The sequence below is a fragment of the Haematobia irritans genome, chromosome 4 (assembly GCF_050003625.1).
Source record: "Haematobia irritans isolate KBUSLIRL chromosome 4, ASM5000362v1, whole genome shotgun sequence".
In the NCBI taxonomy this organism is placed as follows: Eukaryota; Metazoa; Arthropoda; class Insecta; order Diptera; family Muscidae; genus Haematobia; species Haematobia irritans.
In genome coordinates, this window is record NC_134400.1 from 203,111,323 (window position 1) to 203,175,146 (window position 63,824).

At 29.5% G+C, this 63,824-nt stretch overlaps 4 protein-coding genes and 1 long non-coding RNA gene across 6 annotated transcripts; 3 read left to right on the top strand and 2 right to left on the bottom strand.

The window, feature by feature from the left end:
• Positions 1-7,492: 7,492 nt before the first annotated feature.
• On the bottom strand, positions 7,493-9,321 carry LOC142234844 (uncharacterized). Its single transcript, XM_075306045.1, has one exon. It carries the CDS (start codon positions 9,238-9,240, stop codon positions 7,654-7,656), a length of 1,587 nt encoding a protein of 528 aa, XP_075162160.1. The 5' UTR covers positions 9,241-9,321; the 3' UTR covers positions 7,493-7,653.
• Positions 9,322-16,074: 6,753 nt separating this feature from the next.
• LOC142234811 (uncharacterized) lies at positions 16,075-16,592 on the top strand. Its single transcript, XR_012721716.1, has 2 exons — positions 16,075-16,259; positions 16,325-16,592. It is a non-coding gene; the product is annotated as an uncharacterized LOC142234811 (long non-coding RNA).
• A 4,949-nt stretch (positions 16,593-21,541) lies between these two features.
• On the bottom strand, positions 21,542-22,389 carry Srp19 (signal recognition particle 19). The gene is made up of 3 exons (XM_075306510.1): positions 22,211-22,389; positions 21,962-22,139; positions 21,542-21,890 (listed from the first exon to the last, which is right to left on the bottom strand). The coding sequence occupies exons 1-3, from the start codon at positions 22,270-22,272 to the stop codon at positions 21,657-21,659; spliced, it is 474 nt and encodes a 157-aa protein (XP_075162625.1). The 5' UTR covers positions 22,273-22,389; the 3' UTR covers positions 21,542-21,656.
• Positions 22,390-23,996: 1,607 nt separating this feature from the next.
• qm (geranylgeranyl pyrophosphate synthase quemao) lies at positions 23,997-50,571 on the top strand. 2 transcript variants are annotated; one of them, XM_075305021.1, is made up of 7 exons: positions 23,997-24,207; positions 24,286-24,440; positions 39,578-39,722; positions 39,794-40,054; positions 40,129-40,231; positions 40,297-40,424; positions 49,858-50,571. In XM_075305021.1, the coding sequence occupies exons 1-7, from the start codon at positions 24,142-24,144 to the stop codon at positions 49,993-49,995; spliced, it is 996 nt and encodes a 331-aa protein (XP_075161136.1). In that variant the 5' UTR covers positions 23,997-24,141; the 3' UTR covers positions 49,996-50,571. The 2 variants fall into 2 exon arrangements, with proteins under 2 accessions (XP_075161136.1, XP_075161137.1); XM_075305022.1 differs by having other exon boundaries at positions 39,614-39,722.
• Positions 50,572-50,839: 268 nt separating this feature from the next.
• On the top strand, positions 50,840-52,559 carry LOC142233958 (uncharacterized). The gene is made up of 3 exons (XM_075305023.1): positions 50,840-51,562; positions 51,637-51,933; positions 52,336-52,559. The coding sequence occupies exons 1-3, from the start codon at positions 50,988-50,990 to the stop codon at positions 52,427-52,429; spliced, it is 966 nt and encodes a 321-aa protein (XP_075161138.1). The 5' UTR covers positions 50,840-50,987; the 3' UTR covers positions 52,430-52,559.
• The last annotated feature ends 11,265 nt before the right edge of the window (positions 52,560-63,824 follow it).

Genomic DNA, 63,824 nt, shown 5'->3' on the forward strand with positions numbered 1-63,824 from the left:
AAAAATTTTATTTCTATAGAAAATTTTGTCAAAAATGTATTTCTATAGAAAATTTTGTCAAAACTTTATTACTACAGAAAATTCTGTCAAAATTTTATTTCTATAGAAAATTTTATCAAAATTTTATTTCTATAAAAAATTTTTTCAAAATTTTATTTCTATAGAATTTTATTTCTATAGAAAATTTCGTCAACATTTTATTTCTATAGCACATTTTGTCAAAATTTTATTTCTATAGAAAAGTTTGTCAAAAATTTATTTCTATTTGTCAAAATTTTATTATTATAGAAAATTTTGTCAACATTTTATTTCTATCGCAAATTTTGTGAACATTTTATTTCTATCGAAAATTTTCTCCCAGTTTAATTTCTATAGAAAATTTGTCAAAACTTTAATGTTGTAAAAATTTTATTTCCATAGAAAATTTTGTCAAAATTTTATTTCTATAGACACTTTTGTCAAAATTTTATTTCTATTGAAAATTTGTCAAAACTTTAATTCTACAGAAAATTTTGACAAAACTTTATTTCTATAGAAAATTTTGTCAAAATTTTATATCTACAGAAATTTTTTTACAACTTTATTTCTGTAGAAAATTTTGTCAAAATTTTATTCTATAGAATTTTTTTCAAAATTTTTATAAAATAAAATTTATTTTTATAGAAAATTTTGTCAAATTTCTATAGAAAATTATTTCTATAGAAAATTAAGTACAAATTTTATCTCAATAGAAAATTTTGTCAAAACTTTATTACTGCAGAAAATTTTGTCAAAATTTCATTTCTATAGAAAATTTTATCAAAATTTTATTTCTATAAAAAATTTTGTCAAAATTTTATTACTATAGAATTTTTTGTCAAAATTTTATTTCTATAGAAAATTTTGTCAAAAATGCATTTCTATAGAAAATTTTGTCAAAACTTTATTACTACAGAAAATTCTGTCAAAATTTTATTTCTATAGAAAATTTTATCAAAATTTTATTCCTATAAAAAATTTTTTCAAAATTTTGTCAAAATTGTATTCTATAGAAAATTTTGCCAAAATTTTATTTCTATAGAAAATTTCGTCAACATTTTATTTCTATAGCACATTTTGTCAAAATTTTATTTCTATATAAAAGTTTGTCAAAAATTTATTTCTATTTGTCAACATTTTATTATTATAGAAAATTTTGTCAATATTTTATTTCTATCGCAAAATTTTGTAAACATTTTATTTCTATCGAAAATTTATTCTATTATTATTATTATATATTTTATTCTATAGAAAATTTTGTCAGAATTGTATTCTATAGAAAATTTTGTCAAAATTTTATTCTATAGAAAATTTGGTCAATCTTTTATTTCTATAGATTTTTTTTTTCAAAATTTTATATCTATAGAAAATTTTGTCAAAAATTTATTTCTATAGAAAATTTTGTCAAAAATGTATTTCTATAGAAAATTTTGTCAACATTTTATTCTATAGAAAATTTTGTCAAAATGTTATTTCTATAGAAAATTTTGTCAAAATTTTATTTCTATAGAAAATTTTGTCAAAATTTTATTTCTATAGAAAATTTTGTCAAAAATTTATTTCTATAGAAAATTTTGTCAAAATTTTATTTCCATAGAAAATTTTGTAAAAATTTTATTCTTTAGAAAATTTTGTCAAACTTTTATTTCTATAGAAAAGTTTGTCAAAATTTTATTTCTATAGAAAATTTTTCAATATTAGAATATTGACAAAACTTTGTCAAATTTTTATTTCTATAGAAACTTTGTGAAGTACCTCTTAGTTGAAAAGGAATATTTGGGAAAATGTACACAACATCAAAAATTCTATCAACCTATTTACCAAAGAGTAATAATCTACCATTTTTGGTAGAATTCTACCAACTGTGGTAACCGTGATTTTTTGGTATTCTGTCAAAAATTGGATTGAACCCACGACCCTTCGTATGGCATTTCTCAGGAAATTCTCTGAAAATGTCACGTAAAATGTTGGTCAACTTTATTGATTTGCGAAATGTGTCAATAAAATACGGGGAGAAAAAAGTAGGTTAGTCTGATCAGTCTAAATAACAGGGTGGCGTAAAGTGCAATATTTTGTAGGCTATCTCAGTGTTGTGATATATTCACCCGCATAAATTAAACAAAAATAATGTGCAGTATATACAATATTTTTTTTGCAGCCAATAAACCCCTAGGAGGCACCCCTTGGAGCATTGGACACGTTCTACTGCACCTGTTCAATGAATATAATTGATTTAAATATAAAAATTTTAATAACGAAAGGTGCCAAAGAAGCCAACCAACAATTTGTGCAAGAAGTTGCAAAGACTCACGGCATTGATTGTTAATGTGTTCACAGGTTCATGAGTTGAATTCAATGTTTTATTGTCAATCCAACTGACTGGATTGGCTTCAGGTCGTTTCAGCAGCTGTTTGTTATTCTCTCCTCTGACTTTTTTCCAAGCATGCTGTGCGAATATTACTACTGCTGTTTTTCTTATTATTTTTGTTATTTTTTTTTTTCACCATGAAAGCGAAAGTTTATAAAAACGTTTGCAGAAAAAAAGCACCAACAGTCATATAGTCAATTCCAGCAACCGGCACACATGATCACAATAATTGACATGTTTTGTGAACACCACTCATGCGATTGTCTGTAAAGTACACAAAAAAATCCAAACTGAAAAAAACACTCTAAAATGCTTTGGACTTCATCATCAGGTAACGAAAGAAATCAATGGAGCAAAATTATTATTTTGTTGGCCTGGTCTTCAAAATTTATGAAAACTTTCAATGGCCAATTAATAAAAAGAAATGAAGGCAAAAAACACAGCCGAAAATTTCAAAACATTCGAATTACTTCATATGACCAAAGGGAATTATTATATTAGGGTTGATAGAGTTAGACAAGAAGCAGTATTAATAAACATTTTGAAAAATAGAATTTTGTCAAAATTTTCTGTTAACATAAAATATTGTTAAAATTTTCTGTAAAAATAAAATTTTGTTAAAATTTTCTGTAAAAATAAAATTTTGACAAAATTTTCTCTAGACATAAAAATTTGACAAAATTTTCTATAGAAATAAAATTTTGACAAAATTTTCTATAGAAATAAAATTTTGACAAAATTTTCTATAGAAATAAAATTTTGATAAAATTTTCTATAGAAATAAAATAATGAAAAAATTTTCTAGAGAAATAAAATTTTGATAAAATTTTCTATAGAAATAAAATTTTGACAAAATTTTGTATAGAAATAAAAATTTAACTAAATATTCTATAGAAATAAAATTTTAAGGAAATTTTCTATAGAAATCAAATGTTGACAAAATTGTCTATAGAAATAAAATTTTGACAAAATTTTCTACGGAAACAAAATTTTGACAAAATTTTCTATAGAAATAAAATGTTGAAAAATTTTTCTATAGAAATAAACTCTTAAGGAAATTTTCTACAGAAATAAAATTTGGACAAAATTTTCTATAGAAATAAAATTTTGACAAATAAAATTTTGACAAAAATAGAAATAAAAATTTAACTAAATATTCTATAGAAATAAAATTTTAAGGAAATTTTCTATAGAAATAAAATGTTGACAAAATTTCCTGTATAAATAAAATTTTGACAAAATTTTCTATAGAAATAAAATTTTAAGGAAATTTTCTATAGAAATAAAATGTTGACAAAATTTTCTATAGAAAAAATATTTGACATAATTTTCTATAGAAATAAAATTTTGACAAAATTTTCTATAGAAATAAAATGTTGACAAAATTTTCTATAGAAATAAAATTTTGACAAAATTTTCTATAGAAATAAAATTTTGACAAAATTTTCTATAGAAATAAAAGTTTGACAAACTTTTCTATAGAAATAAAATTTTGACAAATATTTCTATAGAAATAAAATTTTGACAAAATTTTCTATAGAAATAACATTTTGACAAAATTTTCTATAGAAATAAAATTTTGACAAAATTTTCTATAGAAATAAAAATTTAACTAAATATTCTATAGAAATAAAATTTTAAGGAAATTTTCTATAGAAATAAAATGTTGACAAAATTTTCTATAGAAAAAAAATATTTGACAAAATTTTCTATAGAAATAAAATTTTCACAAAATGTTCTATAGAAATAAAATGTTGACAAAATTTTCTATAGAAATAAAATTTTGAGAAAATTTTCTATAGAATTAAAATTTTGACAAAATTTTCTATAGAAATAAAATTTAAACTAAATATTCCAGAGAAACAAAATTTAGAGAAAGTTTTCTATAGATATAAAATGTTGACAAAATTTTCTATAAATAAAATAATAAAATAAATAAAATAATACAATAAAATTTTGACAAATTTGTCTATAGAAATAAAAATTTGACAAATTTTTCTATAGAAATGAAAATTTAACTAAATATTCTATAGAAATAAAATTTTAAGGAAATTTTCTATAGAAATAAAATTTTAAGGAAATTTTCTATAGAAATAAAATTTTAAGGAAATTTTCTATAGAAATAAAATGTTGAGAAAATTTTCTATAGATATAAAATTTTGACAAAGTTTTCTATAGAAATAAAATTTTGACAAAGTTTTCTATAGAAATAAAATTTTGACAATATTTTCTACAGAAATAAAATTTTGACAAAATCTTCTATAGAAATAAAATGTTGAAAAAAGTTTCTAGAGAAATAAAATTTTGACAAAATTTTCTATAGAAATAAAATTTTGACAAAATTTTGTATAGAAATAAAAAATTAACTAAATATTCTATAGAAATAAAATTTTAAGGATTTTTTCTATAGAAATAAAATGTTGACAAAATTTTCTATAGAAATAAAATTTTGACAAAGTTTTCTAAAGAAATAAAATTTTGACAAAATTTTCAATTTTCTACAGAAATAAAATTTTGACAACATTTCTATAAAAATAACATTTTGACAAAATTTTCTATAAAAATAAAATGTTGACAAAATTTTCTATAGAAATACAATTTTGACAAAATTTTCTATAGAAATAAAATGTTGACAAAATTTTCTATAGAAATAACAGTTTGACAAAATTTTCTATAGAAATAAAATTTTGACAAAATTTTCTATGGAAATAAAATTTTGACAATATTTCCTATAGAAATAAAATTTTGACAAAATTTTCTATGGAAATAAAATTTTGACAAAATTTTCTATAGAAATAAAATGTTGACAAAATTTTCTATAGAAATAAAATTTTGACAAAATTTTCTATAGAAATAACATTTTGACAATATTGTCTATAGAAATAAAAATTTGACAAAATTTTCTATAGAAAGAAAAATTTAACTAAATATTCTATAGGAATAAAATTTTAAGGAAATTTTCTATAGAAATAAAATTTTAAGTAAATTTTCTATAGAAATAAAATTTTAAGGAAATTTTCTATAGAAATAAAATGTTGAGAAAATTTTCTATAGAAATAAAATGTTGACAAAGTTTTCTAAAGAAATAAAATTTTGACAAAATTTTCCATAGAAATGTTCTACAAAAATAAAATGTTGACAACATTTCTACACCCAGAAAAAAGTGACCCCTTCTTTAAGTTAAAATGAACTCATTGTGAAGAAAGTTGAACTTCGTATAGCGCCAAAGACATTTTTATTTGTTTGAACGATGTGATTTTCGTAGAAATTAGGAATAATGCATTCCATATATTAGTTAACATTTTCCTATATTTATATACCACTATACTACAGAATGAAAAAATTTAACTAATTTGAATTCATATATGGAATGATTTTATTGAAATTTTTTCATTCATTTCGACAAATCTTACACATTTGTGGTAAAACTTTTACTTCATAATTAGAACTGCTTACCTTCGTTTCTAAATACAATTTTATTTATTTCTATAAGCAATTTTATCTTCAATAAAAGACATGTTTTATTAATATATTGAATATATTTATTAAGAATCAACAGCATCGAATCTCTTTGAAATATTAGTTTATTAATCCACTATTTCCAATTTCCGTGTGATATTATCAACTGTAAAACGCACTTTTTCTTCTTCTTGTACTTTTCACTTTTAATAAGTTGCTGCCTAACGATTTTGTCCTCCTTTTACAATTTCAATACCTACAAATATAAAAAATCATAAAACATTTTTGTTGCAAAAGGCTAGCGTCACTGAATATTACCTGATAATTGAAGATTCCAAAATGAAGACAAATGAAAGGGTTGTTATTCTGCTGGTGGTTTCTTTCTTTATACACTATCACGAACATTGATAGATTTATTTAAAAAAACAAAAATTTTTCTCACTAATTTAAAATAACAAATATTTTATATATTTTATTTGTTATTTATTATATTATTTTACCATATTATTTTTTAACAATCTCTCCGTATACCAAAACAACGCGATTCCAACTAAAAAAACTACCGACGCGCAAATATATCGATTACACCCACGCGCAAACACATCGATTACGATGACAGGTATCGATTACAGGTAGACAATAGAAATTTAGGAAAATTTCCTATATTCTAACAAGTGTGTTTCCTTAAGTTTTGAAAGGATTGCATACTTCTTAGTACGAATGAACTAAAATATTTTTCTATGCCAAGTGTTGTTCGTATGTATGAAAAACTTTCTATTATAAAGGAAGTCGCAATTATCATTTTATAAGAAATTTTACTAATTTTGAGGAAACTTGGTTTTAGTTCGGTTTTTGTTTATTTTTACGAATGCTTTGTTATCGGTGAATAAAATTTTCTTTTTCAGTAGTAAATTCTTATACCCAGCGAAGAAAATAGTATGAGTAAAATTCCATGCCTTATTCTAGTTAATGAACTATTCCTAACTGCTTACAGTTTAGGATTTTTTTAATGAAACGAGTAAATTTTATTATTTTTCACAAAAATTTACCTTAATGGAAATAAAATGGATAAACTATATTGATGAAAATTTTTTCCTTTAGTTTCGAAGGCACTTTTTTCTGGGTGTATAGAAATAACATTTTGACAAAATTTTCTGTAGAAATACAATTTTGCGAAAATTTTCTATAGAAATAAAATTTTGCGAAAATTTTCAATAGAAATAAAATTGTGACAAAATTTTCTATAGCAATAATATTTTTTGACAAAATTTTCTATAGAAATAAAATTTTGTTAAAACTTTCTGTAAAAATAAAATTTTGTCAAAATTATCAAAAATTATTGTTGTTTTTGATCTCAGCTTAAAACCATAGATTGACTAAACTACGAGTGTAGCTTAACCAACAGAGGAATAGTATGCTTGTCAAATTTATTTGGGCAAAGCCCTATAGACTGCAAGAAGGTTGGATGTACAGCTGTTTCGGAATTACCACATTCCTCATCAGCATCCTCTACTTGCAGCAAAACTATCAACCAATTATCAGAATAAATTCGGGTAATTCACTCAACCCAAAGTGAACTACACTTGAACCTTCCCAAAAAAGTGTTTTTGATAAAATTTTCTTTAGAAATAAAATTTTCATCATACATTCCCTCCTATATATTGCGAAACCTTTAATTTTATTATTCTTGCCCAAGTCTTTATTTTTTTAATAAGCAATAAATTATCAAATAAATAGAATATTAAATAAAATGGAATTAGAATTATTTTTAAAAATAATTCAATAAATATACGTTGATTTAGAGTGATCTATGACTTTAGAACATATTTGACTTTTTTCAAAAGTCGCACAGGTTTCCACCAAGGTGGTCGAAACTGGAGATCTTCAGCATCGCTGTCATCGGTGTGGTGATCGTCCATTTCATCACGTTTAAAAGGTTTCCTGCGTAAACCCAAAAAGGTTTTTGTGGATTTCTTAGGTGTTCTACGTTTCTTTTTAGATTTCTCCAAAGTTTTTTCCAATTTACTACCCGAATTTGAATCAGCATCATCAATATCATCATCCTCTTCATCATTGTGATAATCATTGTGGTCGTTATTTTCTAAGCTCTCCAAACTATCATCTACATATTTATTTTTTTTAGTTTTCTTTTTGGGCTTCCTTTTGGTTTTTCTTTCATTGCTGATATTGTCTTCATCTTCACTATCGTCCTTAGATTTGTCCATGTTAAACGAGAAAGCCTTTGACATGTCTTGGCTAAATGCTTTACGCTTTGATTTTTCCATCACGGATGATCCTTTTTGTTTGGAGCGCATCTTTTTCTTAATGGGTTTGGTTTTAATTTGGACACTTTCATTATCATCGTCATCCTCATCGTCACCATCGTCATCATTAGAATGATTTTTATCATCATCATCGTCATCATCATTTTCTTTGGATTTATCCCAATTTTCCAGGTCAAAGGCATTGGATATGTCACGATTTAGGGCTTTCAAAACTTCCTTAGGTTTAGGCAAAAATGATATGGATGGAGCCATAGAAGATGTCTCATGTCTTGGGGTCTCTTCACTTTCCTCCTCCTTGCTAACTTCCTGCTCTTGGTTCTCTTCGCTGTCATCCTCACTTTCCTCACTGTCCTTTTGATAACTCTTAAGACTCTTATCATAAATTCTTGATGGTCTATGCTCGGTCAATGGGGCTGGTGTCAACATACTGACAATGGTATCTGTAAACCATGATTTATCCACTCCCGTAGTTTTCTTCACTGCTTGGGGTTTTTCAGTCGATGTCGTCCTGACTGGTTGATGGTGCTTTTTCTTATTCTTTTCCAGAGGAGCCGGCCTTAGTAGGTTATTAGACAAATCATTGAACCATTCGAATTGGTTACTCCTTGTCGAACGTTTGGGTCTCTCAATCAGTTTCTCCTTCATTTCATCATCGATGGCATTGAGTCTTGAATTACCGTTTAATCTTGGCTTTATCTGGAAATCAGGCCTGTACACAGTCACAGTGGCTCTTTTCTTGGGGAACATAGTATGTCCTTTTTCTCTCTTCTGCTCAAATTCCAAAGCATTGCGTATGAAATTTGTACGAGATGGTCCCTGTATTAAAACCTCAAAAGGCATCTTGGACTTGGAAGCTATCTCTTGTATTCTTGAGATACATTCTGTATTCCTACTATCATTGTTGTTACACTCGCATATACACTCCTCGCCACAGTAGAAACCCAAACAGTCACACTGATCACACAGACCTTTACAATTTTCAATATTCTTTTGATCCTCTTCCAGAAGTTTTGTATTGGCACTGGCCGTACTGGCCACAACAATCAACCAGAAAATAAACAATCCAATGGTGTAGAGGAAAAATTGTCGATTGCTTACAATAGCCGTCATTACGATTTACATTTATTTTCCGATACTGATATTTCAGTCTCTTTGCTTACATTCTATTCTGGTAGAACTTTTCTTAATCAAAGACGTTGACATTTTTTTGAAATCAGTTTTTATAGCCGTTATACATGCAAAAAACCAAAGTCGAATACACACAAAAAATCACATAAAAGAACTGAGAACATTTTTTAAGAGGCGACAAAGTCGACCTAATTGGAACACTTTTTTGTAAACCTAAATTAAATTTTTGGTCACGAAAAAGTTTGAAGATCCAAATTGTTTGCTATTAAAAGTTTCTGTTTGAAACATATCACAATATTTCTCAATAGATTTTTTTACAGCAAATTACAGCATTTCTCTATAGAAATGTAATAATATAATATAATAATATATAATAAAAAATTATAATAACTTTCTCTGTGTATGGAAAAGTTTGAAAATCATTATCACAAAATTTTTGTACAGAAAAGTTAGAAAATCACAACAGTTCTCTATAGGTAACCAGGAAATTTCTTTGAACATATAAAAACAGTTTCCTGTAGCAAATATATTTAAACCCGAAGAAAGTATAGCAGAAAAATCTGCCAGAAAGCCTGCTTTAACAAGAGGCGACAAAGTCGATCTAATTGGTACACTTTTTTGTAAACCTAAATTAAATTTTTGGTCACGAAAAAGTTTGAAGATCCAAATTTTTCGCTATTAAAAGTTTCTGTTTGAAACACATCACAATATTCTTCAATAGATTTTTTTTGAAAATTACAGCATTTCTCTATAGAAATGTAATAATATAATATAATAATATATAATAAAAAATTATAATAACTTTCTCTGTGTATGGAAAAGTTTTAAAACCATTATCACAAAATTTTTGTACAGAAAAGTTTGAAAATCACAACAGTTCTCTATAGGTAACCAGGAAATTTCTTTGAACATATAAAAAACAGTTTCCTGTAGCAAATATATTTAAACCCGAAGAAAGTATAGCAGAAAAATCTGCCAGAAATTCTGCTTTAACAAGAGGCGACAAAGTCGATCTAATTGGTACAATTTTTTGTAAACCTAAATTAAATTTTTGGTCACGAAAAAGTTTGAAGATCCAAATTTTTCGCTATTAAAAGTTTCTGTTTGAAACCCATCACAATATTCTTCAATAGATTTTTTTTTGAAAATTACAGCATTTCTCTATAGAATCTGTCAGAAATCCTGCTTTAACAAGAGGCGACAAAGTCGATCTAATTGGTACACTTTTTTGTAAACCTAAATTAAATTTTTGGTCACGAAAAAGTTTGAAGATCCAAATTTTTCGCTATTAAAAGTTTCTGTTTGAAACACATCACAATATTCTTCAATAGATTTTTTTTGAAAATTACAGCATTTCTCTATAGAAATGTAATAATAATAATAAAAAATTATAATAACTTTCTCTGTGTATGGAAAAGTTTGAAAATCATTATCACAAAATTTTTCTACAGAAAAGTTTGAAAATCACAACAGTTCTCTATAGGTAACCAGGAAATTTCTTTGAACATATAAAAAACAGTTTCCTGTAGCAAATATATTTAAACCCGAAGAAAGTATAGCAGAAAAATCTGCCAGAAAGCCTGCTTCAACAGGAGAAAGTCTACTGTTAGATTTGTTCGAATTGGCTACTTCGAATTATGGCCTTCAAACGATCCACAAAGCCATGCTGCACGAAAGTGGCTCTGTCGTATTTTGGCCCAGTCCCGACGAAACCGCTATGCTGAGTTCTGTTTGAATGTCCATGGTATATTCGGCATTTGCTTTGACCCCATGAGCGATAAATACGAGCGGGTAGCGACCATCGCCGTTACGCAGCCCGAAAGTGTAAATTTTCGTCTGACCACTTGGCAAGTAAGCCCGAACATTTTATTATTTCACAAACTGCACAATTCATATTATATTTCGATATTTAATAACTACAGACAACTGATTGACATCCTCATCAGTGCATTTTATTGGTATCATTCCAATTATTCGACAATATTGGACAACTCTTAAATTATTAAGATAGAGCTTCAAAACACCAGTATGACCGAAAGGGTAATATATATTTTTATTATCCAAGAACTCAATAACATTAGCACATTTTTCGATAATCGGAATCGCAAAATGTTCCTTGGCGATATTTTGTTAACCCTAAAGGTGAGTATTAAGTTCGAGTTTAGCCGCTAAAATCGTCATTTTTTCACTAAAGTGAAAACTAAATCAGTAAAAAAAAAGCATAAACTTATACATATTTGTTGCAGATTTCATTATAACTTAATGGGGAATATTCCAAAGCAAAATTTAAAATGGACTATTAAAGAAAAATAATCGTGAAAAAATTACGATTTTAGCGGCTAAACTCGAACTTAATACCCACCTTAAAACATACAAATGTAAAGTTTGGCAACATAGTTTTCATTGATAAGAAGTTCTACTACAAATTTAATTTAAGTCCCATAGTATCTAATTTTTTTTTTTTCTTTATAAGAAAACTAAACTCTTGCGATTTGCGATTCCAAATATCGGAACATGGGGGATTATATTTCCGTTAGTAATCTACTGAAAACAGTAGATTACTACCTTTTCTCTTTAGAAAAGTTTGAACATCATATAAAAGTTTGAAAATCACATCTTTACTCTATAGAACGGAGCTTCGCAATCCAATTTGCTTTGTGCTAGTTGGAATCGTTTGACGGACTATATAATATTTTCAAAAAAACAATACATAAAAATACATACACATACAAAAATACATAGCAAATGTTACAAACTCAATACCTACTTTGATAAATATAAAATACTAAAATGCATTTTGTATTCGAGATTTATCAAATCATAACGTCAAGACTCCTCCTCAACTATTAATTTTTGTATGATATTCCAATCAATTTTACAAAATTAACATGTTTATGTTTTTTTTTTTGCTACGTTTCGATGGTATGAATTCTTCATCTCTTATTAGAGGGGTGCACGTGACACGAAATTGTCGTGACTCACGCGTGAGTCCGTGAATCACGCTCATGCCAACGGCGTGAGTGTGCGTGACCGTGATAAACAAACCCAAATGTCGTGCATGAACGTGAGTCACGAAAATATTATCTTCGTGAGTGTGCGTGAGTAAAGATTTACACTCACGAAAATAATCCCGCTCACCAATATAAAACACTTAAGAGTTAAATTCATTTACAATTTTAGTGACACCTGGGATGTTAAGAGTGTAATAACGCTCTCGATTTAAATAATGCTCATGATTTCAGACACGTCGCTAAGGTAAATTACTCAAAAATAGTTCGTGAGTCACGACATTTTTCGTGAGTCACGATATTTTTCGTGAGTCACGACATTGTTGTGCGTGAGTGTGCCTGAGTACAAATTTTCTTTTCGTGAGTGTGCTAGAGCGTGAGTCCTACCAAACAATATCGTGCGTGAGTAAGATTTTTCCGTCGTGAGTGTGCGTGAGCGTAAGTAAAATATTACTCACGTGCACACCTCTATCTCTTATGCCATTTTTTTCTGAAGCACTGAATCGGGCTATCTCGCTGCTTTTACTTGAAAGGGATTTTACTTTTCTGAATCTTTCTCAGCTATCTGTGATATATTTTCAAAATTTTATTTCTACAGAAAAGTTTGTCAAAATTTTATTTCGTCAAAATTTTATTTCTACACAAAAGTTTGTCAAAATTTTATTTCTATAGGAAATTTTGTCAAAATTTTATTTCTATAGAAAATTTTGTCAAAAATTTATTTCTATAGAAAATTTTGTCAAAATTTTATTCCTATAGAAAAATTTGTCAAAATTTTTTTTCTATAGAAAAAATTGTAAAATTTTAATTCTATAGAAAATTTTGTCAAAATTTTATTTCTATAGAAAAATTTGTCAACATTTTATTTCTATAGAAAAAATTGTCAAAATTTTATTTCTATAGAAAAGTTTGTCAAAATTGTATTTCTATAGAAAATTTTGTCAAAATTTTATTTCTATAGAAATTTTTTTCAAAATTTTATTTCTATAGAAAAATTTGCCAAAATTGTATTTCTATAGAAAAAATTGTCAAAATTTTATTTCTATAGAAAAATTGGTCAAAATTTTATTTCTATAGAAAAGTTTGTCAAAATTTTATTTCTATAGAAAAATTTGTCAACATTTTATTTCTATCGAAAAAATTGTCAAAATTTTATTTCTATAGAAAATTTTGTCAAAATTTTATTTCTATAGAAAAATTTGTCAACATTTTATTTCTATAGAAAAGTTTGTCAACATTTTATTTCTATAGAAAAAATTGTCAAAATTTTATTTCTATAGGAAATTTTGTCAAAATTTTATTTCTATAGAAAGTTTGTCAAAATTGTATTTCTATAGAAAAAATTGTCAAAATTTTATTTCTATAGACATTTTTTTCAAAATTTTATTTCTATAGAAAAATTTGCCAAAATTGTATTTCTATAGAAAAAATTGTCAAAATTTTATTTCTATAGAAAAATTTGTCAAAATTTTATTTCTATAGAAAAATTTGTCAACATTTTATTTCTATAGAAAATTTTGTCAAAATTGTATTCCTATAGAAAAGTTTGTCAAAATTGTATTTCTATAGAAAATTTTGTCAAAATTTTATTTCTATAGAAAAATTTGTCAACATTTTATTTCTATAGAAAAGTTTGTCAACATTTTATTTCTATAGAAAAAATTGTCAAAATTGTATTTCTATAGAAAAAATTGTCAAAATTTTATTTCTATAGAAAATTTTGTCAAAATTTTTTTTCTATAGAAAATTTTGTGAAAATTTTATTTCTATAGAAAATTTTGTCAAAATTTTATTTCTATAGAAAATTTTGTCAAAATTTTATTTCTATAGAAAAATTTGTCAAAATTGTATTTCTATAGAAAAGTTTGTCAAAATTTTATTTATATAGAAAATTTTGTCAAAATTTTATTTCTATAGAAAAATTTGTCAAAATTTTATTTCTATAGAAAAGTTTGTCAGAATTGTATTTCTATAGAAAAGTTTGTCAAAATTGTATTTCTATAGTAACAGTTATTAGAGTATTGATAACTCGAGATGCCCCCCGGGGCAAAAACTCCGTCAATGTCCTTGAAAAGGTCTTCCAATTTCAAGCGACTATAGAAAATTTTATCAAAAATTTATTTCTATAAAAAATGTTGACAAACGTTTGTACCTAAAGAACGTTTGTTCAAAATTTTATTCCAACAACAAATTTTTGTTAAAAGTTTATTCCTACAGAAAATTTTGTCAAAATTTTATTTCTATGGAAAATTTTGTCAAAATTTTATTTCTATAGAAAATTTTGTCAAAATTTTATTTCTACAGAAAAATTTGTCAAAATTTTATTTCTATAGAAAATTTTGTCAAAATTTTATTTCTACAGAAAATTTTGTCAAAATTTTATTTCTATAGAAAAATTTGTCAAAATTTTATTTCTATAGAAAATTCTGTCAAAATTTTATTTCTATAGAAAATTTTGTCAAAATTTTATTTCTATAGAAAATTTTGTCAAAATTTTATTTCTATAGAAAATGTTGTCAAAATTTTATTTCTATAGAAAAATTTGTCAAAATTTTATTTCTATAGAAAAATTTGTCAAAATTTTATTTCTATAGAAAAGTTTGTCAAAATTGTATTTCTATAGAAAATTTTGTCAAAAATTTATTTCTATAGAAAATTTTGTCAAAATTTTATTTCTATAGAAAATTTTGTCAAAATTTTATTTCTATAGAAAAGTTTGTCAATATTGTATTTCTATAGTAACAGTTATTAGAGTATTGATAACTCAAGATGCCCCCCCCCCCGGGGCAAAAACTCGGTCAATGTCCTTGAAAAGGTCTTCCAATTTCAAGCGACTATAGAAAATTTTATCAAAAATTTATTTCTATAAAAAAATGTTGACAAACGTTTGTTCCTAAAGAACGTTTGTTCAAAATTTTATTCCAACAAAAAATGTTTGTTAAAAGTTTATGCCTACAGAAAATTTTTTCAAAATTCTATTCCCACAGAAAATTTTGTCAAAAGGGTATTCCTTTAGAAAATTTTTGTCAAAATTTTTTTTCTATAGATAATTTTGTCAAAATTTTATTTCTATAGAAAATTTTCTCAAAATTTTTTTCTATAGAAAATTTTGTCAAAATTTTATTTCTATAGAAAATTTTGTCAAAATTTTATTTCTATAGAAAATTTTGTCAAAATGTTATTTCTATAGAAAAGTTTGTCAAAATTTTATTTCTATAGAAAATTTTTGTCAATATTTTATTTGTATAGAAAATTCTGTCAAAATTTTATTTCTATAGAAAATTTTGTCAAATTTTTTTGGTCAAAATTTTATTGCTCTAGAAAATTTTGTCACATAATTTTTTTGTCTAGGTGTGTAAATGAAAATCACAATTCAATGATATTCATTGATTTAACAATATATTTAATGGCTATCTATATTTTATGATATGCCTAACCCAATATACCCCAAACAAACCTAATATAGGGTGCATATGCATTATTTTGTGATAAACCCCAGCAATTGCATAGTGCTGAGTAAGCTAGATTTTCTTCATCAAATTTTATAAAGAACAAACAACAAAATGTGATGTTGAACGTGAAGTTTAATTTATTCCTCTTCTGGTGTTGTTTACATTAAATTAAGAAACAAATGTGAAAAATACAATCTCGTGTGACATTGAAATTAGCCTAAAAGGTCAATGAAAAAAATTGATGTTTGTGTAATATTTCTTCACAATGTCACTCATATATTACAGATAGTTTATAAACAAATAAATAGTCATTATCAGACGTTATATAAAGAGTGTGTAAAGAAGAATTTCTTATACAATATTTTTTTTTTTTTAATTCCAACGAATAATATTATTTTTTCAAAATATTTAGTTTTATACCAATATAGAGTCCTAGCGTAGTTAGTTTTTTTCCAATTTATTAAATTGTTGTTAAAAACCAAAATATAAACTGAATATTATGAATATCGTCATATAATATTATTAAAAGTGGAAAGTAAAGGTATCTACATATTTTACAACACTTTAACAAAGAATGGAATACTTGGTGTTTCTATCTTTTTTCAGGTTATCCTTGCCCATAAAAATTCTAAATGAGGTGTAGAGGTACGGCTCAATTTTTAAGCGTGGATATCGGGAGCAACACAAATATTTCGGATGGAATATTCAATCGAATAAAAATTGTATCATCAAGAGTTGGCTTGACATTCTAGCTTGATGTTCATTTGCTGTATATATTAAAAATGCATTCCAAACTTTTTTGAAATATTTCTGTAACTGTATTAAATGAAACTTAAGAATTTATATTAAATGCAACTAAACCATTTTAATAGAATATATTATTTTTGTGTTTTTTTTTATGTGACCTCTCAAGTTATAGAGAATTATTCATTTGATGGAAACAAAAGGCATAAGAAGAGCGACTGAGACCCGAAAAACTTTTAACCCTCGAAGTTATATGATAATCTAATTGTTCAAATAGGAAGTGGATCAATACAGTCAACTTTTCGTTAGCTTCAATATCGACCCATTAATGTTTTTTCAAAAATCTTCACACTTTAACCATCATTAACCATCATTTGATACATGATAAAGTTGAGTAATCGCCTTGTGCTTTTGACTAAAATCTATTTGGAAAGCAAACATTCAAATCTAACTCATTTGCAAAAGATTACAGGGTGGATAACATAAGCCATTGAAGGTCGAAAAAGTGCAAGATCTCTCCGATGCACAAAACATTTAGACTGGAAAGAGCCAAGGAGTTGTTTCGCTTGCACGAAAGTAGACAGTTACCGAATAGGGGTTTCTCAGATGAGAAGTCATTCCAAATTGAGTAGTCTCTTATGTTAATAAATAAATTGATTGGGTTTACTTGGCAAAGAAGTCAGCTGAAAATTTAAACCTTCGATTGGCCACCAGAACACGGTTGCCACAGTTGGTAGATTTCTACCAAAAATGGTAGATTTTTTACTATTTGGTAGATTTCTTGATGGTTTGTAGATTGCAATATGCTCCTCACCAACTAAGAGGTGCTTACATCTTCTATAGACAAAATTTTCTATAGAAATTAAATTTTGAGAAAATTTTCTATAGAAATTAAATTTTGAGAAAATTTTCTATAGAAATTAAATTTTGACAAAATTTTCTATAGAAATAAAATTTTGACAAATTATCTTTAGAAATAAAATTTTGACAAAATTTTCTATAGAAATAAAATTTTGACAAAATTATCTATAGAAATAAATTTTTTACAAATTATAACAAAGGATGAGTTTGGCAAAGGAAAAGATATATGCTTGCCAAATTTGTTTAGGCAGTAGCCGACTATCAAACCTTTTTTCGGAAGGTTCAAGTGTAGTTCACTTTGGGATAAGTGAATTACCCGAATTTATTCTGATAATTGGTTGATAGTTTTGCTGCAAGTAGAGGATGCTGATGAGGAATGTGGTAATTCCGAAACAGCTGTACATCCAACTATCTTGCAGTCTATAGGACTTTGCCCAAATAAATTTAACAAGCATACTTTTCCTCTGTTGTTTAAGCTACACTTGTAGTTTAATCAATGCATGGTTTTAAGCTGAGATCAAAAACAAAAATAACGATTGAAGAGAAGACAACAATAACAAATAAAACGAAATAAAATTTTGACAAAATTTTTTTTTGGAAATAAAATTTTGAGAAAATTTTATATAAATAAAATTTTGAGAAAATTTACTGTAGAAATAAAATTTTGACAAAATGTTCTATAGAAATAAAATTTTGACAAAATTTTCTAAAGAAATAAAACATGGAGAAAATTTTCTATAGAAATAAATTTTTGAAAAAATTTTGACAAAATTGTCTATAGAAATCACATTTTGACAAAATTTTCTATAGAAACAAAATTTTGACAAAATTTTCTTTAGAAATAACATTTTGACAAAATTTTCTATAGAAACAAAATTTTGACAAAATTTTCTATAGAAACAAAATTTGACAAATTTTTCCATAAAAATAAAAATAAAATTTTAGGAATATTTTCTATAGAAATAAAATTTTGAGAAAATTTTCTATAGAAATAAAATTTTGACAAAATTTTCTATAAAAATAAAATTTTGAGAAAATGTTCTATAGAAATAAAATTTTGACAAAATGTTCTATAGAAATAAAACTTGGAGAAAATTTTCTATAGAAATAAATTTTTGAAAACATTTTGACAAAATGTTCTATAGAAACAAAATTTTGACAAAATTTTCTATAGAAACAAAATTTTGACAAAATTTTCTATAGAAACAAAATTTTGACAAAATTTTCTATAGAAACAAAATTTTGACAAAATTTTCTTAGAAACTTGACACCGGTCTTATATTTGGCTCACATATCGCCCATGTGTGTGCGAAATTGAATTTTGTACTTAAGAAGTTATACTCCCTTAATGTTATATTTCCTACACAGATTAAATATATGTTGGCACATTCCTTGCTCATGCCGCATATACTTTACGGTATTGAGGTCTATACGGGTGCTAATCGATCCTGCGTTAACAGACTTATTTCGTGTTTTCATGGTATTCTTCGTTTTGTTTACGGCCAGCGATGTAGGAGGGACTACAACTACTTTGCTTCGCAGTTCTTGGGTTGCTCTTTTAATGATTTTGTATCCATAAAATGTCTTTGTTTTTTTTTTAATGTCATAAAACGCAGACAACCTTCTTATCTTCTGCATAACTTCAATTTTTTACACTCCACAAGAAATTCACAACTCCGCGTGGAACATTTCAGCCACAAAACTTTTTTGAGAAATCTTTTGCAATTCGCATAACAAGGCTATGGAAACATTTGCCTGCTATTGCTAAGGATATTTCAATTTCTTCTCATACATTTAAAGATAGATTGATTTTGCATTCTCATAATAATCGTTTGAACAAGTCACGTTTCTCACTGACAATAATTATGTCACCATTTATTTTTTTCATAATTATTTTATTTTCATTTTTTATAAAAGTGTGCGTTAGGTTTTTAGTTTTAGGATATTAGTTTTAAACATCACATTTAGCCTTTCTTTGTTCTTATTTTCATAATTTTCATATATATTTCGTTTTATTATAATATTTTTCACTTACGGCCATTTTCATGTATCTCCCTTAGGCCTTAACTGCCAGTTAACAGAAAGTAAATTGCAAATATCTCATCTCTTGATAAATTTAACAGAAAAGTTTTCAGCAGTTAAGTTCCTAACTGACATATGGAATATATAGGCAAGGTGACAGAAATGTCCATAGTACAGTTTAAAAGTTCGTTAGCTAACGTAGCACTAACGGAGCTTCATGAAAATGGGGGTTAGTGTTTTTAAAATATGTATTAGTTAGTTTTATCATTTCAAGCAAATACCTGTAATCATTTGTATTATCTATCAACATATAGTCGGCATGGGCTCGGTTTGATTAAATAAAGATGAATATGAAAAAAAATTTTGACAGAATTTTCTATAAAAATAAAAATAAAATTTTGAGAAAATTTACTGTAGAAAACAAATGTTGACAAAATTTTCTATAGAAATAAAATGTTGACAAAATTTCTATAGAAATAACATTTTGACAAAATTTTCTATAGAAACAAAATTTTGACAAAATTGTCTATAGAAACAAAATTTTGACAAAATTTTCTATAGAAATAAAATTTTGACAAAATTTGCTATAGAAATAAAATTTTGAGAAAATTTGCTATAGAAAGAAAATTTATTGTAGAAATAAATTTTTGAGAAAATTTTCTATAAATAAAATTTTGAGAAAATTTACTGTCGAAATAAAATTTTGACAAAATTTTCTATAGAAATAAAATGTTGACAAAATTTTCTTTAAATTCAATATATTTAAAAATTTTAATTTTCGTGTTACCTCACATTATAAAAGTCCCATGGTGAGTAAAGTCTCCTGTTTTTTGTAGAAGTGGTAAGTTTCCCTTGTTAGCGCAAGCTAAAATCGTTGAAACATTTAAAATTCTACACATTTACAATCTAAGGGACATTTATACAAATTTTTTAAATTTGGTAGATTTTTTTTCTTAAAATTTTGGTAGATTATTTTTGACACGAGTGGCAACCGTGCCCCAGAATCCAAGCGCCGCCGAAGATAATAGGTTGAGAAAATAATGGCTTTCCTCTCGTATTGACAATATAATTGCCGAATATTATCGGTAAAATGTCCTGATGATACTATTGGAGTTAAACATTTGGGCCGCAGATCATGGACATTCCAACAGGACCATCGCAATCAGCACACGTAAAGTTCATTACTTCCGCATAATGACCACCAAAATCTCCAGATCTCAAACCGTTGAATATTTGCGCCTGGGACGAAAAAAATGGGAAAAAACCGCAGAGCTATTTTCGTGCAGCGTGTACTGGCTTTGTCGGCCATTTGTAATTGGAACAAATCTAAATTGATTCCAAAATTTGATGTTACTTCCGAAATTGTTTACTTTAAAAAATCAAAAAGCCCTTTACTTTGTTCCATTACACATCAGCCACCCTGTATACTATTTTCGAATTCGATAAATCTGCCATTGATGGCCCAATAATAATTGATATTTTCCAAAGTCGAATAATAATCTTTTCGTGCTTACCTAAGCCGACTAATTCGTTTTTGATTTGGCCAAAAATCCTTCTTGAACGACCTCTAAAAACAAAATTCTAGTGAATAGGAGACTATTGAAAGTGAATAGGAGACTATTGATGTGATATTGATAACTTCTAATGCCATGTTCCCACTCACTCGTTTTCCACATTCGTTTTTCCAAAACGTTTAACAGTTCACATCGCGGCCGCAAAGGAAAGTTCTTTTCAAACTTATTTTCACATCCCTATGTTCTTCAAAGCCTTTTTTTGGAAAAACTTTCCCCATTTGTTTGGAGAAACGACTCGTTTTGAACTGCTTATAAAGGTAAAATATTTCAAACCCCAAAATATGTTTGGTGAGAACGCCGTATAACCTTACTCGCAGTGTTTAGCCAATATCATTTTTGGTCTTTCTCATCAAACTTTTTTTTTTGTAAACTTCTAACTCCCATTTTCATGAGTAAGATGTATGAAATTAATGTCGCAATCCAAAGAAACTTACAATGTAGGTCGTTAGCAATTCAATTTTGCAAACTTAGGGAGTTTTCGTTTTGAAAAATATATGTTGCCTGGCTGTTACACTGCTTTTTCCCTCATTGTACTTAGTGCATTGTGAGGGATACAGTATCCAAAATTTACGATCAATTTCGAGAATGTTGCACCTTTTTCCCAATCGAAATTGCCATTACATTTTGTTTTTAATCGCAAGCAAATTTTATTCAAATAAAAAACAAGAAGATTTTGTCATCAATTAAGCAAAAAAAAAATGAATCCAGAACGCGGTTTAAAATTGTGAATTTCAAATTCATCGCCTTTTACCTTTGCCCTTCTTGCCACCACCACCGCCTCCACCACCACTAGTCGATTGTTGTTGCTGTTGTGGAACCTCACCACTTGGTTTAGCTTGACGACTTTTCAATTGAGGTATTCTACTGGCAGCAAGCAACATTAATGATTCGCGGCTAGTGAATTCGGAATTGCAAAATGAACCATCATCGTTACGAAGTTGAACACGTATTCTACCACGGAATTGAAGCTCCTATATGTTGGTGTAAAATAAAACACAAAACTTCAATTGGATGTCGGCAAGGAAGGCTTTCCCATACTAACCCTACTTTTTTCACGGCAATATTGTTTATTCTCCACTGCTACTCTTAGATTACTGGCTGAGAGAACATCACGTATTTCAGCATATGTGGGATTTTCAACACAATTCTCTTTGGGAAGACGACGACCCTCCTGTCTGGTTTTTTTGCTATTGATATAGGCTGGATAAATGCAAATCCATCTGAAATGAGAGAGAGCCCGAAATACATGACAATTTTGTTTTATGGCTGTAACAATCACTTTATGAAATACCTTTCCAAATCACTGTGCTTCATTGCTGGATGCCAGTTAGTCCTTACAGCTGCTGCTGCCATTTTCGAGGGATTTCTTAATAGATTTGTTTAAAAGCGCTTTTTTATTATTTATGGAATACTTTGCATTCACTTAATTTTGACAAGTGTTGACACGTCGCGTTTGTCAAATAATCGACTTGCAATAATCTCAAATTATGATACTGAAACACCCTGTTGTTGAGAAAACAGCTGTGTTCCTAACAAGCGCAAGAGCAATTGTATTAAGACACCGCTTTGTCATTGCAAAACTCAAGTGCTAGATGTCTCTGACTGTTGCAGTTTACCTCAAATATATTAATAACATATGTGTATGTGCGATAAATGCTTGTATTAAATACCACTAAAATAATGCGATAAGATGGTAGAAATAATAAATAAAACACGTGTGTATGTGAATTCGAATATTTAATAGTTTCGGCGTTTATGGTTCGTGGCTTGAATATATGGGATCCACAGACCAAAACCATACATGTTACACATCACAAATTGCGTTTTATTTGGGAATTTACTTAACAGATGGCGCAAGGGAATGCCAATCATTCTCTTTAGTCTGACAAATCACGAGGTCTTTTTTTCTATATATTGTTACGAATTTGATATTTCTAGATTTAAGTTTATTTAAATTAGTTTCCGTTAATTTAAATTTCAAATTGTAACGATAAGATTGCGTCATAACTTGGTAGAGTCATTTCTTTATTTTCTAGTACTTTCCTAAACATTTTTTGTGTTCTTAGTTTTCCAATCGTTCATTGTAAAAGTAACGCCTTTTGTTTTACTGTTATAATTATCGGTAATATGACCATAATCCCTTATGCCTGCACGACATCTACCAGATGGTAGAATACACTAGCCAAGATGAGAATAAGCCTAAAAGTATGTGTGCCATATCACCTGTACAATAACGCCCCATAGAAAGTTCTAGATAGCCGACACAATGAACATAAGTCGCTCGTGCGACATCTACCAGGTAGTAGATTAATGTAGAAGGTTGTAGGCCAATTAGCGAGAACATTCGAAATTGAAAGCATTTGTTTCGATGTCATGTCAAAACACATTCCTTGAACTGATAAACACCAAAATTGAAGAAAACTACTTTGCTATTTAAACTTCCTCGGAGAAAAAGTGATCATATCAAGTAAAATGAATTAATGCTGAAATCTAGATAATTTCCAAACATTTTTGACATTTAAAACAATATCATGCGCTTTACAGACTATCGGTTATTCCGGACGACAGTGCTCGTGTCGAACATATCCCATATATTGTGCACATTATAAGTTAAGTCCGAAGGCATAATCGATACTGCTGCATGTTTATGGGATCGATAGCACATTTACCGATTATTTAGTCATCGCCGACAAGTCGTATCGATCCGACACAATGTAAGATTCTTTACAAACACCGACATTCCGTCCGGAATATCTGATAGTCTGTAAAGCGCATCAAATACCTTCACACAAAATATGGTAGCTTAAATTAGTAACAATTCGTGTCAGCAACCATGTTAGTGTATTTTTCTTGTGGTGAAAAATGGTTTAGTATCCACTGGCCAAATAATTCTTCCTGGGGAATAACTGGACAACGGAAGAAAAAGTTTAGTACAGTAAGAGAGAGCAATGTTTGTAATTATTTTGAATTCAAGCATTATCCAAGAGTATATGTTTATTGTGAATGTTTCATTGTCTATACGTCCCATTAAAAAATGCGATCTGTCAAATTTTGTATTGGGATACTAGAATAAGAACACTGACATTTGCTGCCCCACCAATAAACATTTACCCCACAAAATATATTTTACTTCAATACACCACAACCAAACAAAGCGAAAGCACCTACACGGTTAACAACATCTTAGTGGATTTGTTTATTTTTGTTAAATTTCCAGTAGATATGGAGGAACTAAATGAAATTTTGAAAATGACCAAAGATAAATCAACACAAAAGGAACAAGACGAGGTAATTGTATAGATTCCCATTGGAGTTTGTTTATAGTTGTGTGTTTACATATGATCCAAAATTGTTTTTTTTTCGTAGATACTGCTGCAACCTTTCTCATATATCCAACAAATTCCTGGTAAACAATTCCGTTCTCAATTAGCAGTGGCCTTTAACTATTGGTTAAATATACCCCAAGAAAAGCTATCACAAATAGGAGAAATAGTTCAAATGCTACATAATTCTTCACTTCTGTAAGTACAACCATATTTATACTTGATACATGAGTTTGTTGTCATATGTCACATAGTTGCCGCATGCTTTAATTTACACACACAAGGACTACTATATAGAAATCCACAAGTGACACCGCCCAATGGGCATTACAAAATACAGATATATTATAGGCGTCTATGAATGAATTTTTCAATTTTTATGTCATTTTTGTAAATTTTTTGGTCAAATAACCGAGTTTACACTCCGAATACTAAATTTGTAAGAACTTTTCCTTACTCCTATCATAACGTGTAATATCTCATTCACACTATACTTCCGAAATCCACTTTAACTACATTTCAACTGTTGGATTTCGAGCCTAATGTGAATGGGCTATAAAGCCTGAAAGTATGCCGCGAAATTGTTCTATAGTCGGAAGACCGGGTTACTTCCCTAAAGTGTGTATTACGAGGAAAGAAATGTCACCAGCATTACTGAGAGGGGATAAACCACCGCTGAAAAACTTTTTGGTGTTCGGTCGATTTTATTCAAGGTTTATTTAAGGATTATCACATCAGATTCTCCAAGCTACAACAACAACCCACCTAAGGACAATTCATTTAAATACGTTGTGTGATTATCTATTGTACAGATCCATAAACTCTAATTTAACAACAACCCATAAACTACCATAATGATTGTGTTTACCACGTCAAACCTACGCACGTTTTTTGGAGTCTACGTAGGACTTAATAGATTCTGAAATCTAGATTGCTTAACACAATTTTTCCATAAAAATAGGGTCGTTTGATTTGGTAACATCGTGTTAGGTACTTTCCATTAAAAATATAAAATTCAGTTACGCCTAATATCAAGAACATTTCATAGAATATCCATTATCATCGAAATCACGGTAAATAATATTCTGTACGTTTTTTATTCTTGATTTAAAAATCCTAATTTCTACATAGATCAATTTTTGGGAATGCTTTATTAGAGAATCATATCACTGCAGTGCAAAAAAATCTAAATAATTTATTTTTCTCTATACACACATATATGGAAATCTTTAAAATTGGCACATTTATATTGGGCAACTAATACATATACACCAACTCACGCTATTGTGGGTTAATCTAAACATTCGATGAATTTTCCTTTGCCATCGATATAATTAAATGATTGTTTTTCCATTAAATGAAAGTTCTCTTCCATTAAATTCTATGCACAACAACACAATATTTAGATCAATCCAATACAGTAATACTAAAGTGCTATAAGTCTGAAAAAAATGTTCTCGTTTTCTAGTATGAATACAATTAACAACATCAGGTTTCGAACTGCATGTGTCCTGTCACTCCTTTGTTTACATAATTCAAACGGCCTCATTGTTAGTGTTAAAATATTTTGTTAAAATTTTGTCAAAATTGTATTTCTTTAGAAACTTTTGTCAAAATTTTATTTTTATAGAAAATTTTGTCAAAATTTTATTTTTATAGAAAATTTTGTCACAATTTTATTTCTGTAGAAAATTTTATTTCTATAGAAAATTTTGTCAAGATTTTATTTCTATAGAAAATTTTGTCAAAATTTTATTTCTATAGAAAATTTTTTCAAAATTTTATTTCTATAGAAAATTTTTTCAAATTTTTATTTCTATACACAATTTTATTTATTTATTTATTTCCATTTATTTAAGCAATTCAAAGCCTTTACAGGGCAAATTTAACGAATTACAATGTACTACTCTAAAATTATATTTCTATATAATAATTTTGTCAAAATTTTATTTCTATAGAAAATTTTGTCAAAATTTTATTTCTATAGAAAATTCTGCCAAAATTTTATTTCTATTAAAATTTTTTGCAAAATTTTATTTCTATAGAAAATTTTATCAACATTTTATTTCTATAGAAAAGTCTATTGAATTATAATCTAGCGATTGATTTTTTTTAAATACAATAAATTTTGCTCTTGTACCAAAAAAAGATTCAATACAAAATCTGATAGAGTTCAAGTAAACATTGCAGCATACAGTGAGGGTCACATTTAATCGTATATACGTAGGTCCTTTTCTTAAAACAAACCCTTTGTACAGTTTATTGTAACGCTCACTGTATGTTTTGTGAATAACACACAGTAGACCTACAGAGCGAAAACCATTCTCCTGGTTTGCAGATCTCAAAATATAATTCAAACTACGAGAGAATATTTAATATTTATTTATAATTTATAATTTAATATTTATTTATATTTATTATTTAATTATAATGATTCGACAATTTATGACACAATTTCGACAAGAAAAAAGATAAATTAGGAAATAGTTAAACAAAAGTGGATATGATTAACGCATAAAAAAGTGGCCACTCGGTGGCTTCAAATTACATTATGAAAATTAAATTGAAATAAAAATACAACATGTTGAGTGAATCTTTCGCTGCGGAGAACCAAAACACAAACGAAACTTTTCGTATCTTCAACAATAGATCTTTCAAAATAAATATGTACTTGGAATTTCTATTTAAATCACAAAACAAATGAACCTTCTATAGTTCTTAAATCGATTTCACATCAGCTGCATTTTGTTTAAATTGATATGTATATCATAAACAAATGAGCATTGTTTAATTCTTAAATCAATATCAAACCAGCTGCATTTTGGTTAAAATTAAAAAAACATAGCATTCATTCGTATTTAATATCATAATAATGGCATAGAGAAGTATTTTAAAATTTTTGTTAAATTAATATGTTTACTTATGCACGACATGATCATGTACATAGCGGGTTTTCCCCGGAATCCTATTGAAATTTGAAATACTTATAGATCATTTTCATTTATTTTTTGGAAAAATCTTCTGATTCAATCACGAATGCCTACAATCACGAAAATGATAGTATCAATCACAGCTTTAATTGGCCATAAAAAAATAATTTTGACAAAATTTTCTACAGAAATAAAATTTTGACAAAATTTTCTATAGAAATAAAATTTTGACAAAATTTTCTATAGAAATAAAATTTTGACAAAATTTTCTATAGAAATAAAATTTTGACAACATTTTCTATAGAAATAAAATTTTGACAAAATTTTCTATAGAAATAAAATTTTGACAAAATTTTCTATAGAAACAAAATTTTGACAAAATTTTCTATAGAAATCAAATGTTGACAAAAGTTTCTAAAAAAAATAAAATTTTCTATATAAATAAAATTTTCTACAGAAATAACATTTTGATGTAATTTTCTATAGAAATAAAATGTTGATATAATTTTCTATATAAATAAAATTTTCTATAGAAATAAAATTTTGACAAAATTTTCTTTAGAAATAAAATTTTGACAAAACTTTCTATAGAAATAAAATTTTGACAAAACTTTCTGTAGAAATAAAATTTTGACAAAATTTTCTATAGAAATAAAATTTTGACAAAATTTTCTATATAAATAAAATTTTGACAAAATTTTCTATATAAATAAAATTTTGACAAAATTCTCGATAGACATAAAATTTTGACAAAATTTTCTATAGAAATTAAATTTTGACAAAATTTTCTATATAAATAAAATTTTGACAAAAGTTTCTAAAGAAATAAAATTTTGACAAAATTATGTATAGAAATAAAATTTTTACAAAATTTTCTATACAAATAAAATTTTGACAAAATTTTCTATAGAAATAAAATTTTGACAAAATTTTCTATAGAAATAAAAATTTTACAAAATTTTCTATAAAAATAAAATATTGACAAAATTTTCTATAGAAATAAAATATTGACAAAATTTTCTATAGGAATAAAATTTTGACAAAATTTTCTATAGAAATAAAATATTGACAAAATTTTCTACAGAAATAACATTTTGATGTAATTTTCTATAGAAATAAAATGTTGATATAATTTTCTATATAAATAAAATTTTGACAAAATTTTCTATAGAAATAAAATTTTGACAAAAATTTTGAAAGAAATAAAATGTTGACAAAAGTTTCTAAAGAAATAAAATTTTCTATATAAATAAAATTTTCTATAGAAATAAAATGTTGATATAATTTTCTATATAAATAAATTTTGACAAAATTTTCTATAGAAATAAAATTTTGACAAAATTTTCTTTAGAAATAAAATTTTGAAAAAATTTTCTATAGAAATAAAATTTTGACAAAATTTTCTATAGAAATTAAATTTTGACAAAATTGTCTATAGAAAATAAATTTTGACAAAATTTTCTATATAAATTAAATTTTGACAAAAGTTTCTAAAGAAATAAAATTTTGACAAAATTTTCTATAGAAATTAAATTTTGACAAAATTTTCTATAGAAATAAAATATTGACAAAACGTTCTACAGAAATAACATTTTGATGTAATTTTCTATAGAAATAAAATGTTGATATAATTTTCTATATAAATAAAATTTTGACAAAATTTTCTATAGAAATAAAATTTCGACAAAATTTTCTATAGAAATAAAAATTTGACAAAATTTTCTATAGAAATAAAATTTTGACAAAATTATTTTTAAAAAATACTTGATTAAAAAATTCATTGATTTCATTAGCACATTTCAATTAATTTTTTAATTAAAATCGTAACTATTTTTTTGGAGTTTTTAATTTGATTGAAAATTGGTTTATTAATTGAAAAAATTGTCAACTTCAATCAACTTTTTAATTTGAAATATTTTGGTAATATTTTTTTCTTTTTTTGTGTATATAGTATATATCTTTATGCTCACTTATTGTAAAACTTGTTGAAAGATGTTTTCCAGGCAAAAACTTTTTCTATTTCATTCAGTATATTTTGCTAGCACTCTCAAATTGATTTAGCCTATTTCAAAATCATTAGCTATGTTATTGGGAATTGCATATTGTATTTGGATTTAATTAGTATGAACCCATATTTTGTTTATTTTTTCATGAATTTAAAACAAAAAATCGAAAATGTTTCTTCTCCCATAGGCTCTCTTCAATATTATAAACAAATTGAATTATTTTTGTATTTTCCTATTTGCTGACCTTAAGATTTTGTGTTCTGCGCTTTAACACTCCAAAACAAACACAATACAATAAAGGCAATTGTTTTTGTTTTAATTTTTGTATATATTACTTTGGTTTTTTCTTTAGAAGATAAGAAAATAAAAGGCACAATGTATTGCCTATTTGGGTGATTTTTATTTATAAAATACAAATATGGAATTTCTAGGAAATGCGGATTGGAATCTATCACACTCCATACCGCCACTCACAAATTAGTTGGAATTGGGGTAGAGGTGGAAAACGTGGATGGAAGATTAATTGAATTGTTGAAAAGAAAATGCCAGATATCAATTTTTATAAACCCGTCTATACGTTTTCAATGCCGGCTAGAGCATATTTTCATAGCCTTCAGTGTAGATCTGGCTGGAGCATATGCCTTCTAATGGAAAAACTCTACCAAACATAAAACAAATTTAAAAAATTCTCATTTTGCATTATTTTTTATTTTAATTTTGGAGGTTGGTATGGGAAAACATTTTTTCGGAGATTGGTTCCATACCAAATTTATTTATTATTTTTATACCCTCCACCATAGGATGAGGGGTACAATTAACTTTGTCATTCCGTTTGTAATACATCGAAATATTGCTCTAAGACCCCATAAAGTATATATATATATTCTGGGTCGTGGTGAAATTCTGAGTCGATTTAAGCTTGTCCGTCCGTCCGTCTGTTAAAATCACGCTAACTTCCGAACGAAACAAGCTATCGATGGCATAAATAGTTTTTATTGATGTAGGTTGGATGGTATTGCAAATGGGCCATATCGGACCACCTTTACATATAGCCCCCATATAAACCGACCCCCAGATTTGGCTTGCGGAGCATCTTGGAGGAACAAAATTCATCCGATCCAGTTGAAATTTGGTATGTGGTGTTAGCATATGGTCCCTAACAACCATGCAGAAATTGGTCCATATCGGTCCATAATTATATAGACTCCATATAAACCGATTCCCATCCACAATCAGAGATATTATACAGAAAGCACTGCGGATGACTGAGAAATGGACGAAAGATAATGGTCTTGGGGTAAATCCAGCAAAGACAGAACTAGTCATGTATTGCAAAGATCGCAAAACTCCCACGGTTAGGCCCATTTTCTTAGGGGGTATTGAAATTCCCTTTGGTGAGTGTGCAAAATACTTTGGCGTTATTTTGGACAGGAAGCTGAATTTTAGGCTTACTATTGAAGAAAGGGCGAGAAAAGCTACGGTAGCTTTATACTCGTGCAATGGGGAAAAAGTGGGGACTAAAACCAAAAACTGTGCATTGGCTATACACGGCAGTAGTTAGACCTATAATGCTATATGTTGTTGTAGTCTGGTGGCCGGCACTTCCGAAACCGACTTGTTTAGATAAAGTTCAGCGTATGGCGAGCTTATGTATCTCAGGCGCATTTAGTAAGACAGGAACAGACTCCCTTAATGTCATGCTACATCTATTGTCTTTAGACATTTTGGCCAAACAGTCAGCTGCAACAACGGCTGTGCGGTTGCGCGAGCTATCGCTGTGGTCGGAAAAAATGTACGGTCACAGTTCGGTCCTCAAAGTAATGCCAGATGTGTCTAACGTAGTGGATTACACCCTGGCAAAACCACTTTTCGACAAAAAGTTTGAAATTCTAATTCCCAACAGTGAGGTGTGGTGTACACAGACCCCGGGGAATAAAAGATATATAGATTTCTATACTGATGGCTCCAAAATAGAATGGACAAGTGGGGTTCGGAGTATATTCTAAAGATCTGGAAATTCGAATAGCGAAAAGATTACCTAATCACTGTAGTGTTTTTCAGGCTGAAATACTGGAAATAAGAGAGGTGGTGAATTGGCTGAGAAGTAATGTTCCAACAAATATTGGCATTAATATATACTCAGACAGTCAACCTGCAATAAAATCCTTGGACTCTGTGTTCCTTAACTCGAAAACGGCCATAGACTGCCGCAAATCTCTCAACGAGATGGCTGAGCAGTACAATATTCACCTAATATGGGTGCCTGGCCATAGGAACATACCGGGGAACTGCGAAGCTGATAAGTTAGCAAGGCTAGGAACTACCTTACATATTCCAGAGGAACTAGAATTTGTTGGTATGCCTCTGGCCACCTGCAAGCTCTTATTGCGTGAGAAGGCTGTTATGATGGCCAATATTCAATGGGAGAATTGCAAGGGTTGTAACGACACCAAGCAAATATGGCCCCATTTAAACTTAAACCGCACACTAGATCTGCTAGTGTTCTCAAGGCGTCAGATAGCACTCCTGATATCTGCTATAACGGGTCGCTGCCTGATAGGCGAATTTGCAAAAACTATAGGTGCGAAGTATAATGACTATTGTATAAGTCATGTCATGATGTGGAGGAAAAGGAATCAATTAAACACCTCTTGTGTGAGTGTCCTGCTTTTTGTGTAAGGCGTAAGCGAGCATATAGCTTTAGATTACTGGCGGACCTGGAAAACGTTAACTTAAGCAGTTTGTTAACGTTTTTGGAGCAATCTGGTTGGTTCAACAAAAGTAAATAATAGAGAAGGTTCTGTGGTTAAGACTAGAAGTGCCCATATGTAATAGGTACTTTTTGTTAAATGTGGTATACAAAGGACTGAATAGTCTAAGTGAGCCTGAAATTTAATCGGGCTGCCACTTTAACCTAACCTAAACCGATCCCCAGATTTGACCTCCGGAGCCTCTTGGAGGAGCAAAATTCATCCGATCCGGTTGAAATTTAGTACGTGGTGAAATTTGGTACATTGCGCTAGTATATGGCCGCTAACAACCATGCCAAAATTGGTCCATATCGATCTATAGTTATATATATAGCCGATCCCCAAAAATAATCTACCAAAATTTTATTACTATAGAACATTTTGTCAAAAAATAGTAATAAACTATAGAAAATTATGTCAAAATTTTATTACTATACAAAATTTTGTCAAGATTTTATTTCTATAGAAAATTTTGTCAAAATTTTATTTCTATAGGAAATTTTGTCAAAATTTTATTACTATACAACATTTTCTAAAGATTTTATTTCTATAGAAAAGTTTGTCAAAATTTTATTGGTATAGAAAATTTTGTCAAAATTTTATCACTATACAAAATTTTCTAAAAATTTTATTTCTATAGAAAAGTTTGTCAATATTTTATTGGCATAGAAAATTTTGTCTAAATTTTATTTCTATAGAAAAGTTTGTCACATTGAATTATATACGTATTTAATCGACCTTTTTTGTTTAATATATCCCCCGTATAGACTAACTTACACTTTAGAAGACGGTGTTAAGGAAGATTTAAGATACCTTGCCATCGGCAAGTGTTACCTTAACCCAAGTAGTTCGATTGTGGATGACAGTCTTTAGTAGAAGTTTCTATGCAATCCATGGCGTAGGATACATATGTTAAGATTCAGCATGGCCGAACTTACGGCCGTATATACTTGTTATTTATTTATTCATTCAATACAATACAAAGGCCTAGTGGCCCACATGGTGTATTACACAGTAATAAATCCTAACCATAGGCTTCAGAATAAAAAATATTAAAAATAAAATTCTTACAACTAAATAAATACACATCACAACCGGTTTCCCTAATCTAATACACTGAAATAATTCAAGTAGTAGAATAAAAGTCTTTGAAAAGTCTTATGACCCAACAAAATATTTCTTAGAAAGGAAATAACTTCCCCAATTTTTCCATACCAATTTCCAAAAAAAAAAATCGCATACCAACCTCCAAAATAATATTTAAAATAAAATAAAAGTGATTTATACATTTAATCTGCCTTTTTTTTATTAAACATAGACTCCACATGGGCTAACTTACAATTTAGAAGACAATGTTAAGAAGTTTTAAGATGCCTTGCTATCGGCAACTATTACCACAACCCAACTAATTCAATTGTGGATGACCGTCTTTAGTAGAACTTTGTAAGCAATCCATGTTATTTTAAATACATTGTTATTTTAAATAAAATTTTTGTAATGCAATATTGTACACCAATTTTATACATTCCAATGGATTTTAATAAACATTCGATATATTTTTATTTGTAGCTATGGCACAACATCGAAATATTCTCACAATTCGTTATGGAATTTTCAATTAATTTGAATTTCTTAGGAAATCTTTATTTATGAAATTGTATACAAATTTATCTAGTATGTATATGGGCACATAATTGTGTGCATTACTTTTATTTGATAGATTGATTCCAAGAATTTGTATAAATGTTCTGGACATTGTGTGTGTGTGAGTGTGTGTACATATCATGCACCCTTATAGGGTCGTTGTTTAATGTAAACAATTAATTTAAGAAATTCTGACAATTGCTATTAATTAACATTCATGGCATATAATAGAGATGGGAAAGAAAAAATTTCATTGCCTTGGGATGCCTCAATATATTTTTATGGAGTAGGTTTTTTTTTTTTTTTATTTATAATCATCATAAAGAAGCCATCATTATCAGCGGGGCCAACTCTGACGATTTTCCGTCATTTTGACGATTTTTGATGGTGAATTTGGCCTCTGACGATTTGGCGAGTTATGAGATGACGATTTTTTAAGATGTTCGACTCAAATGTTTCCTTTTAAGAGTTTTTATGTCGATTTGACGATTTTTCAAAGGGATGTAGTTATAAGTTGACGATTTTCATAAGTTGTAATGTAAACAAGTTATTATGGATCTCAATAATATGACAATTTATATGTAGCTTGCTTCCAGCCGTCTCCAATGTAGAAAGAAATTTCAAAGCAATCAATATAAATAAAGCTAAAATTCGGAATCCCTTTGAAACTTAAACATTGCAAGGTATTCTTTTGTCTAAAAACTATTTAAAGCTAAATAATTCTGATTGCTATGAAGCCAGTTTAGTTAAATTCACTTTATTTATTTATTCATTACCGATAATAGAAATAATAATAAAAATTGGAGCATTGCATCGGTCATATATTTTTGTGTTCGAGAACATCTCGAAGCCCAACAAGTCAAAGACAATAAACTTGAGGAAGATAGGAAATTGGCTTGCGTCATACCGAATGTTGCATTTACCATGTTAGTTCCATACATCTTCGTAATTTTTTTATTTGTTTTTCGTTTTTATTTTTTAAATGAAAAACTTAATTTTCCTAATGAAATAATGTTAAATTTTAGGCAACAACATAAAAACTATATTTTCCCGTTTAAGGAAATTTATTTCGTGCACTTAATTTCTTTTTATTTGCATTTTAATGCTATGACAATACTTGTCGTATACGCGTTTGGTTCGAGTATGAAACTAACACGGTAAATGGTTTGATCTCCTCAGTAGCCAATTTCCTATCTTCCTCAAGTTTATTGTTTTTGCAACAAGTAAGGTAGAGATTTGTAGTCGTTCCCGTTTGGACCGATGTTTGTAAGTTCGAATACAACCATAACTCGTTCTCGTTTGTGTTGTATGAAACGGTCAATCAAACAACTTCAGTCTTCGGGATAAAGCACAACGAGTCAAATTGTTTTCGAAAACAAAGTGAAGGAATCGAGGATTTCGAATCTTTTTTTGCCCTCACGTAGTAACAATAACAACTTTTATATGTATTGTACGTTTGTTTAGTTGTAAGTTGATGGAAAGGCGCTTGTGTATGAAGTAAAAAAAAAATAACATAAAGTGGACAAAACCTTCTGCATTTCTATGTAAAAAGGTATTAACAGCAAAACTACATATTGCTCTAGTTTTTAGGAGAAACATTTGGGATGCTATTTTTGGGCACTATAGTAAGTAATCGTTAAAAATCCAATTCACTTAAAGGAAATAAAATAGTTTTCCTTTTTCTATAGAAATAAAATTTTGACAAAATTTTCCATAGAAATAAAATGTCGACAAAATTTTCTATTGAAATAAAATTTTCACAAAATTTTTTATAGAAATAAAATGTCGATAAAATTTTCTAGAGAAATAAAATTTTGACCAAATTTTCTATAGAAATAAAATTTTTGATAAAATTTTCTATAGAAATAAAATTTTGATTACATTTTTTATAGAAATACGATGTTGACAAAATTTTCTATAGAAATAAAATTTTGAGAAAATTTTCTATAGAAATAAAATGTTAATAATTTTCTATAGAAATAAAATTTTTTTATAGATTTACTCGTTTGCGAATAAGTTCATTGTTCTTTACTTCAAAAAAAATTCCCTGAAGACGAACATCGGAGATGTTTCGAAATATTGGATAATATTAAATAAAAATACAACTCAAAAAAACAACAACATCTGTTTTTATTCATATGACCTCAAGCCGAACTATACAAATATAATGTTGATAAGATTTTCTATAAAAAAAAATTTGACAAAATTTTCTATAGAAATAAAATTATGACATTTTTTATAGAAATACAATTTTGATAAAATTTTCTATAGAAATAAAATTTTGATAAGAATTTTTATAGAAATAAAATTTTCACAAAGTTTTCTATAGAAATAAAATTTTGATAAAATTTTCTATAGAAATACAATGTTGATAAAATTTTCTATACAAATAAAATTTTGATAAAATATGGCCCGTTTGCAATACCATCCGACCTACATCATTGAAAACTACTTATGCCAAGTTTCAAGTCGATAGCTTGTTTCGTTCGGAAGTTAGCGTGATTTCAACAGGCGGTCGGACGGACATGCGTAGATCGAATGTCACCGCGACCCAGAATATATATACTTTATGAGGTCTTAGAGCAATATTTCGATGTATTACAAACGGAATGACAAACTTAATATACCCCCTTCCTATGGTGGATGGTAAAAAACACAGACAAAAAATACAAAAATAAATTTACTTTTGCTAGTTACATATAAAAACATAACAAATTTAAACATTTACCTTGTTAGAATTACTCATTTTATCGTCAATAAGCTTAACTATTAATTACACACTTATATCTAAAGAAACACAAACTGTATGACTTCTTTTCTCATTAAGCATGATTCCATTTTTTGTCATAACATACTCGAGAACTTTGCAAATTCCCGAAACTCCCGCTAAATGTTCGAGTATTCTCGATTATCCCGTTTCACCAAATGCAATCGAATGTTTGCTTGCGACCGAGAATGGAAACAAATGCACAACTTCAATGATGTGACGTCACAACAACATTCACTCCATACTGAATTATTGGGTGTGATTCAAACCATGTCTCATTCATACATTTACATTCATTCGAAACGATTCGATCAAGCCAGTGTTCTCATTCTATTCATTCGATCAATGAAGATTATTCAGTCTTCTCGAACCGTTTCATGAGTGCAGTTGTGTGCGCTATGAATGAATGTTCTCATGCAATGCTCTAATAAAAATTATACATAAGCAAGTAATAAGGATTTAAATTAAATTAATAAGAATTTTAATTTAAATAGGAAATTTTTCTGTCAAGAAAATTTTGTTAAACAACATGTACTACATGTGGTCACAATCAGATATATTAATTTAAATTAATTAAAAATTTATTTCAATTAATCGTCGTTTAAAAAACTGGAAACTATATGACTTAATTAGAGATTTAAACGGCATTATGCATGTAACTAAAATGAATTAAACCTTTTTTTAATAACAGCTTTATTGTGTAAACAATATATGGATGCCTCATATGTTTGTATAAAACTTTTATTTTGCTCCTAAATCTTTTTTCCGCTGTTTTATGGCTGACGAATTCTTTGGGATGAATTGACGATTTTGACGAAAAATATTTTTAAAATTGACGATTTTCAGCCGAAAACAGTTCGCACTACTGATCATTATTGATTGTAAATGAATTGTATGGTATCATTTAATATTAAAAATCAATTTGTCTTCCAGCTAAGATCACCTCGGACTGTCCAATGTCTTTGAAATGCTATGTTAGATAATAAAAAAAAATCCATGTTAAGTAATGCCCATACCAAATAAACGATTTCGATTATTGTTTAAAAATAAAGAATTTTTAAATAATACAAAGCTCATAATCTTTAGGAAACGAAATTTTGAAATTTGCGTCCCGTATATGAACACAAAAAAATTTCCGATTCAATCGCGAAATTAATGGAATCAATTAATTTTTTAATTGAAATGTCCTCAATCACAGAAATGATTGATTTCAAGTAAAAAGTCAATTGAAAGTCAATTAAAAAATTAATTGATACTATTAATTTTTGTGATTAATGTTCGTTTCAATTAAAAAAATGTTGAATCAATTAAATTTTTAATTGATTATTTTTTAAAACTCAATTAAGACTTTAATTGGAAAATTTTTCGTGAAAATTTTTTCTGTGTGCGTTTGATTTAAGAAAATGATTGAAATTTGAAATTTAATGCTTGCTTAATCAACAAACAAATCCAACTATGATTATAATCAGAAAATAGATAAGAAACAGTTAAATCATACACATAAAAAACTTTGTTGATTCCATCACGAAATTAATTGATCCAATTAATTTTTTAATTGAAATATCTTCAATCACGAAAATGATAGTAGCAATTTAATTGGGCATAAAAATACTTGATTTAAGTATTGATTTCAAATTTCAATTAATTTTTTAATTGATTCAATAAAAATTTAATTGATGTTGATTGCAAAACTCCATTAATTTTTTAATTATAAATGTAACTATTTTCAATTACTTTCTTGATTGAAAATTGATTGTTTGAAATAAATTTTGAAGTAAAAAATTTTCCACCACTTTTTTTAAGTGACTTACGGCCATTTTCATGTAGCTCCGTTAGGCTTTAACTGCCAGTTAACAAACAGTAAATTGCAAATATCTTCTCTCCAGTTAACTTTAACTGGAAAATTTTCGTCAGTTAAGTTCCTAACTAGCATATAGAATATATATGCAAGATGACAGCTTTGTCCATAATACGGTTTAAAAGTTGGTTAGTTAACGGAACACTAATGGAGCTTTGTGAAAATGGGGGCTCCGAATTTGATTAAAAAGTTAATTTTATCAATTAATTTATTAATTGAAACAATTTTTAACTTCAGTCAATTAATTGGAAATAATAATAATAACTCTTCTATAGATCTATTTGTTGTTTTTATACCCTCCACCATAGGATGGGGGTATATTAAATTTGTCATTCCGTTTGTAACACATCGAAATATTGCTCTAAGACCGCATAAAGTATATATATTCTGGGTCATGGTGAAATTCTGAGTCGATCTGAGCATGTCCGTCCGTCCGTCTGTTGAAATCACTCTAACTTCCGAACGAAACAAGCTATCGACTTGAAACTTGGCACAAGTAGTTGTTATTGATGTAGGTCGGATGGTATTGCAAATGGGCCATATCGGTCCACTTTTACGAATAGCCCCCATATAAACGGACCCCCAAATTTAGGTTGCCGATCCTCTAAGAGAAGCAAATTTTATCCGATCCGGCTGAAATTTGGTACATGGTGTTAGTATATGGTCTCTAACAACCATGCAAAAATTGGTCCACATAGGTCCATAATTATATATAGCCCCCATATAAACCGATCCCCAGATTTGACCTCCGGAGCCTCGTGGAAGAGCAAAATTCAACCGATTCGGTTGAAATTTAGTATGTGGTGTTAATATATGGCTTCAAACACCCATGCAAAAATTGGTCGAAATCGGTCCATAATTATATATAGCCCCCATATAAACCGATCCACAGATTTGACCTCCGGAGCCCCTTGGAAGAGCAAACTTCATCCGATTCGATTGAAATTTGGTACGTGATGTTAGTACATGATATTTAACAACCATGCCAAAGTGGTCCATATCAGTCCATAGACCCCATATAAACCGATCCCGAGATTTGGTTTTGGGGCCACTTGGAGGAGCAAATTTCATCCGAGTCAGTTGAAATTTGGTACATTGTGCTAGTGTATGGCCGTTAACAACCATGCCCATATCGGTCTATAGTTATATATAGCCCTCAGATAAATAGATCCCCAATCACACAAAAATTGGTCTATATCAAGTTCCCCCCCCCCCCCATATTTTAATTCTGGCTGGGTGCATAAGATTCAGCCTTGCCGAACTTACGGCCGTATATACTTGTTTTTTTTTTCATTTTTAGTTTTTTCCATACTCAACACATTTGCTTTAATTTGAATCTGCCCATTGTAATTGTTGTATTACTAACACTAATTTTTACAGCATTGATGATATTGAAGACAATTCAATACTTCGCAGAGGTGTTCCGGTAGCTCATTCCATATATGGTATACCCAGTACCATAAATGCAGCCAATTATGTACTGTTTTTGGCATTGGAAAAAGTACAACAATTGGGACATCCAGAGGTATAACAAAAAAATATATATACATAATTACCGATTTAAAGAATCAATTTCTATTAATTTCTTCCGTATAGGCCACCAGAGTATATACGGAACAATTGTTAGAATTACATAGAGGACAAGGTATGGAAATCTATTGGCGTGATAGTTTCACATGTCCCAGTGAACAGGAATACAAATTAATGACTATACGCAAGACGGGAGGTCTATTTATGCTGGCCATACGTTTAATGCAATTGTTTAGTAGCAATAAGGAAGATTTCTCGAAACTTACAGCTATTTTAGGTTTATATTTTCAAATACGTGATGATTATTGCAATCTCAGTTTAAAAGAGGTAATGAAATGTTGATATTTATATTTACCAAAATTTATTAATTTTCCTTTTTATTTTTCGACACTAAAATAAAGTATTCGGAAAATAAAAGTTTTGCCGAAGATCTGACTGAGGGTAAATTTGGTTTTCCCGTTATACACGCTGTACAAACTCAAAAACACGATAAACAAGTACTTCGTAAGTACAAATAAACTTTCGTTTAAGTTTTAAATTATTAACTTTGTCTTACTGTTTGTTTATAGATATTTTACGCCAACGTACTAATGATGTCGAGGTTAAGAAATATTGCATAACATTATTGGAAAAATTGGGTAGTTTTCGATATACCCGAAATGTTTTGGAATCGCTAGACGAAGAAGCTCGAGCTGAGGTAAGAGAAACAGAAAGAGGGTGGTAAAAATTCAAAATTTCGTAGAATGTGTTAACAATTTATTTCAACACTATTTATTTCAATTTATTTCAACATTATTGCAAAAAATTATTATTGAATATTGTTGAAGAAAAATCATTGCAAAATATGAAGGACATTTTCATATACAGAAAAAAAATTTACGAAAACTTTTTCAACTAAAGTCTTCATTGAGTTAAAAAAAAAAATATTCAATTAAAAGTTAATTAAACTTTTCACTTTTCAAAAAAAAAAATAATTGAAGCAAAAATTAATAAAATCAATTAATTTGATAAATTTTCTTGAATTTTTTCTGTGTTTGGTAGCTTAACAGGTTGGCTGATAAGTCCCCGGTCTAACAAAGAAAAACACATTTTTTGTCAAAATTCGTTTTTATTATTCAACATAGTTCCCTTCAAGAGCGATACAACGATTATAACGACCTTCCAATTTTTTGATACCATTTTGGTAGTACTCCTTCGGTTTTGCCTCAAAATAGGCGTCAGTTTCGGCGATAACCTCTTCGTTGCAGCCAAATTTTTTCCCTGCGAGCATCCTTTTGAGGTCTGAGAACAGGAAAGAGTCGCTGGGGGCCAGATCTGGTGAATACGGTGGGCGGGGAAGCAATTCGAAGCCCAATTCATGAATTTTTGCCATCGTTCTCAATGACTTGTGGCATGGTGCATTGTCTTGGTGGAACAACACCTTTTATACCCTTCACCACTACTGTGGTACAGGGTATAATAAGTTTGTGCATTTGTATGTAACGCCAAGAAGGAGTAATCATAGACCAACCTTTTAGTATACGGATCGGCTTAGAATTAAATTCTGAGTCGATTTAGCGATGTCCGTCTGTCTGTCTGTCTGTTGATGTATTTTTGTGTGCAAAGTACAGCTCGCAGTTTTAGTCCGATTGTCCTAAAATTTGGTATAGGGTCCTGTTTCGGCTCAAAGACGATCCCTATTGATTTTGGAAAAAATCGGTTCAGATTTAGATATAGCTGCCATATATATTTTTCACCGATCTGGTCATAATTGGCGTGTATATCAACCTATCTTCCTCAAATTCCGTACATCCGAATATTTTATGAGTCTCGAAAAACTTGCAAAATATCAGCAAAATCGGTTCAGATTTCGATCTAGCTCCCATATATAGCTTTCGCCCGATTTACACTCATTTGCCCACAGAGGCCAATTTTTTGCTCCGATTTAGTTGAAATTTTGCATAGAGAGTAGAATTAGCGTTGTAACTATGCGTGCCAAATTTGCTTGAAATCGGTTCAGATTTGGATATATCTCCCATATAAAGCTTTCGCCCGATTTACACTCATATGACCACAGAGGCCAATTTTTAACTCCGATTTAGTTGAAATTTCGTACAGGGAGTAGAATTAGCATTGTAGCTATGCGTGCCAAATTTGGTTGAAATCGGTTCAGATTTAGATATAGCTCTCATATATATGTTTTTCTGATTTCGACAAAAATGGTCAAAATACCAACATTTTCCTTATAAAATCGCTACTGCTTAGTCGAAAAGTTGTAAAAATGACTCTAATTTTCTTAAACTTCTAATACATATATATCGAGCGATAAATCATAAATAAACTTTTTCGAAGTTTCCTTAAAATTGCTTCAGATTTAAACGTTTCCCATATTTTTTTACTAACATTGTGTTCCACCCTAGTGCATTATCCGACTTAAATTTTGAGTCTATAGATTTTGCAGAAGTCTATCAAATTCTTCCAGATCGAGTGACATTTAAATGTATGTATTTGGGACAAACCTTTATATATAGCCCCCAACACATTTGACGAATGTGATATGGTATCGAAAATTTAGATCTACAAAGTGGTGCAGGGTATAATATAGTCGGCCCCGCCCGACTTTAGACTTTCCTTACTGGTTTTCTTCTTCATATGGGGCCGTTTTGCCGCGATTTCGACCTTCAAACGCTCCAATAACGCCATATAATAGTCACTGTTGATGGTTTTTCCCTTCCAAGATAATCGATAAAAATTATTCCATGCGCATCCCAAAAAACAGAGGCCATTACTTTGCCAGCGGACTTTTGAGTCTTTCCACGCTTCGGATACGGTTCACCGGTCGCTGTCCACTCAGCCGACTGTCGATTGGACTCAGGAGTGTAGTGATGGAGCCATGTTTCATCCATTGTCACATATCGACGGAAAAATCGGGTGTATTACGAGTTAACAGCTTCAAACACCGCTTAGAATCATTAACACGTTGTTGTTTTTGGTCAAATGTGAGCTCGCGCGGCACCCATTTTGCACAGAGCTTCCGCATATCCAAATATTGATTTGATATCTTTAAGGCCTCTGCTATCTCGATCAACTTCATTTTACGGTCATTCAAAATCATTTTGTGGATTTTTTGATGTTTTCGTCGGTAACCACCTCTTTCGGGCGTCCACTGCGTTCACCGTCCTCCGTGCTCATTTCACCACGCTTGAATTTTGCATACTAATCAATTATTGTTGATTTCCCTGGGGCAGAGTCCGGAAACTCATTATCAAGCCAAGTTTTTGCTTCCACCGTATTTTTTCCCTTCAGAAGTATTTTATCAAAACACGAAATTCCTTTTTTTCCATTTTTTTTTCACAATAACGAATAGGGCCTCTATGAGGCTATGTTACTAATAAAGTTGAAATAAAAAAAAATAAATAAAAATAACAAAAGTTGCTTCACAAAAGACGCTCTATCTCACAAACTAATTGACTTACAGACGTCAAATTTTGACACGAATCATTTGAAGGTTGGTACTATATAAAAATAATATTAATACTAGCGACGCCATCTATGTGTCAGACCGGGGACTTATCAGCCAATCTGTTAGTTTATTGGCCGAGAAATAAAATTGATTTGTATGCTTCTATTCCGAAAAATAATTTTGAATTAAAATTGATTATATTTGCAATCTGGTGTTATATAGAGCTCATAAAATTATATGCGACATATGATTTATATCGGTCCATGACTCGATATAACCCCCATATAGTCTGATATCCCGATTTGACTTCTTGATCGCATAGAAGACACAATTTTTATTCGATTCGTCGTATAATGGAAATTGCACAAAATTTACAAAATAGGATTCATATCGATGTTTAAGTGGATTGCCTTTTATATTTCGGGATTGGGCAATCATAGTTTTGCAATCTGCCAACTCACAGCTCTATCGTAAAGCTTGATATTTTTTTGAGGTTTTACGTACTCAGGAAAAATTTTCCAATTAAAATCCTAATTGAGTTTTAAAAAATATTCAATTAAAAATTTAATTGATTCAACATTTTTATAATTGAAAAAAAAAATCGATCACAAAAATTAATAGTATCAATTAATTTTCATAATTGGATCAATTATTTTTTTAATTGATACTATCATTTCTGTGATTGAAGACATTTCGATTAAAAAAATAATTGGATCAATTAATTTCGTGATTGAATCAGAAATTTTTTTATATATACGAGCGCTACTCGGTGTTTTCGTCAACTTCATCTCGGAATTAAATCGTGAATATTTTCGTGCATCGATAAGCTTAATTCAAATTTTGGCGATGAAGCTCCTTCATGGACCAGTGTTTATCGATGGTATGGTGAATTCAGCCGAGGTCGTAGTTCACTCCAAGACGTCCAAAATCAGTTGTTGTTCCGGAAAGCATTAATGCTGTGCGCCACCTGATATTGCCATATCATCATGTGATCGAGCGATTGTGACAACCTTAGACATTAGTGGGACCAGCATACTTTTAATTAGAGGTGTGCGCGTGACTGAAATTTCACTCACGCACATTCACGAAGCAAAATGTTTATTCACGCACGCTCACGCACGATACGTGTGGTAGCCAATCCCACTCACGCACATCACGAAATGAAAACCAGTACTCACGCACGCTCACGCACGAACTACTTTTAAAGACTCACAATCAAGCACGATTCACGACAATTAACGTGATTCACGACATTTCCCGTGATTCACGACAAATTCACGAGACTCACGACATTTTCCAAACGGAAATCAGCAAAGTTAACAAAATGCATAAATAGAATATAGTTCGAGAGCTAAATTAATTTCAGTTTACATACGAGTATGAATTAAATATTGATTTTTTTCGTGAGCTTGATTTTGCAGAAATTTTATTCACGCACACTCACGAACCGATTTTATTTCTCACGCACGCTCACACACGACATATTCATTTTAGTTCCATTCACGCACATTCACGAGAGTTCTTTCAAATTTTGTTCACGACCCACGTGATTTACGTGTGAATCACGCGTGTCACGAAAATTTCGTGTCACACGCACACCTCTACTTTCAATACTGCATTAACATTTGACCGTCCAAAAAAATTGTTCGCATTGGTTACCAGTGTTGCCAGGTATTTTTCCCCAAACTAGGGATTTTTTCTCGTGGTTGGGGATATTTTTTTCACTTTGAGGATCTGGGGATATTTCCACTTTCAATCACAATCACAGTATTAAATTTGTTATAGAAAGTCTAAAAGCGAAGTATGCTTATGGGCTAAGAGGAACTTTCTATAGAAATAAAATTTTCAATAGAAACATAATTTTGACAACATTTGCTATAAAAATAAAAATTTTCAATAGCAATAAAATTTTGACACAATTTTCTATAGAAGTAAAATGTTGACAATTTTTTTTATAGAAATAAAATGTTGACAAAATTTTTTAAACGAATAAAATTTGGAGAAAATTTTCTATAGAAATAGAATTTTGACAACATTTGTAATAGAAAGAAAATGTTGACACAATTTTTTATAGAAATAAAATTTTGACTACATTTCATATAAAAATAAAATTTTGATACAATTTTCTATAAAAACAAAATTTTGATAAAATTTTCTATAGAAATAAAATGTTGACAACATTTTTTAAACGAATAAAATTTTGAGAAAATTTTCTAAAACATTTGCTATAGAAAGAAAATTTTGACAAAATTTTCTATAGCAATAAAATTTTGACAAAATTTCCTATAGCAATAAAATTTTGACAAAATTTTCTATAGCAATAAAATTTTGACAAAATTTTTCCTATATAAATAAAAATTTTTACAACATAAGTTTTGTTTGGATTTTATCCAATTTTTGGTAGATTATTTTTGGCTCGAATGGTATAACTTTCTGAAAAAAAAAAACTCCGCAATTTTTATTGCAAAACACACATCGATTGCAACAATTGACCAGCTATAGCAATAAAATTTTGACAAAATTTTCTATAGCAATAAAATTTTGACAAAATTTCCTATAGCAATAAAATTTTGACAAAATTTTCTATAGCAATAAAATTTTGACAAAATTTTTCCTATATAAATAAAATTTTCACAACATAAGTTTTGTTTGGATTTTATCCAATTTTTGGTAGATTATTTTTGGCTCGAATGATATAACTTTCTGAAAAAAATAAAATTTTGACTACATTTCATATAAAAATAAAATTTTGATACAATTTTCTATAAAAACAAAATTTTGATAAATTTTTCTATAGAAATAAAATGTTTTCTATAGAAATAAAATAAAATTTTGACAAAATTTTCTATAGCAATAAAATTTTGACAAAATTTTTCCTATATAAATAAAATTTTTACAACATAAGTTTTGTTTGGATTTTATCCAATTTTTGGTAGATTATTTTTGGCTCGAATGGTATAACTTTCTGAAAAAAAAACTCCGCAATTTTTATTGCAAAACACACATCGATTGCAACAATTGACCAGCTATAGCAATAAAATTTTGACAAAATTTTCTATAGCAATAAAATTTTGACAAAATTTCCTATAGCAATAAAATTTTGACAAAATTTTCTATAGCAATAAAATTTTGACAAAATTTTTCCTATATAAATAAAATTTTCACAACATAAGTTTTGTTTGGATTTTATCCAATTTTTGGTAGATTATTTTTGGCTCGAATGATATAACTTTCTGAAAAAAACTCCGCAATTTTTATTGCAAAACACACATCGATTGCAACAATTGACCAGCTAACAGACTTGCTGAAGTCCTTACCTATTAAGGAATTCGATATTGTAAGACTGTTTTTATTTTTGATAGAATAAAATTTACATACATACAATAATTATATGAATTTTCCTTTGGGGATTTTCAGGGGGAAAATATTGCAGTTGAGGATATAATTTCTCTCGAAAAAATCTGGCAACCGTTTTGGTTACCACAACAGAGAGAATAAAAACACAAGAGGACGAAAATTTCTCTTCTACAAAAACAACAAATGTCAACCGTATAGATGTCGCACAATGCAATGTATTACCGATATTGCGGTCGAAGCGCTGTTTTGATAAATTGTTTATAAAGGCATCGGTAGTTATAATTTCGAATTGTCTGCCAAAAAAATTTAATGCAATGAAAACATTTATAAAAAAGAATATTTGTTACTACCAAGTTGGGTTTAAATCCTATTTTCTTTACGTTTCGTAAAGTCGGCAGAGAACTGAACTGAGTGACACCGACGCAAACTGTATGGTATTTGAGAGAAGCGCCGACTGCCACCCAGGGCTGCCAATTTGGCCGATTTATCGACATTTTGACGATTTTTTACTCACAAAATGGACAATTCCGATTTTTTCCGATTTTAACGATATTAACTCCGTTCTTGAGATACATAGTTTAGGGAGTTAAAGTTTTTACATTTTGAAGAAATTTTTGAAAACATTAAAATAAATTTGAAAAATTTTGAGGAAAAAATTGGAAACAAGATTTGGCTTTTCAAGTTTTGTTAAAATTCGTACAAATAATCATGATTCTTCCACACACCACAGAAAACGTAGGATTTTATTAAGCAAAAAAAAAAATTAGATGATAGCTGGAGAATAATTCATTGGATGGAATATTCTGTTAAAAAATAACCTAAAATTAAATAACTCAAGTTGTTTTAGTACCAAAATTGATAATGATTTACTCAGAATGTGCAATAGAAACTATTACTAATTATGATAAAATTCTAGTACAGTATAAAAAACAAGTAAGGAAAGTCGAAAGTCGGGCGGGGCCGACTATATTATACCCTGCACCACTTTGTAGATCTAAATGTTCGATACCATATCACATCCGTCAAATGTGTTGGGGGCTATATATAAAGGTTTGTCCCAAAAACATACATGTAACTATCACTCGATCTGGACAGAATTTGATAGACTTCTACAAAATCTATAGACTCAAGATTTAAGTCGGCTAATGCACTAGGGTGGAACACAATGTTAGTAAAAAATATGGGAAACATTTAAATCTGAAGCAATTTTAAGGAAACTTCGTAACAGTTTATTTATGATTTATCGCTCGATATATATGTATTACAAGTTTAGGAAAATTAGAGTCAATTTTACAACTTTTCGACTAAGCAGTGGCGATTTTACAAGGAAAATGTTGGTATTTTGACCATTTTTGTCGAAATCAGAAAAACATATATATGGGAGCTATATCTAAATCTGAACCGATTTCAACCAAATTTGGCACGCATAGCTACAATGCTAATTCTACTCCCTGTGCAAAATTTCAACTAAATCGGAGCAAAAAATTGGCCTCTGTGGTCATATGAGTGTAAATCGGGCGAAAGCTATATATGGGAGCTATATCTAAATCTGAAACGATTTCAACCAAATTTGACACGCATAGCTACAATGCTAATTCTACTCCCTGTGCAAAATTTCAACTAAATCAGAGCAAATAATTGGCCTCTGTGGTCATATGAGTGTAAATCGGGCGAAAGCTATATATGGGAGCTATATCTAAATCTGAACCGATTTCAACCAAATTTGGCACGCATAGCTACAATGCTAATTCTACTCCCTGTGCAAAATTTCAACTAAATCGGAGCAACAAATTGGCCTCTGTGGTCATATGAGTGTAAATCGGGCGAAAGCTATATATGGCTTCTTTTATTTCTAAATCTGAAACGATTTCAACCAAATTTGACACGCATAGCTACAATGCTAATTCTACTCCCTGTGCAAAATTTCAACTAAATCAGAGCAAAAAATTGGCCTCTGTGGTCATATGAGTGTAAATCGGGCGAAAGCTATATATGAGAGCTATATCTGAATCTGAACCGATTTCAACCAAATTTGGCACGCATAGCTACAATGCTAATTCTATTCCCTGTGCAAAATTTCAATAAGGTCGGAGTAAAAGATTGGCCTCGGTGGTCATATGAGTGTAAATCGGGCGAACGATATATATGGGAGCTATATCTAAATCTGAACCGATTTCAACCAAATTTGGCACGCATAGCTACAATGCTAATTCTATTCCCTGTGCAAAATTTCAATTAAGTCGGAGTAAAAGATTGGCCACTATGGTCATATGAGTGTAAATCGGGCGAACGATATATATGGGAGCTATATCTAAATCTGAACCGATTTCAATAAAATTTTGCACACTTGACTACACTACTGATTGTACTCCTTGTGCAATATTTCAAATAAATTGGGGTAAAACTCTGGCTTCTGGGACCGTATTAGTCCATATCGGGCGAAAGATATATATGGGAGCTATATCTAAATCTGAATCGATTTCAATAAAATTTGGCACACTTGACTATAGTACAAATTGTTCTTCTTTTGCAAAATTTTAATTTTTTAAGCAAATTATGGTAAAACTCTGGCTTCTGGGGCCATATAAGTCCATATCGGGCGAAATATATATATGGGAGCTATCCAAAATCAATAGGGTTCTATTCTGAGCCAAAACACATACTTGTGCCAAATTTGAAGTCGATTGGACTAAAACTGCGAATTTTATTGGCAGCCCTGCTGCCACCTACTGACACTGTTGCGTTCTCTTGTGTTTTGTATTCTCTCTGACCACCAAAATTTGTTAATAACTCAAAAAAGGGCTCGTGTCGATTGGTCGAAAGAAGCGCTCTAAAGCTACGATAGCGGTGCTTCGAAACAAGTCCATAGCATCGTGACAGGTAATTAATCGTGGATTTACGCATATAAGCCCGAAAGTAAGCAGCAGTCAATAGTTCGACACCATGCATTCAGCATGCATGTTTTGGTGCTTCGACAATTGGTTCAAACGCATGCAAAAGTGTATACATCTTAATGGGAATATTTTGATAAATAATAAAGCGATTTTCGGTTATTCATATTTGCTTTTGTTCTCTAATTCCCAAGTATGAAAGGCAACCCTCGTTCTTTGATATGAACTCCATATTGGCCGAATCCTAGATTTTACTTTTCGAATGGGAATAGAAGTTGAAAAATGGACAGATATTTCAGATTCACTTTGGTGCCACCTGCTCTGTAATAAGCCATTAAAGAATCACCACAGAAAACAGAAAATATTGTTTAATGACATATATCATGAAATATTCATTGTATCAAAATAAAAAAATAAAATATTTTCTTTTTTTTCTCCAGCTAAAACGTTTGGGCGGAAATCCTCATATGGAAATGTTACTTAATAAACTACTCTCTTGGAAGTGTTCTGAAGCAACAGAGAATAATTTACCATCATCATCAGCATCCAGTGAGAGTAAATCGTCTATGAGTAATTAACAACCAAAAAGGCAAAAAAGGTTGGACTAGTAACAACCTTATTTTGCTGCTACATAGTTTAATATTAGTATGTGGGATATGATAGTCAAATGACGACTATCCATCACATAGGAAACACACGCCTTATTTTTACATATTGCACCTTTAAAGTTTATAAAAAAAAAAAAAAACAAAATTTATGGTTATACTTATATGAAATGGGAAAGAAATGTTGTCCTAAGAATATTTATATTGTCTATATGTGTAAAGATGTGGTTCCATAGTCAAATACCATCGCTAAATGTTATATGTCTGATTATTGTTTTTGTTTTCTCTCTCTCTCTCTTTTCTTGTGTCAGTAGGCTATACTCTAGCAATTTTAAAAATCCATAAATTTTTAAGTATAAATGATACAATCATATATTTTTTCTAGGAAATTTTCTTTAATCGTTAGTGCTATATTTACAAAAAAATAGCTTCTACACTTAAATTATTTGTTCCTTAAACAAAAATATTTATTCCCAATCTTTTATATTTACATTTTCAAAACAAACCATTGTTAAACAAAATAAATGAATGCACCACCTTAATATTGTATACATATTTAAGAAGTATGTATTTTAAAATATTTTTGAATGGAAAAAAACATATTTTTTCATTATTTGTTTATCAGAGAAAATATTATGAATTTAGCACCATCTCTCTCTATATATGTACATAAGAAAATAAATCTAAAAACACAAATAGAGTTTTGTGGAAAGCAAAATAAAAATATTATGAATAAATGAAGTAAAATTGTGCATAATTTATTTGTTTTATGCACTGTTCCTGTAAATCGCACGAAATCCCATGGGAAAGAAAAGCAATCACTTGCAAGGAATTACAATTTTTTCTTAGCTGGCAGTAGACTTTGAAATTTCCATACAAATATTTTTTGGAATACTTCATTTTTGTTTTTTTTTTTATTTTTTCCAAAATCATTTTTCCGCTTGAAATCATCTGAATCTCGATCAATGGCCAACTTCAATATATGGAATTATCAAATACCACTACCACCACCAATAATCTGTAATTCTATGGAATGCATTGTATCAAATTTAAATCCCAATGCGAAAGAATTTTATCCTTCATGGCATATAAGAGCCGAGAAAACTAATGAATTTGGCTTCAATCGTTTGCTATCATGGCGTACAATTTCAAAGCCCAAACAAATAGTTATGGTCAAATATGAAGTATTAAGGGAACCTCAAGAGCTTCAAGCAATAGTATATGATCGAGTGCGAGGATTAGTGGATACATCAGTCAGTAAAATGGAATTACTCTACGGTGCATTAATGGTAAGGGACAAAAGAATTTATAAACCTCAAATCTTATCAAAATCAAAGGATATAGAGAAAAAAAATCCCAACTCTAAATCTAATACAATGGAAACCAAAAAGAAACCTACCATACAATCTTCGATAATAACGAAATCAGATATCTCAAAGAGCAAGGTTAAGGAGAAAACTAAGTCATGTACATCCTCGAGTTGTTTAAACAAAACTGTAACATCAATCAAACCGAACAGTTGCCTTGATAAAAATGTGCCGTAAGTATAGATCGGGAATTTGATAATTGTGATAGGCTCCAAAAAACATATGTTCTTATTAATTCCAATTCCAGTAAAGTGGTATTACAGCGGGATTTAGGTATGGTAAAGGATAAACTAAATATTCATGAACTAGAAATCGTATCAAATTCAAAAAATATAAAGAATCAATCAATTCCAATCACTGCAAGAGCAATTAAGAAACCTCCAGGTCAACCTTCAATAACTGCAAAATCAGATTCTACAAAGGACAAGCCTTCATATTTACTGGTTGAGGAAAATACTAAATCCAGCTGCGCGTCCTCGAGTTGTTTAAACAAAACTGGTGGAACATCAGTCAAATCGAACAGTTCCTCAGAGAAAAGTGTGCGGTAAGTGAAAATCTGGAACTTGATTCAGATCAGCAAGGAAGAAGAAAATATACTCTTATTAGAATTGCCTGTGATCACTCTTAGGTCACAAAATCTCTGTTATTAACCCTCTAATGCCCCAATTTTTTTGCCAGCTGATTAAATTTTCAATGGTAACGACACAAAAGCAAGAGAACTGAGCAAGAAAAATTTATACCGTAAAATTCAGCATATGCTGCAAAGCCTCTTGAATAGTTTCAAATAAGTTTTCTTTTTATTTTGCCAATTTTTGTTGTCTTAAGGTGTGTTTTACTAAAAGCTTTCTTATTAAATGAAGCCCGCCTAAAGGCGGGCTTGGGCATTAGAGGGTTAAGTAAACTTTTTGTAGCGATTTCATATGAATAAAAGACTTCCTTTCTTCAGCCTAAGGATACCACAAATGTCAAAATGCTCGGACAAATCACGTGGAACAAAGGCTTCAAATCTTCGAAAAACTGAAGAACAAAATATAAAATAAAGGTTTGAATTAACTATTAATAGTTAGTTTTCAATTTTTGTAACACACTTAATAGAGAAGTTTTTTGTTTGCTAAAGATTTTGTTCAATAAAATTCTACTTATGGATATCAAACACTACAACTACAAAAATGACGTCAGTGTTTTATTTGGATAAAATTCATTGAATTTTAACAGGTTGGCTGATAAGTCCCCGGTCTGACACATAGATGGCGTCGCTAGTATTAAATGCATATTTTTATATCGTACCAAATGATTCGTGTCAAAATTTGACGTCTGTAAGTCAATTAATTTGTGAGATGAAGCGTCTTTTGTGAAGCAACTTTTGTTATTGTGAAAAAAAATGGAAAAAAAGGAATTTCGTGTTTTGACAAAATACTGTTTTCTGAAGGGAAAATATACGGTGGAAGCAAAAACTTGGCTTGATAATGAGTTTCCGGACTCTGCCCCAGGGAAATCAACAATAATTGATTGGTAAGCAAAATTCAAGCGTGGTGAAATGAGCACGGAGGACGGTGAACGCAGTGGACGCCCGAAAGAGGTGGTTACCGACGATAACATCAAAAAAATCCACAAAATGATTTTGAATGACCGTAAAATGAAGTTGATCGAGATAGCAGAGGCCTTAAAGATATCAAAGGAACGTGTTGGTCATATCATTCAATATTTGGATATGCGGAAGCCCTGTGCAAAATGGGTGCCGCGCGAGCTCACATTTGACCAAAAACAACAACGTGTTGATGATTCTGAGCGGTGTTTGCAGCTGTTAACTCGTAATACACCCGAGTTTTTCCGTCGATATGTGACAATGGATGAAACATGGCTTCATCACTGCAATCCTGAGTCCAATAGACAGTCGGCTGAGTGGACAGCGACCGGTGAACCCTCTCCGAAGCGTGGAAAGACTCAAAAGTCCGCTGGCAAAGTAATGGCCTCTGTTTTTTGGGATGCGCATGGAATAATTTTTTATCGATTATCTTGAGAAGGGAAAAACCATCAACAGTGACTATTATATCGCATTATTGGAGCGTTTGAAGATCGAAATCGCGGCAAAACGGCCCCATATGAAGACGAAAAAAGTGTTGTTCCACCAAGACAACGCACCGTGCCACAAGTCATTGAGAACGATGGCAAAAATTCTTGAATTGGGCTTCCCCACCCACCGTATTCTCCAGATCTGGCCCCCAGCGACTTTTTCTTGTTCTCAGACCTCACAAGGATGCTCGCAGGGAAAAAATTTGGCTACAATGAAGAGGTGATCGCCGAAACTAAGGCCTCTTTTGAGGCAAAACCGAAGGAGTACTACCAAAATGGTATCAAAAAATTGGAAGGTCGTTATAAAGGGTGATACGGTCAAAATTTGGTCAATATAAACTTGACGTATTTCTTTCAATTTTGCATTTAAAAAACCTGAACACCCCTCATTTTGAAGATGTGTGTGTGTAGAATGTTGCTCATATTTTGATTTTGGAATTCACTCTTCAGTTGTCAAAATGCCGTCCAAGCAAGAAGAGCAGCGTATCAAAATTTTGCTCGCGCATCGCGAAAATCCGAGCTACTCGCACGCAAAGCTGGCAAAATCGCTAAAAGTTGCCAAATCAACCGTTACAAATGTAATTAAAGTGTTTGGGGAACGTTTGTCGACAGCCAGGAAGTCTGGATCGGGGGGAAATCGAAAACCGGAAGCCGCTGAGACGACAAAGAGAGTTGCCGGTAGTTTCAAGCGAAACCCTAACCTTTCTCTCCGAGATGCCGCAAATAAGCTGGATGTATCGTCTACAACCGTGAATCGAGCCAAAAAACGAGCCGGACTATCGACTTACAAGAAGGTAGTGACTCCAAATCGCGATGATAAACAAAATACGACGGCCAAAGCGCGATCCCGTACACGACGATGCTGACGAAGTTTGACTGCGTGGTAATGGACGACGAAACCTACGTCAAAGCCGACTACAAGCAGCTTCCGGGACAGGAGTTTTATACGGCAAAAGGAAGGGGAAAGGTAGTATATATTTTCAAGCACATAAAACATAAAAAAGAAATATCTGGTTTGGCATGCCATCTGTACCTGTGGCTTGAAAAGCAGCATTTTCATAGCTTCCGGGACTGTCAACCAAGAAATTTACGTAAAAGAGTGTTTGAATAAACGTCTGGTACCTTTCCTGAAGAAACACGGTTGTTCCGTACTGTTTTGGCCGGATTTGGCCATGGAGTGGACAAGGTGGCTGTACAAAATCTGATGGCAGGTGTCAAGCGTGAGGCCCGGCAATTCGGATTTGGAAAAGCGCAAGCCTAACTGAATATTTTTCCTGAATTTTATACTAATTGAACTTGAACAAGTATATACGGCCGTAAGTTCGGCCAGGCCGAATCTTATGTACCCTCCACCATGGATTGCGTAGGAACTTCTACTAAAGGCTGTCATCCACAATCGAATTACTTGGGTTGCGATAACACTTGCCGATGGCAAGGTATCGTAAAACTTTTTAACACTGTCTTCTAAATTGTAAGTTAGCCCATACGGGGTATATATTAAACAAAAAAATCCGATTAAATACGTATATAATCTAGTTTGACAAAATTTTCTATAGAAATAAAATTTTGACAAAATTTTCTATAGAAATAAAAATTTGACAAAATTTTCTATAGAAATAAAAACTTGACAAAATTTTCTATAGAAATAAAATTTTGACAAAATTTTCTATAGAAATAAAAATTTGACAAAATTTTCTATAGAAATAAAAACTTGACAAAATTTTCTATAGAAATAAAATGTTGACAAAATTTTCTATGGAAGTAAAATGTTGACAAAATTTTCTATAGCAATACAATTTTGACAAAAATTTCTATAGAAATAAAATGTTGACAAAATTTTGTATAGAAATAAAATTTTGACAAAATTTTGTATAGAAATAAAATGTTGACAAAATATTCTACAGAAATAAATTATTTACAAAATTTTCTATAGAAATAAAATTTTGACAAACATTTCTATAGAAATAAACTTTTGACAAAACTTTCTATAGAAATGAAATTTTAACAAAACTTTCTATAGTAATAAAATTTGACAAAATTTTCTATGGAAATAAAGTTTTGGTAGATTACAAAATTTTCTATAGGAATAAAATTTTGACAAAATTTTCTATGGAAACAAAATTTTGACAAACATTTGTATAGAAATAAACTTTTGACAAAACTTTCAATAGAAATGAAGTTTTGACAAAACTTTCTATAGTAATAAAATTTGACAAAATTTTCTATGGAAATAAAGTTTTGGTAGATTATTTTTGGCGATATGGACCAATTTTTGTGTAATAAGTCATCGGCTATATATAACTAAAGACCGATATTGACCAATTTTTACATGGCTGTTAGAGGCCATATATTGACAAAATGTACCAAATTTCAACCGTATCGGATGACTTTTGCTCCTCCAAGAGGTTCCGGACGTCAAATCTGGGGACGGTTTATATGGGAACTATATATAATTATGGACCGATATGGACCAATTTTTGCATGGTTGTTAGAGACCATATACTAACACCATGTACCAAATTTCAAGTGGATCGGATGAATTTTGCTCTTCCAAGAGGCTCCGGAGGTCAAATCTGGGGATCGGTTTATATGGGGGCTATATATAATTATGGACCGATATGGACCATTTTTTGCATGGTTATTAGAGGCCGTAAACTAACATCAGGTACCAAATTTCAACCGGATCGGATGAATTTTGCCCCTCCAAGAGGCTCCGGAGGTCAAATCTGGGGATCGGTTTATATGGGGGCTATATATAATTATGGACCGATATGGACCAATTTTTGCATGGTTGTTAAAAACCGTATACTAAGACCACGTACTAAATTTCAACCGCATCGGATGAATTTTGCTCCTCCAAGAGGCTTCGGTGGTCAAATCTGGGGATCGGTTTATATGGGAGCTATATATAATTATGGGCCGATATGGACCAATTTTTGCATGGTTGTTAGAGGCCGTATACTAACATCAGGTACCAAATTTCAACCGGATCGGACGAATTTTGCCCCTCCTAAAGTCTCCGGAGGTCAAATCTGGGGATCGGTTTATATGGGGGCTATATATAATTATGGACCGATATGGACCAATTTTTGCATGGTTGTTAGAGACCATATACTAACATCAGGTACCAAATTTCAATCGGATCGGATGAATTTTGCTGCTCCGGGAGGCTCCCCAAGCCAAATTTGGGGATCGGTTTATATGGGGGCTATACGTAAACGTGGTCCGATATGGCCCATTTTCAATACCATCTGACCTACATCAATAACAACTACTTGTGCCAAGTTTCAAGTCGATAGCTTGTTTCGTTCGGAAGTTAGCGTGATTTCCACAGACGGACGGACAGCCGGACAGACGGACAGACGGACGGACGGACAGACGGACAGACGGACGGACGGACGGACATGCTTAGATCGACTCAGAATTTCACCACGACCCAGAATATATATACTTTATGGGGTCTTAGAGCAATATTTCGATGTGTTACAAACGGAATGACAAAGTTAATATACCCCCATCCTATGGTGGAGGGTATAAAAAGAAATTTAATTTGATTTTTTAAATAAACGATTTCACCGATTTACACGCGTTTTCCCTTGACCAAATTTTGACCGTATCACCCTTTAATCGTTGTATCGCTCTTGAAGGGAACTATGTTGAATAATAAAAACGAATTTTGACAAAAAAATGTGTTTTTCTTTGTTAGACCGGGGACTTATCAGCCAACCTGTTATGTCTACAAAAATATTTGTCAAATGTATTTCTGTAGAACATTTTGACAAAATTTTATTTCTATACAAAAATTTTATCAAAATTTTATTTCTATAGAAAATTTTGTTAAAATTTTATTTCTATAGAAAATTTTGTCAAAATTTTATTTCTATAGAAAATTTTGTCAAAATTTTATTTCTATAGAAAATTTTGTCAAAATTTTATTTCTATAGAAAATGTTGTCAAAATTTTATTTCTATAGAAAATTTTGTCTAAATTTTATTTCTATAGAAAATTTTGTCAAAATTTTATTTCTATTCAAAAATGTTATCAAAATTTTATTTCTATAGAAAATGTTGTCAAAATTTTATTTCTATAGAAAATTTTGTCAAAATTTTGTTTCTATAGAACATTTTGTCAAAATTTTATTTCTATAGAAAATTTGTCAAAATTTATATCTGTAGAAAATTTTGTCAAAATTTTATTTCTATAGAAAAATTTATCAAAATTTTATTTCTATAGATAATTTTGTCAAAATTATTAATTCTATAGAAAATTTTGTAAAAATTTTATTTCTATACAAAAATTGTATCAAAATTTTATTTCTATACAAAAATTGTATCAAAATTTTATTTCTATACAAAAATTTTATCAAAATTTTATTTCTATACAAAAATTTTATCAAAATTTTATTTCTATACAAAAATTTTGTCAAAATTTTATATCTGTAGAAAATTTTGTCAAAATTTGATTTCTATAGAAAATTTTGTCACAATTTTTATTTCTATAGAAAATTTTGTCAAAATTTTATTTCTATAGATAACTTTGTCAAAATTGTATTCCTATAGAAAATGTTGTCAAAATTCTATTTCTATAGAACTAACAACAAACAAAACATGATTTTCCTCTTTTGGCCAAGCTACTGTTTAGCTAACCTATGGGTCAGTCCAGGAGAAGTGTGACATTGTTCGTCAGGGATTTTGAACTATCGTCGATGTATCGAAAGGTTATGACCATACATAAAATTGTGTCGCAAATGAAAGTAAATTTCCAGTGACTGCTATTTATTTCAAATTAGATATTTTCACATTCCAAAATAATCTATATCTCAAAAATGTACGCAAAATCTTCTTTTGGTTTTTTAAGAATTAAATAAAAATGAAAAATTTTTAAATGGCCTACACCTACACCAAGAAAAAAATTTCAAAAATTTACTTTGAATAAAAAAGTTAAAGAAAACTTCAAGTCTACTTTTACCATGTAAATTCCTTCGATAAACTGTTAATTGTTTTGCATATGGGCATTAATGTATAATAGAGCATAAACAAGATAATCAACCTTCAGAAAAGAGTAAACAAAAATTTCTACAGCCTAATACATTTTTTTTAGTTCAAGAAAATTAATTTATTATCACCCATGTTCCGATATCCACTTCAATTCCACTATTCACGTCAAATCCACGAACGTGAAAATTTGGTGTTCTTAATTCCACGCTCCTTTTTGAACTTTTCTGTAAACAACTGGGTTGCACAAATCACCCAAAAATTCACTAAGGCGGAAATCAAAATAAGTGGAATCAATAGACTTATTAAAATTTATTATTTTTTTAATTAAAAATAACGCAGTTTTAATAAAACTCATGTATTAAATAAATAACATTTCACATTTTTTACGCGAGTACTTTTTTTTAACCGGACATAATTCAACTTTCACAAGTGAATTGATTTCACGAAAATTCCGGTGAAAGTGGATTGTAGGACACGAAAATCGTGGAATTGATTCACATTCCTCCTGGAAGTGGATTTGGGAACATGGGCATATATTTCAGTTTCTTTAATTAATTAAATTAAATTTAGTTCATTTATTAAAACGTCTCAATATATGTTCAATTTTTTTTTGATTTTTTAAGAATTAAAAAAATGATGAAAAATAAAAAATATATGTACTTGAATAATTTATATTGTATATAAAGCAACAACAAGATCGATCAGTGAAGGCCTTTTTTTATTTAGAAATTCATTAAAACTAGTTTTTTTCATGTACATTCGTAATTATTTTATTTAGTATATGTGTGTGTGTGTGTTTATTCCTTTCAACCTAACCAGTTGCACTCATTAAACTCCAAAATTAATATAACTACGTGATGTGGGACAAATCTACGCAGACCAATTAGAAACAGAACTACCATATTTCCATTGTCACACCAACTCAAGCAATTTGTAACAATGCACTTCCTTTCGTAACCATAAATACTTCCGTCCTATATCACCTATCTTTTGAAATTGACATTTCAACACTCAACTTTCATTAAGACCCTCAATGGGTCGACCAACGAAGAACGCACTTCACCATGAACAGATACATGAGTTTGCTCGGTGGCCTGAGTGAGACAGACACCCCTTCAGCTTTTTTATGTCGGTTTGCAATTAAAATTCCAGAGAACAACCTTTTTCACTTGTTGGACAAAAAGTTTTTATAGGTAATGGTGCTATAGCAATTAAATGCAATTTTATTTAAATTGAAAAATAAGTTTTGATTTTAATTTTGTCAAGTTGGTTGAATGGTTTCTCTCTGTCAGAGATGGCGACAACAACGAAGACAATAGCATAAAAGACCATATGCTTTCGTGCTGATTCTGATGTTGCTGCACGAAATATAGAACACACAGCATTTATTATTGTTGTTGGCATGTACCAAGGAAGTTTCAAAGTTTCTCACGTTTTATATTTACTTGAAGTTCTCCTTCAGTTACCACCTGCCCCTTTTAACCCCACATAATCGATATTTCTATATCACCACACACACACACACTCTGATACATAAAGCGCACATCCGTTTGAATGACATCGCATTGTTGTTGTTGCAGCATTAATTGCAAACAATCTACTCTCTTCATCACATCTCAATGGATGAGAAAAGAGAGCAAAACAACTCGTATACTGAGAGAACAGATTGAATAGCACACAGGATTTGTGCTAGAACGAAAAAAGTATTTGACCCATCCCACCTCAAAAATAGTTTATTCTAACATCCTGTTTATGATAGCAGAAAAAAAAAACAAACTGGACACGAAGAAGTAGTATTCCCACATTATTCAGGATTAAGGTATTAGTTGAACTAAACTCAAGTAATCTGAGGAGCGTTAAAGTATCACTTGCGTAAATACAGCATTTTACTAAAGCAAAATAGCTCTGTCACAGAAAACCGGCAGAGGACCATAAACCAACCAATACACTGAAGGAAGGCTATGTGCACAGTAGACCTGCGTTAAAGAGATTTGAAAAAATCGACGAAGTCTGTGAAAAAACATTTATTACATATTTATTTTCTTATTGTTACACTCATAAGAAAAATCTGCTAAAACAGCAGTAGGCGTCGGATTATATATTTTAGTACTTAATGGCCTAGAAAATATTTTTACTTTCATGTATCTGTAATAGGTTTTGATTTGACATTTTTGGACTGACATTTTTGGTTTAAATTAATAATCGTGAAATTAACTGAGATATTACATCTTTGGGATTAAAAAGATCAAATATACACAGAAAAAACTATCTTAAAAATATTTTCAATTAAACAGTTGATTGAAGCTGAAAACTTTTTCAACTAAAAAATAATTGAAAAATTTTAAATTTTTAATAAAAAAATTTATTGATACAATTAATATTTTAATCAAACTCGTAAGACTAAGTCAGTTAATAAAGTGTTTGAAAGCAGCACACAAAAATTTTTTTCTGATTCAATCACGAAATTAATTGATCCAATCAATTTTTTAATTGAAATATCTTCAATCACAGAAATTATAGTATCAATTAAAAAATTAATTGAAAGTCAATCAAAAAATTAACAGATTCAATTAAAAAATTAATTGATGCTATTAATTTTTGTGATCGATTTTTTTTTAATTAAAAAATTTTTTGAAACAATTAAATTTTTAATTGAATATTTTTAAAACTCAATTAAGACTTCAATTGGAAAAATTTTCGTGAAATTTTTTTCTGTGAGTTAGGTTTTTAATAAAAAATTAAAACTCAATTAATAAGCATCAAGTTTGAGCTTTTGTTTTTAATGGGCTTTTTAATTAAATCAATTAAAAATTAATTGAAATTTGCTCATGAAATCAATAAATTTTTTAATTAAGTATTTTTTTATGCCCAATTAAAACTCAGATTTTCATGATTGAAGACATTTCAATTAAAAAATTAATTGGATCAATTAATTTAGTGATTGAATCAGAATCTTTTTTTTGTGAAAGCGAAGACATATTTTAAAGATTTCACATTTTTGGCTTAAAGTTTTTTTTAATTAAAAAAAAAACAGTTTTTATTTTGAAGCATCTGTTATAATTTTGATTTTGCAACTGACATTTTTGGTTTACAACAATAATCTTTAAATTGAGCGATATATTGCATCTTTGGATTAAAAGTTAAAAAATATGGGTAAAAACTCATTTTGACGATTTTGCATCTTTGTTTAAAGAAAAAAACTTTTTAAAGGGTGATTTGTTAAGAGCTTGATAACTTTTTTTAAAAAAAAAACGCAAAATCTCATCGGTTCTTTATTTGAAACGTTAGATTGGTCCATGACATTTACTTTTTGAAGATAATTTCATTTAAATGTTGACCGCGGCTGCGTCTTAGGTGGTCCATTCGGAAAGTCCAATTTTGGGCAACTTTTTCGAGCATTTCGGCCGGAATAGCCCGAATTTCTTCGGAAATGTTGTCTTCCAAAGCTGGAATAGTTGCTGGCTTATTTCTGTAGACTTTAGACTTGACGTAGCCCCACAAAAAATAGTCTAAAGGCGTCAAATCGCATGATCTTGGTGGCCAACTTACCGGTCCATTTCTTGAGATGAATTGTTCTCCGAAGTTTTCCCTCAAAATGGCCATAGAATCGCGAGCTGTGTGGCATGTAGCGCCATCTTGTTGAAACCACATGTCAACCAAGTTCAGTTCTTCCATTTTTGGCAACAAAAAGTTTGTTAGCATCGAACGATAGCGATCGCCATTCACCGTAACGTTGCGTCCAACAGCATCTTTGAAAAAATACGGTCCAATGATTCCACCAGCGTACAAACCACACCAAACAGTGCATTTTTCGGGATGCATGGGCAGTTCTTGAACGGCTTCTGGTTGCTCTTCACTCCAAATGCGGCAATTTTGCTTATTTACGTAGCCATTCAACCAGAAATGAGCCTCATCGCTGAACAAAATTTGTCGATAAAAAAGCGGATTTTCTGCCACTGATTTTGGTAATAAAATTCAATGATTTGCAAGCGTTGCTCGTTAGTAAGTCTATTCATGATGAAATGTCAAAGCATACTGAGCATCTTTCTCTTTGACACCATGTCTGAAATCCCACGTGATCTGTCAAATACTAATGCATGAAAATCCTAACCTCAAAAGAATCACCCTTTATTTTGAAGCATCTGTTATAATTTGGATTTTTAAAATGATTTTTATTTTTATGTTGTTAATATATCTCAAAACGAAAGAATGAAAATTAGATGAATGAGATTTGTATCGTAATTTTAATTTTATAGAACTTAGATTTAAAGCTAGATAATTCCCTAAAACTGTCTTTACTTTAAAGTAGAAGCATCTTTGGATCGTAGGTCAAGTAAGTCAAAATCTTTGGATTCAAGTAAACTTTTGTCGAGTGTAGATAACTAACCCGTTTTGCAATTTTGAACTCCAACTTTTTTCCTCAAATTAAAATATTTTCGTGATATTGGCATTTGTATTTGTTATTTATATAGAAAATTTTGTCGAAATTTTATTTCTATTGAACATTTTGTCAAAATTTAATTTCTATAGAAAATTTTGTCAAAATTTTACTTCTATAGAAAATTTTGTCAAGATTTTATTTCCGTGGAAAATTTTATTTCAATAGAAAATTTTGTCAAAATTGTATTTAAATAGAAAATTTTGTAAAAATTTTATTTCTATAGAAAATTTTGTCAAAATTTTATTTTTATAGAAAATTTTGTCAAAATTTTATTTCTATAGAAAATTTTGTCAAGATTTTATTTCTATAGAAAATTTTGTCAAAATTTTATTTCCATAGAAAATTTTGTCAACATTTTATTTCTATAAAAAATTTTGTCAAAATTTTATTTCTATAGAAAATTTTGTCAAAATGTTATTTTTATGGAAAATGTTGTCAAAATATTATTTCTGTAGAAAGTTTTGTCAAAATGTTATTTCTATAGAAAATTTTGTCAACATTTTATTTGTATAGAAATTTTTGTCAAAATGTTATTTCTATAGAAAATATGTCAAAATATTATTTCTATAGAAAATGTTCTCAATAGAAAATTTTGTCAAAATTTTATTTCTATAGAACATTTTGTCAACATTTTATTTCTATACAAAATTTTGTCAAAATATTATTTCTGTAGAAAATTTTGTCAAAATTTTATTTCTATAGAAAATGTCAAAATTTTATTTCTGTACAACATTTTGTCAAAATTTTCTGTACAAAATTTTATTTATATAGAAAATTTTGTCAAAATTTTATTTCTATAAAAAATTTTTTCAAAATTTTATTTCAATAGAAAATTTTGTCAAAATTTTATTTCTATAGAAAATGTTTTCAAAATTTTATCAAAATTTTATTTCAATAGAAAATTTTGTCAAGATTTTATTTCTG

Bases quoted from the DNA above. Each gene is read 5' to 3' on its own strand.
- qm (XM_075305021.1), top strand. From the start codon at position 24,142: ATGGAGGAACTAAATGAAATTTTGAAAATGACCAAAGATAAATCAACA. The intron at 24,441-39,577 runs GTAAGTACAACC...TAATTTTTACAG, and splicing joins CTACATAATTCTTCACTTCT to CATTGATGATATTGAAGACA. The intron at 40,232-40,296 runs GTAAGTACAAAT...GTTTGTTTATAG, and splicing joins ACACGATAAACAAGTACTTC to ATATTTTACGCCAACGTACT.
- LOC142234844 (XM_075306045.1), bottom strand. From the start codon at position 9,240: ATGACGGCTATTGTAAGCAATCGACAATTTTTCCTCTACACCATTGGA.
- Srp19 (XM_075306510.1), bottom strand. From the start codon at position 22,272: ATGGCAGCAGCAGCTGTAAGGACTAACTGGCATCCAGCAATGAAGCAC. The intron at 22,140-22,210 runs GTATTTCATAAA...CTCTCATTTCAG, and splicing joins AAGCACAGTGATTTGGAAAG to ATGGATTTGCATTTATCCAG. The intron at 21,891-21,961 runs GTTAGTATGGGA...ACCAACATATAG, and splicing joins ATTGCCGTGAAAAAAGTAGG to GAGCTTCAATTCCGTGGTAG.
- LOC142233958 (XM_075305023.1), top strand. From the start codon at position 50,988: ATGGCCAACTTCAATATATGGAATTATCAAATACCACTACCACCACCA. The intron at 51,563-51,636 runs GTAAGTATAGAT...TTCCAATTCCAG, and splicing joins TGCCTTGATAAAAATGTGCC to TAAAGTGGTATTACAGCGGG. The intron at 51,934-52,335 runs GTAAGTGAAAAT...TCCTTTCTTCAG, and splicing joins TCCTCAGAGAAAAGTGTGCG to CCTAAGGATACCACAAATGT.